At 35.5% G+C, this 72,089-nt stretch overlaps 4 protein-coding genes and 1 pseudogene across 5 annotated transcripts; 3 read left to right on the forward strand and 2 right to left on the reverse strand.

The window, feature by feature from the left end:
• The first annotated feature begins 517 nt into the window (after positions 1-517).
• On the forward strand, positions 518-11,022 carry LOC132621801 (uncharacterized). The gene is made up of 13 exons (XM_060336226.1): positions 518-694; positions 772-838; positions 917-1,027; positions 2,359-2,554; positions 4,943-5,028; positions 5,233-5,428; positions 5,627-5,738; positions 6,796-6,923; positions 7,052-7,258; positions 7,359-7,468; positions 8,352-8,481; positions 9,259-9,408; positions 10,556-11,022. The coding sequence occupies exons 1-13, from the start codon at positions 625-627 to the stop codon at positions 10,775-10,777; spliced, it is 1,785 nt and encodes a 594-aa protein (XP_060192209.1). The 5' UTR covers positions 518-624; the 3' UTR covers positions 10,778-11,022.
• Positions 11,023-14,512: 3,490 nt separating this feature from the next.
• LOC132623971 (F-box/FBD/LRR-repeat protein At1g13570-like) lies at positions 14,513-17,099 on the forward strand (annotated as a pseudogene).
• Positions 17,100-26,099: 9,000 nt separating this feature from the next.
• LOC132623854 (probable polyol transporter 6) lies at positions 26,100-29,061 on the reverse strand. Its single transcript, XM_060338662.1, has 3 exons — positions 28,721-29,061; positions 27,390-28,067; positions 26,100-27,049 (listed from the first exon to the last, which is right to left on the reverse strand). Exons 1-3 carry the CDS (start codon positions 28,815-28,817, stop codon positions 26,331-26,333), a joined length of 1,494 nt encoding a protein of 497 aa, XP_060194645.1. The 5' UTR covers positions 28,818-29,061; the 3' UTR covers positions 26,100-26,330.
• A 10,457-nt stretch (positions 29,062-39,518) lies between these two features.
• On the reverse strand, positions 39,519-41,017 carry LOC132622867 (small ribosomal subunit protein mL103 (rPPR7)-like). Its single transcript, XM_060337537.1, has one exon. It carries the CDS (start codon positions 40,916-40,918, stop codon positions 39,695-39,697), a length of 1,224 nt encoding a protein of 407 aa, XP_060193520.1. The 5' UTR covers positions 40,919-41,017; the 3' UTR covers positions 39,519-39,694.
• A 14,420-nt stretch (positions 41,018-55,437) lies between these two features.
• LOC132624859 (splicing factor U2af large subunit B) lies at positions 55,438-68,842 on the forward strand. 2 transcript variants are annotated; one of them, XM_060339600.1, is made up of 13 exons: positions 55,438-55,611; positions 57,013-57,275; positions 57,513-57,620; positions 63,963-64,033; positions 64,672-64,742; positions 64,831-64,875; positions 65,396-65,455; positions 66,423-66,483; positions 66,567-66,679; positions 67,222-67,668; positions 67,769-67,904; positions 68,026-68,093; positions 68,383-68,842. In XM_060339600.1, exons 1-13 carry the CDS (start codon positions 55,549-55,551, stop codon positions 68,518-68,520), a joined length of 1,644 nt encoding a protein of 547 aa, XP_060195583.1. In that variant the 5' UTR covers positions 55,438-55,548; the 3' UTR covers positions 68,521-68,842. The 2 variants fall into 2 exon arrangements, with proteins under 2 accessions (XP_060195583.1, XP_060195584.1); XM_060339601.1 differs by lacking the exons at positions 55,438-55,611; positions 57,013-57,275; positions 57,513-57,620; positions 63,963-64,033 and adding an exon at positions 64,384-64,403.
• Positions 68,843-72,089: the final 3,247 nt, after the last annotated feature.

Consider the following 72,089-nt stretch of genomic DNA (forward strand, 5'->3'; position numbering starts at 1 on the left):
TATCATTAAATCTTGTAAAATTCACTCTTCACCGTTAACATAGGATATATCTGCTGGAGGAAGAAGAATGGTTTAATTAATATTCTCATAATTAATACACAACTCTTCATTCCAAAATAAGTCTCTTTTAGCTCATGCACCCCCTTAAGTAACATGTATTTATAAAAAATTAACTTAAATAAACATTTTATAGTGGAAGTGATTTTACAATATAAATTACTTTTGATTTGAATCAACTTTAGAGTTTAAAAATCTTTTAAATCAACTTATTATAGTGTTAACAGCTTTAAGGGTATTTCAGTCATTTTGACAGAAAATAAGTGCTTAAAAGCACTTATTTGCCAAACACATCAACAACTTATTTTCAGCATAAACACTTTTATCCAAACACTCAACTGTTTATTTATAAAAATAACTTTCAGCATTTAAAAGTTCTAAAAACACTTCATACATAAAAATCACTTTTTTTAAGCGCAGCCAAACGGGCTCTAAACCTCATATCCAAAAAAAAAAAAAAAAATTAAACCGAAATAAAAAACGCAGGACATTTCTGCAATAGGGGTGTGGTGAAACGCGAAATAGAAAACGTAGCTAATTTCTCCAAAGCACAAGGAATGTTCCGCCATGGAAATCGACGAACAGAGTTGTATTCCTTCTGATGATCACATCACTAACCCTAAGTTCTCCGTCAATGGTACCGAAATACTTGTTCATTTCTTTCTCCAATTGCTGGAAATCACTGAATTTTTATATATGGTTTTTTTTTTGTAGTGTTACAGCTTTTAAAATCTGCTCAAATGCAGCATGGATTGCGATTCGGTGATTACGCTCGTTACAGGTACACACATATGTTCCGAATATATAACAATTAATAAGCGATTTGGGTATGACTGATTTTGATTGGATTTTTTTTCAGGAGGTATTGTACGGCTAGATTAAGGAGATTATATAAATCCCTCAAGTTCACTCACGGACGTATCAAGTACACTAAGCGTCCAATTTCAGTAAATACAGTCACTGAAGTGAGGTCTGTCTATTTGTATTGAAGTTTGTCATGTTTTCTATTGCTACTCTTAATTTGGTTTACTCTCCTCCGTTTCAATTTGTTTGTCTTAATGCCTTTTTCCCCTTTTTGCCAACTCCTTAATTTCAACTTTCCACCTGGCATGTCTAAGGCCACAAGATGAAAGGGTATTTTGGTACATTCTATGTATCTTTAATTTAAGATTACACGATTAAGAAGTTTCTTTTCTTTCTTAAACTCCGTGCCAAGTCAAAACTAGACAAACAAATTGAAACGGAGGGAGTACTGTTTATGTGATGGATTGGTTGAGAATTTCGTTTTGCTTTTTATTCTTTGAAGTAAGGGACCCCTAGCATGCCAAGAACATATAGATATGTGTTTTGAAGATTGTATTTACTTATTACCTATGTTGCTCAGACTCTTCAAAAATACCGTCGGGTACGTTTCTCCAAAAGTAGTGCATCTTCGGAGGATCCGATGCAGGTGCGGCAACATTTTCTGAGAGTCCGAGTAACATAGCTTATTACAACAACTAAAATTAACCATCATTCTATTAGGGTCAGTTATATGAATTCTCTACATTTTGTTCGGTCCAAAATTCCACTCTTTTTCTTTTTAGATTATGGTGACGTTCGGGCCAGCTGTCGTGCCGCTCAACTATTCCGCTGCATACTTGCTACCTCCCACTAGTAGAGTTACTTGGTAACTTTATCCACCAAGGTTTAGGCAATTGGAAAGAAATCACCTAGTGTTTCTCTGTTGGGATACAAATCCTAGTATCACATGATTTTCATCCGTTTCATGGACCACTAGACTACGCTTATTACTACAATGATATATATATATATATATATATATATATATATATATATCTAACCATGCTATAAGAGAGATCATATGAAATATTCACGCAGGCATTGCCTAGTGAAGGTTTGTCAGAGAAGGGAAAAAAGAGAGGGAGTGGAAGAGTTTCTGCTGTATTGGGTTATTTTATTCAGCAATTGTATGTTTGAAAGTCTAAAGTTCTAATTTCTGACATTGTGTGATGTTGATTAAGCTATCATGACGCATTTTTTTTGAGCTTTTGGGTGCATTTTCTTGTGTTAATCCAAAAAGTTGACATGTTAAGGATCTAGTTCCTTGAAGAAGTATAAAAAGAGAAGTATTATACTTTCTTTTTTGTAGTGTGATCTATATTTTCTGGGGAGATTGGAGTCTGTTGAGTTATGAACAATCTTACTCTGCCTAATACAAAGTCATATTTTCTTTGTTATCTCCTGAATGTACAAACTTGATTAAAACTTAACAATGTCAATGATTTACGCTCATTGTAGGTTTCTTCACTTGGTTCTCTATACAGCTGAGAGAGCTTGGAGTCATGCTATGGAAAAGAAAACATTGCCTGATGGACCAAATGCACGCCAAAGAAGTTATCTCATTGGTCGGTTGAGAAAGGCGGTTAAATGGGCTAGTCTTTTCCAGGAATTATGTTCCATCAAGGGAGATTCAAGAACATCTTTAGAAGCGGAGGTATGCTTCTTGTGTCGTGATTCTCATACACATGGCATTATGCTTGCGCATGAGAGGATTTGATTTTAGTCATTAGTCCAGACCTTGGATCATCCGATCCTTGAAGTATTGAGTTGTTGATCTTCTCAAAATGCTTTTTCCTTGCTATACTTGAAGTCTCTTTGTTCATTTTTCTTTTGATTAGGATGATCTTTCTGAAATACATAAAGTCAGGGAAAGGAAACTCATGCCACTAATGGATAAAAATGTAGTGGTGGCAGGAAACCATTGGGTCCTTCTTTACTAGACAAAAAAAAAAAAAAAAGGAAAGCCATTGGGTCCTTTAGAATAACTATGTACAGATTTTGGTGGATAAGTTGATTCATATTTTAATATCTTATGAAATAAAATTATACCGAAAGAAAACAGATGCTTTTGTGACTTAGTTCTCTATTTACCTTTCAAACTTTGATTTTGTTGTCAGTGCTAAAACTGGGTTTATTTCCAAAAATATGGACTTATTTCACAGAACTACCGGTTAATAGCTGACATTGCCACAGCTTTATCTGGCAACAATCATTATGGTCCATGAGGACTTTTTACTTCCAGTTAATACCCTTAAACGACGTCTAATGTTTTAGCCTTTAGGACTGCCATTGGTTGTATGAAAGTTTCAGGAATTAGCATTTGAAGAGCTTAGATGGTAGAAGTTTCAGGTCATCTTATGTTATCATATGTTTCTCTTCAACTTGTTAATCAACGATCAGCTATACCTTAATCCAAATTAGTTGGGTTCGACGATATGAATCATCTATATTTTTCATTCTATTTGGGTCCATGTCATTGTAATACTGCTAAGTAATTTGTCTTTTGACGCAAATTAGATGTTCTTAGTTAAGTCGGCAGTGATTCCTAAAAATTGTAGATCTTTTTCTTTGAAAAAAAGAATTGTAGATCTTTTGAGACAATTCTCTCCTTGTGGTTTTAGTTTTACCTTGTGATGCATCTATAAGCGGATATGACCCAAACAAATAATATTACTATGACAATTTATCACAGTAGAACTATTCTTTTTTATACTGACCGTCCACTTACCACAATCATCTTTAATATGTTAATGGAACTACCTTTGAAGCTTACATACGGGAGTTGTCTTGTACTTGCTAATGACTTCATAAATTGAGTAAGTTCCTAAGGGCTCGTTTGGTATGATGGATAAACAAAAATAGTCCTGGGATAAAATTTAGTGCCGCCTTATCCCACGTTTGGTTGGAACAAAAACTCAGGATAACTAATCCCGGGATTAGTTATCCCGGCATTATAGTGTTTTTTTATCCCACCTTGAGGGTGGAATAACTAATCCCGGGATAACTTATCCCGGGATTAGTTATCCCGGGATAAGTTATCCTGGGATAAGTTGTTTCCAACCAAACGAGCCCTAAGTGTTAGCATCCTTGTCTAGGTAGTAGCTTATACACTTGGAAGGATAAAACAAACTAATCCAAGTGACTTACTTGGATAGAAAGGACAAAATCGAAGAAAAGAGCTTCATTGGATGACAATTAGGGGGCCAAACTTGCTGTTGAAATTTGAGGAAAGAAATATACATATATTTGCTGGTGTATATGTGTAAATGCTCGAGAGAAAACGTGGTCCACTTGTAGCTACATTTAGAGGTTGTTAGTCAATTGGGGTGGACAGTACACAGGACAGTAGTGAATCTGTTCAACTACAGTCATTAATGTTGGCTGTGGTCAAGGATGTGATATTCAGCTACACTCTCAGAAGATGAAAAAATGTAGCTCCTTTCCTATCAATCTGGTTCTGAAAAACGGTTTTAAAGCTGCCGATTTCTTCTAATCTATCTGCCCTTTTGTGTGGCTAATCAGTTATCTGACCCTGTTTATCAATTTTGCTTAATGAGAACTTAGTACAATGTACAATCTGTTTTTTAAGTTTATATAATTGGTAGTGCCTTTCACCTTGCCTTTATATGTTGATGGTAGAACAGAGAATCAAACATAAAGAATCATATCATGTTGTTAATTCCCTACTTTTTAATGTACTGCTTTTATGCGGGAGATTTCTCTATGACTATTAAAATTATTGACCTTGTGAAAAAACAGAGAATCAAACTTTGCAGATCTGCAAATTGGTTTTTGGATATTTTGCATAGACAATACTTAAGTAATCTAAATTAAAGCACACTCCAATCACTCCATTCCTTTTCTAATCGCATCCTTTTAGCATTGTCATTATTTTTTTTTTCATTGCTCTTGTGTAGGCGTGGTGGTGTTTCATTTTGTGTTTCAATGTTTAAAGCGATCAATATAGTTTTTAATTATTGACCCAAATCTTCAAGAGTTTGATTTTATGCGTGATTCAGCAATCTTGTTTCCTAATCTGCAGGCTTATGCTGCATACATGAAAGGGAGTTTATTGTTTGAACAAGATCAAAATTGGGATGTTGCTCTAAAGTGTTTCAAAAGCGCCAGGTACTGTAGCCTTTATGGAGATGTATGCTTCTCCATTGCTGACAGTATAATGGCCAGAGTGTCTAGTTTGTTTTCAAATGATATCCGTAGAGGAAGTTGTAGAATAATCTCCTCATTCTGCTCGTCATATCCGCTTTCCTTATTTTAATTATACTATTGTTTCAACAAGGTCTTGAATGCTCAATATCTGACTAACTTGGATAGGGCTGTGTATGAGGAACTTGGGAAATATGGAGATCTAGAGAACCAAGTATTGTGCCGTGAGCGGGTTGAGGAACTAGAACCTAGTATCAGATATTGCTTACACAAGATTGGTGAGTCTAACTTACAAACTTCTGAACTCGTCTCCATCGGTGAAATGGAAGGGCCTGCACTGGACCTTTTCAAAACAAAGTTGGAGGTGAGCTGTCATTTCTAAGTGTATCTACAATTTATCCCGATAAACTAAAAGTGTATACGGTTTATAGGCACTATTTTTTTGTAAGATAATGCTTCCATTGTACTCTGGGTGCTGTCTTTCTCAAGAATTTTTTGAAAAATGAGTTCTGAGGATTATTTACTCCTAATTGATCTATCACTCTCTTTTCTTTGTTTACAGGCTGCTATGGCAGAGGCAAGATCTCAGCAGGCTGCATCTATGACAGAATTCCATTGGCTTGGAAACAAATTTCCAATTTCAAATGCAAAGACACGGGTGTCCATTCTGAAAGGTATGTAATTACTTCGATGCAAAAGGTAGCGCTTTAAAAAATGCATCAATAGCCAACTCACTGGATATTCTAACATTAGGATTTTTTTTTTTTTGTCCCTGAGTTTGGAATTCTTCCAGTCTACTTATTTGAACAAAATTTTGTTATTTTAACCTAGTTTCAGATTTCAGTCTTTATACTTGTGTTCTTTTAAGGGTGCGTACAATAGACCCTCAGTGATCGGCCCTTCCCCGGACCCTGCGCATATCCGGAGCTTAGTGTACCGGGCTGCCCCTTTTTTATACTTGTGTTCTTTATGCTACAAAGCATTTCTAGGGCATTCCTTGATATTTTTCACTTAGCTTTTGGATGTCTGTACTTGAAGTCCTTTTAGGTTGCGGAGCACTCTCTATGACCTTTGTGAGTTGTCTTATATTGTTAAGGATGTTACGAGTTGCAGATTTGCATGTCTAGTCCCGGGGACAGTGATGATAAATATAACAGAGTATAAAATATGTAACAAGATGAGGCAAACCATAAATTGTAAGGAATTGTCCACTAGGAAATGCTATGTTATACAATGCAACGAGTCTGTTATCTTACAAGGAATGAAGTAGACAGATGCATATATTATACCTAAAAAATTGCATCAACGTTGTTACTTTGGCAAACCTGAGTGGGAAATGAGAATTTTCACTGGCTTTAACTTGAGTGGCTCGTAATTTAGTTTTTAAATTTTTCCTCATTTTTGCATCTCTAGTGAAATACTCCATTTGTTCCATTTTATGTGAAACTCTTATTAGTTTGTTCCAAAAATAATGACACCTTTCTATACTTGGAAACAATTTGACTTTAAACTTCTCATTTACCCGTAATGACATGCGTTTATAACCACCAAATATCGTGGCATATATAAGACCACAAGAACTAAAAGAAATTCTTTCTTAAACTTCGTTTTCAGTCGAACACTTCCACATAAATTGATCAATTAATTGGATATTTGCATATCTGCCTTTAAAACATCATGTTGGTTTTAACTTTATTTCAAGCTTATATTACGCACTGTACCATTCATCAGCCCAGGAACTAGAGAAAGATATCCATGGCTCGGCTGCTGATTCTCTTCCAGCAGAGAAGAAACTTGTGTTATATGACAAAATATTTGCAGCATATCATGAAGCCAGGAGCTGCATCCGGAATGACCTGGTGAGTGACTACTCCTTATATTACATGGTGGTAGCTGACTCTTGGAAATTTCAAGGTGATCTTGATATTGCATACATCAAATTAAAGTCCTGAATTGTTTCATCTTACACACATGGTTTTTCTTCTAGGTTACGGCTGCTAATTCGGAAAATGTGAAGGATGAGTTAAGTGGACTGGATAAAGCCATTGGTGCAATTTTAGGGCAGCGAACCATTGAGCGGAATCAGTTGCTAGTTAAAATAGCTAAAAGCAAGCTCAACAAGGTCCGTGATGATAAAAATGAAAAGGTCACAAAGCCTGAGGAGCTTGTTCGGCTGTATGATCTACTGTTACAGGTAACGATTATCGAGTTTTGTTTTTTAATTACATTGTTAATCAGTGCATTTTAGATCAGAATTGGGAATATGACACGGCTCACTTATTTCTCTGGTGCAGAATACTGCTGATCTTTCTGATCTAGTTAGTTCTGGTAGAGATAGAAAAATGGAAGAAGTTGCCTTAGCTGAAGAGTGCGAGCTGAAAAGTATGGTTTTCCGAGCAGAAAGGTTCGACTTTTATTACTTCCTTCGATGAAATGTTTTCTATCGGAAACGGTCTCTCCACCTCTTAAGGTAGGGGTAAGGTCTGCGTACACACTACCCTCCCCAGACCCCACTTGTGGGAGTGGGACTATACTGGGGTCTGGGTATGTTGTTCTTGTTGTTTGTTCTTTCATTCTGTGATAGTTGAAATGAAGTTTTTTGTGAGGAGGGGAGAGTGACAGACTATCTTCAAATGGTGTTAGCATTTCTTCTAGCCGTCTAAAACTAATATTATTGGTGAATTTACGAAATGGAGATCCGGAACTTTTAGTGTCCCACGTAAGGAAGTTGTACAACTTCAACGTAGAAAAATGCATAAGTGATGATCAATGAAATTTTGGGTCAGTGCTACTATGTAAGGTTGTACTTCGCCTGTTTGGAGTAATTTGAATTTGTGGTTCTAGTGCCAGTATGGCAATGTTCATCATCTTAGATGAAGGACATCATTGGATTAATTTATTTGCCTCCTGTCAATAACTTCATGACTTGGACTGAGTTCCATTCTGCACGTATATCTTCATGTGCAAAATTTTGTTCAATTTGATCTGGTAGACCTGTAGTTTGGTGCGCTCATTTCAACTTCTTGCTAGAATCAGGAATCTTACCGATCCTCTTATTTTAAGCCTGTTCTGAAAAATAATTTGGCTATTGCACTGTGATGAGGCCTTGTTATTAAGTCCTCTTGCCCCTCCTCCCTCTCTTTCCCCATGAAGCGCTAGTCATCTTAGCTTATCAGGATCTTACTGGGTTTTCGGGGTTGCAGCTTTGTGTATCTTTAATGTAGTCCTAGAATGAATATTTTCTTGTTTGAAATCAATTAAAAGCTTTTATTTCAATTTCCCTCCAGGTGCTTCTACTTAGCAAAGTCCTACAGTTCGGCGGGAAAGAGGACAGAAGCTTATGCCTTGTACTCTCGAGCTCGTTCTTTAGCTGATGCAACTCTTATGAAACTGCAGTCCGCGAATGCTGCTGATCAGGCAAGCACTTGCTTTTATTATATTAAATTGATCGTGCATGTGCTCTAAATGCTCATTGATAGAGCTTCCTAGCTGCTTCTTATAGGATGGACTAGTACGAAGATGCCCGTACTAGACGCGGGCCCAACTCCAAAAGATTTCTACTCTAAAATATTCAAATTTGTATCTTTATGTATTTATAATACTCCTAATTTTCTCAGAACTTTAAATTTCATCTTAAGATCTTTCTTTTAACTTATAGTATACTACAGTTTCTACAATATGTAAACTTAAGTTGGTTAAATTTTTCCTAAAGGATAAAATATGGTATAAACTTCTATGGTTTTAAATAATGTTTCTTTTATACTCTTCAATTTTTACAATTGTTTTTTATATGTTACTAAAACGTTGCTATATTTTGACATATTTACGTGAAAAAAAAAAAATCTGGGCCCATGCTGTAAAAAGTAGGACACGCTTGGCATTTAAGTAAAAGATTCCTGGTGTTTTCATCATTTAAGTGCACAGCAAAGCACTGAAGCCTATATTACAAGTAAACAATGCACAAAAGTAAGACACAATGACCACAATGCCATAAAAATGGATTTTATGACTTTAAGCAGCCATGTTGACCTTCTGCTGCAAACTCTCCCTTATATCTAATAAGTAGTAAATTCTGATGCATAATTATACATTCTTATATTTTCTACTTATGTCGCTTCAATCAGTAATATTAGTGTGAATGATTCTTCTTTTCCGTTTCTGCTTTCGTCATTGTTTTCTCTCCATCTGTATCAGGTCATGATCAAGGAACTGAGAACACTGTATAACGAGAGCAGATCAAACAGCTGTGTTGAACATGCCAAAGGAATTATGGAGGAAGAAAAGGCTCCAGAAAATCTCTCGAAAAAGATATCAAATATCTCATTGAGTGGAACTGATAAGAAGGTATTATTTGGCCTTCCATATATCTGTTAAGTACTTTTGCAATCATATCCATTAGTTAATTTGTTGTAGTATTCACCTTTTCTTATATGTTCTTGGTGCATATGGAACCACATATTCTTAGATTACTATATGAAAATAGGGAAGAAACCCATGGATATTTTCTGTGTTGTTGAATTACTTCCAAACAACAACTTCTTGACATTTCCTGATTGGGTCTGATGACATTGAAGAGAGAAAGTTTGGATTTCTTCGAAGAATTAATCATTGACTGCTGAAGTATGTGAATCATGAGAGTTGGAAAAAAAAGGTTGAACTAAGAGGTTTGAATTCTTGGTAATTCAAAATCTAGTTAACATTAGATGAGCCTCTCGCTATCTTAGCAGAAGCATTAACAGTTTTCTCCATCTCGTGTCCTTCAGAGGATACTGCATTTTGTGTGCATGATTCCTCAAATTAATAGACGTATTGTGAAGTGAAGTTGTAAATTCCATTGCTTTTTAAGTGTTTGCGCTGGAAAAGGTTTCAACTCATGAAATGATAATGCAGTTAGGGAACTTCTTCTGGTGTTATAATTTTGCTTGTGTCCCCCAAAAAGTCAAACATGAACAAGTAATAATGGTGTTTCTTCTTTGATAATTCTTGCTGAGCACTTCAGCATTGTATTTGACACAATCCCCACCCTCACCAAAAAAAAGGTAGAAGTTTCAGTTTTACAGTTCATTTCCGGTTATCCATTTAGTACTACGTAGATGCTCCCAACTGGTGGACGTATTTTCTCGGTAGTTCTAGATAAGCTAACACAACCTTTCCCATTCTCTTCTAGTTTTAGTTTGGTACACATTAGGGTAACCCGAATGTTTGAAGCACCAAGTATGACAAATAATTCTGCCTTGATAAATTTTTGATATTCGATATGTGGAGTGTTAATGCTACTTCTTTTCATTAATTCCATGTCAGTTGATTGCCTATTTGTTTTGTATTCCAAGAACTGGGTCCTTTATCATATCCTTATTTGTTTGGGGTTTGCTTTTAAGCATCTATATTGTGCATTCTTCCTTTTCTAGTTTGTCTAGTTTCTGTTTCCATTTCCGTTTGTGCTCTTCGTATCCCCCTGACGTGTGCAATCCATTTTTTGTACTTCTTTCAGATGGAGAAACTTCTCATGGAAAAAATGGACACATACGAATCGGCTGTTGGTGAAGCCAACATGAAGGCTGTTCCTCGTATTGAAACTTTTCCACCTGCCTTCCAATCAGTTCCTCGTAATCCCATCGTATTGGACCTGGCTTATAACCTTATTGAGTTCCCATCACTGGACGCCCGTACGAAGAAAGATAAGAAAGGTTTCATTAGTAGGTTTTGGGGCTGAGCTTCTTTTTTCGTTGGTCATTGATTTGTCCGTTGCAACATAGAGTTGAGGCAACTTTGTCAAATTTTAAGCTGTGGAATTCTTCGACATGCCTTTAAAAAAAAAAAAATTCTATACCTGAGAAGTCTCAGAAAATTTCATTTTATATGCAGTGTGTTTTTTCTGGAGTTTTAATTTTGGAACAGCTTTCAAAAGAATTTTTAAGAGGGGGCCTTCATTTGGTTGCATCAAATGGTTTGCTTGAACAGCCGGAATTTATTTAGAAGTGCATTCTACTCCGAAATTGCATCTCTTTGTATTTCAACCAAAAAGAAAATGAACCAAGTTTTGGGTTGGATTCTTAAAGATGTGGTCTCTCTGTACTTGTTCTTAAGTTTATAACATGTCGCAATGACTTGATGTCGGTCCTAGCTAGTATTGGAAGTTACGTCATACTGACAGTGGCTCAACTTCTCTTTATGTACGTATTTGCAACTGGTTAACTTACCTAAAGTATCAACTAGACAGTCCATTCACATGCCATCCTCAGCCGTAGGAATCACCTCCATACTTTCCGCTCTTCTCAGTTTACGTGAGGCAATTTCTTTAGCTGGAATAGCGGTGCACAATGGAACCTGGCTTTACACTTGTTGCTAAATTAAAATGTCCGGCATTCCAGAATCTGAGCCAGCTGAGCTTATATAAAAGAGAGGGACGAACGAGAAATAAAGAAAAGCACATGGTAGTGTTTCCACCTTCCAACGTCAACTTGATTACTCCATAAGTTGTTCTTATTTCAGCAAATTTAACAATATTTGCTGCTGTTACCAAAGGAATCAGCAAGTGCTACGTTTGTTTTGAAACCAAGGAGAAAGAAATTGTGAGTGGATCAGTAGTCTCTCTATGCTTGTCCACAGCAATGTTCCTTACAAGTACTGAAAGTTGCATCACCTGGAGCAAATTTCACTTTCACATGCCCATATTTCTAAGAAGTGGCATAAACTATGAGCCTGTTTGGATGGGCTTATGCCTATAAGCTGTTTGCAGCTTATAAGCTAAAAAAAATAAGTTGGGGTAGTCTAACTTATTTTTTTTGACTTATAAGTTGTTTTCAGCTTATAAGCTGCTTTAGATAAGCTAAGTCAAATGGCCCAATTATTTTTTTGAGCTTATTTTAAGCACAAAATGACTTTAAGCTGGCCAGCCAAACACTCAAAAAAACTGAAAACAACTTATAAGCAACTTATAAGCCAATCTAAACGGGCTCTATATTTTGTGTCATTTTACTGTTCATCGCTTTTGCTGGATACTAGTGACATTTCTTAATTAACTAGCAAACTATGCCCATGGCCCAACATGATTAATCTGATTACTCACTTTAGCTAATCTTTATTGTTTGTATATTTTGCAAATAATACTGCGATTCTCCTTTGTGAGTATACATTTTTTTTTCTTTTTCCTTTTATTTCCACCCCCCCCCCCCCCCCCCCCCCTCAATTTTTCAATTGTTGATAAAATTTGTCCTATTTTGGTTATCTTCACCTCTTTTTATATTTAGTAAGTTGACAATTCAAATATCCTACATGTCAAGCTTATGATCACAAGATTCAAATGATATTTTATTATATTATACACATTTTTAATTTAGAATCACAAGATTCAAAAATCTATCTATTTTTTAAATTTCATGTCTAATCAAACGTAGACACTTAAATTGAGACAGAGGGAGTATATGCAAAATGAAGGAAATGAAAGGACAATTGAGACACTGTGGACACGTGGGGACTTAAAAAGAAACACACAACAGGTGGTATTAATGTTAAACTTTTGAAATGTATAGATGTTAGTCCCGGTTTAGAGTAAAATTTCAGTTGTTTTTTCTACAACTTATTATTGCTATGTTCGTCCACCTTGGGCGTTTGTTGTTAAATAAAAAAAAATTATCTTATTTTGGTTATGTCCGCCTCTTTTTATATTTAGTAAGTTGACAATTCAAATATCCTACATGTCAAATTTATAATTACAAGATTCAAAGGATATTTTATTATATTATAAACATTTTTAATTTAGAACCACAAGATTTGAAAGTCTATCTTTATTTCTTAAACTACGTGTCTAGTCAAACATAGAACTTATATTGAGACGGAAGGAGTATATGCCAAACGAAGGAAATGAAAGAACAATTAAGACACTGTACACTCATGAGGACTTAAAAAGTAAACATATAAGAGGTAGAATTAATGTTCGGCTTCTGAAATGTACACATATTAGTCCCTGCTTAGAGTACAATTTCAGTTGCTTTTTGTACAACTTATTGTTACTGTGTTCGTCCACTTTGGACGTTCATAGAAAATATAATATATATAAGAAATAAAAAAAAATCTTATTTTGGTTATGCCTGCCTCATTTTATATTTAGTAAGTTGACAATTCAAATATCCTACATGTCAAGTTTATAATCACAAGATTCGAAGGATATTTTATTATATTATTCACATTTTTAATTTAGAACCACAAGATTTGAAAGTCTATCTTTATTTCTTAAGCTCTGTGTTTAGTCAAACGTAGGCACTTAAATTGAGACAAAGGGAGTACATGCCAAATGAAGGAAATGAAAGGACAATTAAGATACTGTGGACCCGTGGGGACTTAAAAAATAAATACAGAAGATGTAGAATTAATGTTCAACTTCTAAATTCAGTTGTTTTTTGTACAACTTATTGTTGTTGTGTTTCTCCACCTTGGGCGTTTATTATACATAAGAAAAATAAACATATATTTTTAGTAATGTGGCCAAGTAATATGAGACGAAGGGAGTACTTCATTTATTAATTCTTAAAGAACGTGAAAAGTCAAGTATAGTAATGTGGCCAAGTAATATGAGACGGAGGGAATACTTCATTTATTAATTCTTTAAGAACGTAAAAGTCAAAAGTGAATAAATAAAAGTGCATGGAGGAAATACATATGTGTCGGAGAATTAAAATTGAATCTTTTTGTACAAACACATGTCCATTCATCATTAATGAAATTGGAAAATTTATAGTACAATCTAATGTGTCCTTCACCAGTGAAATAGGGTATAACATGGAATGCTCTATGTACAATTTGTTAATGTTGTGTTAGTCCTCCTTTGACACTTATATATAATAGAAAAATATATATAAAATAGAAATATATATATAATAAAATATAATAGATATAGATGGGTACAACATGGATTGTTCTATGTATAATTTGTTAATGCTATGTTATAATATATAAAATAGAAATATATATAATAGAATATAATAAAAATAGATGGATACAACATGGAATGCTCTATGTACAATTTGTTAATGCTATGTTGGTTCTCCTTTGGCACTTATATATTTCTAAAATATAATAGAAATAAATGAGTACAACATGAAATACTCTATGTATAATTTATTAATGCTATGTTGGTCCTCCTTTAACACTTATATATAATAGAAAAATATCCGCTATATATGACACAGAATGGGCAGACTTCTTCCAATTGTTGTCCAGTCTTAATTAAAGGTTGAAGGAATGCATAACTTTACACGTACTTACTCTGGTAATAGAATTCAATGTATCAACAATACGCTATAGTTTAAGTATTAAACTAACAAAACATAAATAATTTAGGAGAATTTCGAGATATTAACTATCAATTATTAATAACATCAATGTTACCAAATGCCAAAAAATAAACCCAAATAAACTTGCATATAAAAAGTGAAAGTTCATAAGAACCTAAAATAAAAAGAAATACTGATAACGTTTTAACGTCCGCCTCTTAAAACATGATAGCCTTTGTAAGTTAAGGATCGGAATGAAGACAATTATTCCATTTCGTCAAAGGTTTTCTTTATCTTTTTATACTTATGGAAACTAGAGATGGAATTAAGAGTGATGAACCCAAAGAGTTAAAGACTAAACTACTTACTCAAGACTTGAGCAGTTGAGGACTTACAAATATTCATAAGGGCATTTTTCAACCATTTCGGATAATCCTTCATCATCAATAATTTCATTTCTTGGTAAGCCTGAAATATGCTTCTATTTTTTTTAATCTGTTTTTATCATTTTTTCCTTGTAGATTGATTTAAGCCTATCAAACAAAGGATTCTACATTATTTTTTATGCCCTTTTTTTGGATGTTAGTTTCTTGGATATGTGCATGCGTTCAGTGATTTCGTTGTAACTATAGATTCTGTGCTTGCGTTGAAATACACTTAATATTGTTGAATGTGACATAATTGTTCAGGGTGGGAATATTAATAGGCTTAGCAATTTTAGTACTAGTAAAGTTGCTAATTTGATACCCAAAGTTATATAACAGCTCGAAAGCTCATTTTAAGAGTGAAAACTGGGAAATACAAGTACTGGATACGAAAGTTCTCCGCATCGTGGATCTTGAAACGAGATTGATGAGTGATTAAAATTAGAGTACAATTTTTTTTTCTTCTTGCAGTTGTGGCATGTTGATTTGACAATGTGAATAGCTGATTGCGGAGATAGTTTGGTGATTCCTTACATTCGTAATCTTGTTTATTTTTGGCAGATTCTTATTGGGACTATTGTTATATGATGCCTCCTAAGATCAAAAAGCATAGATGTCAAGTTATACCTCGCGATGTACTTAGCGGCCTTCCTGAGAATGTAATCAGTGTCATTCTGATGTTTTTGCCTTTGCTAGATGCTGTGAGGACAAGCGTCTTATCGAAGAAATGGAGATCTAACTGGTGCAAACTTCCACTGTTGACGCTTGATCAAACATTTTGGGAAACTGTGGATAACTTAACATCACCTTCTCTTAAATTTACAAGCATTATGTTCCACCTATTGACCCTTCACGAAGGAACAGTTTCTAAGTTTACTCTCTCTATTCCTAATCTGGGAACTTGTCCCACGATTGGCAACCTGATACACTTTCTCTCTAAGGAAGGCCTTAAGCATCTTGCTCTTCAATTTTCACAGCGGAACCTATACAAATTACCTTCTTCCTTTTTCACATGTTTACAGTTGAGTCATTTGAGTCCACAAAATTGTGTAGTATGTCCTCCAACCGATCTTAAAAGATTTCAAGGGTTAATAAGCTTGGAACTGCGTCAAGTCAAAATTTCTTCTGAATCATTGGATGTTTGATCTCTCATAGTCTGTTGCTTGAGCATCTGGTGCTGCAAATCTCAAACACCTTAAAACGTGTTCGAATTAATGCTCCCAAGTTGAGATCCTTTGACTTCATTGGCGCAATACAATTTATTTCTTTAACAAATGTCCCTGTTCTTGCAAAACTTTCACTTGTGGATATAGGTTCTTCTAAGCAGGCAAAAAAAACATGATCTTGACGAAAAAATTCAGTCTTTTCCAGTTCTCGAACATCTCTTCTTGGATTACTGTAGCTTCCAGGTAAATATTGTATTATGCTTCATTTTCGTAGATGTGCCATCTTTTAATTTTTTTCATTATTCTTATTTTTTCCGTTTTCCTTCTAGTTCTTGTTTGCAGGTTTAGGAGAAGTACCAAGAAGGCTTTCCTCTGCTCTTAATTGTCTTAAATGTCTCCACTTATCTTGCATTTGTTTGGATGAAGTAGTTGATCTTTTTGCTGCTCTTTGTTTGATAAGAAGCTCTCCGTATTTACAAGATATTGAAATTGAGGTTCTTAATGATGTTTACTTTGTTCTCTTTTGTATATGTTATTTGGATCCTTTGTTTAAGTTCAGAGTTTCTTAATCTTTGTTAGGTGTATCATTTTTTTGGGATGGATGAATTGCTTGATCCAGTGACCGGGGATGATTTTGATGAAATTTCTGCAAGTTTCTCAAATGCGACACTGAATCACCTAAGGGCAGTTAAGTTTAAAGGTACAACTGGCACGAAGCCTGAAATGGAGCTTATCAAGCTACTATTATACATGTCTCCAATGCTTGTGAGAATGATAATCGAGCCCGAGCAAGGAGATGAATCATGTGAAATAAGACTCAAGAAACTTGCAGAGCTAACAAAATTTCGGAGGGTATCACCTAAAGCAGAAGTGTTGTCTATCACTTCGATTAAAAACCTAGTCCTCTTTGATATTATCACAAGTGTTTTGCAAGTTAAGGTGAATAGATAGAAATGAATGTGGATGCAGTACTGTATGGCTGTGTTTTGCCTGCCCTTAAGGTAGAGAAAAGACTGAATTTCTGTTTGTTTGTTTGCATAAATTTCAGTTCTTGAATGATTTAAAATTTGAGACTTGGGAGTTGGAATATAAATATGTACTGTGACAATGGCGATCCCTGGCATCCAGAGAATATGTGACTATGCGCATAATGTAACTTCCCGGTTTGTACATTTATATTTTGGTAGCCATAAAAGCATGTTGGTCTTGAATGAACTGTGAAACTCTCTTTTAGTAGACAGCAAAAGCCATTTATAGTGTATGGCTTTCTTTTCAGTCCCTGGAGAAACTCTTTTCTTTCTTGTTCAAGTAAAGTAAGCGTTCATTAAATCAATCGTCCTGAGGATGCAATTGATGACAGAAGAGCTCCTAACTGCTCCTGATAAGCGTAAACCTCCTAACTGCTCAAGGAGCTCACAAAGTTTAAGAGATCTTAAGGATTTAGATCAAAAGTGGTAACTTCAAGCAAAAAATCACCTAGCTATTAATGTATATGTATAGGAGTTGATTCTTTGATTTCGATAATTTCCCTAAGCTTCTTGGTATTGCCCAACAACAAAACTATTGTTGCTGAATAAAATAATCATCTCGCAACAACGAATAAATAGGTGGTCTATACTCTCGCTATCTTGTTCACCCATGTAGCCATCGCATAAAATAATTCCTCTCTGCATAGCATCTTTTAACTGTGAATTTCCCTTTTGCCTCTATTCCCCCATACCATTCTGTCTTTTTCTTGTTTGTGCACATGAAAGTCTTGCAATCTTGCCTAAAATTCCAGCATCTTTTCACTTTCACAATCGTGCCATTTTCTCGTAAAATTGATATTCCATGTATCATTCTCCTTAAGCTGTTCCAAAGTAGCTTCTGGATCATTAACGAAGTAGAAAACAGTTGAAAATTCTTCCTTTAGAGTCCTGTTTCCGGTTTATTTATCAAGCTATGTTGTTTTGATCTTTTCTTAGTCACAGTTGCTTCATTCATTCTTCAGTTGCCTCGAACAATAAGGTGGCAGGGCCTCAAAAGTTTTTTCTAAGTGGCAGGCCCTCATTTTCTTTCTCATTTATTTTTGCTTCAGAAATTACTAATGATGAGATTAACAAACAGATGAGCCTCTTTGTATTTTTAAAAACTTCAAGGTTAAATTTTAAACTTTTCAAAAAAGTCCCTTTCTCTCTCTTTCTTTCTCTCTTTCTTCTTTCATGTTCTTCTTCTCCGAAAATCATTCTTTTACCGCCAAATTCTCTCATTCCTTGATCTTCTGTGTGTAATTGTCGTTGAAAGCTAAACTTAAAGTATATACACATTTTGCTTGCTGAATAACGTGAAGGAGTTGGAAGCCATTGACGGTCATTAACAAAGCTTCGAAGCTCTAATTAAAAAATGTGGGATTACCACAAACGAGCTTCACTTTAAGTGAGTGATACCTCAAAAAAATCGGAACATCGAGGAGAATTCACATCTGAAATTTGAAGCAATTTTGTTGAGATTTGACATGATTTTGGATCGATTTTATAACAACTCTCAAGGTTGAAGAAGATGATTGATGATATCTCAAAAGAATCGGAACGTGGAGGGAAGCTCATATCTGAAATTTGAAGCAGTTTGGTTAAGATTTGACATGGTTTTGGATCAAAATACAACAGTTGTTCGTCCAAAAGGAAGAAGACGACACTGCTAAAAATAGTCTAGGAGAATCTTTATTCAGGTCTAAATAGGTTTATTAGCGTCTTATAGTTTTGACTAGCTTCTGCATTGGCTATATAAGATGCTAATAAACCTATTTTAGACCTGAATAAATATTCTGCTAGAGTAACTGATGTAATTGATCGGAAACCATGTCAAATCTTGTATATATAATACAACAGTTGTTATATGAAATGCAGTAGCTGCCAATGCCTAAAAAAATTGAAATATCGAGGAGAATTCATATATGAAATTTGAAGCAATTTCGTTGAGATTTGACATGATTATAGCCAATGCAGAAGCTTAGTAGAAACTATAGGATGCTAATAAACCTATTTTAGACCTGAATAAAGATTATGTTAGACTATTTCATGTAGTGTGTCTTCTTCCTTTTGGACGAACAACTGATGTAATTTGATCCGAAACTATGTCAAATCTTATATATATAGCAGTTGTTATATGGAATGTAGCAGCTACCAATGCCTAAAAAATCGGAACATCGAGGAGAATTCATATATGAAATTTAAAGCAATTTCGTTGAGATTTGACATGATTTTGGATCGATTTTATAGCAACTCTAAAGGTTGAAGAAGATGATTGTTCAGACTTTGGATTACCACAATAGAGTTCTATTTCACGTGGGTAATATCTCAAAAGAACTGGAATGTGGAGGGGAGTTCATATCTGAAATTTGAAGCAGTTTGGCCAAGATTTGACATGGTTTCGAATCAATTACAGCAGTTATTCGTCCAAAAAGAAGAAGACAACACTGCTAGAAATAGTCTAGGAGAATCTTTATCAGGTCTAAAATAGGTTTATTAGCATCATATAGTTTCTACTAAGCTTCTGCATTTGACTATACATATAAAACGAGAACTAAAAAAGGTCACATTTTAGCCACCAAGAAGAGACTACGATTTTTGTAAGCAACCTACGGTTTAAATGAAATTATCTTGAAAATTGATGAATTAGTTCTTGAAACTTATCGTTGCTGGCATTTAAATGAGTATTAACAAAATGGTAACATCATTGTTGATATAAATACTAAGATCAATGAAATAATACAAGTCGTTCGCTATTAATCTAAACATTACAAGTTGATCGCATAATTATTTCACCTATTGCAATAAAGACAAGAACATTTCACATTGATCACATGTAATTATATCATCAATTTCAATATAGACTATATGTAGTATAGTAACCATTTGCAATATGGCTAAGAAAGAAATGTGATGTTCGCATATAGTTATGTCACCAATTCCAAGTTGTTACATATAGCTATGATCATCATAAGTTTTTCTTCAACACATTATTAACATTACTCATTAATTATCATTATTTTAGATTATTATAGTGTTGTTTCACTTAAAATATTGTTTAGTTACAAATATAAGTTTTATAATCTAAAATTAGTTCACTTATTAAAAAAAAAAAAAAACTTTTTGGTTGCAAAAGCAAGTGTTAGATTGTAGATTCTAGTAACATGTAGCTAGCTTATTAGCGGAGATTGCAAGTGTGGTAACATAACTCTTTTGAGGATCCCATTCTCTTGTCCCAAAGCACCTCATTAACTAGTTTCAACTACTACCAATCTCCAATTCTTGAGAAGGCCAAAAGGTATTGCTAGGATTTGATGGGTAATGAATGGCCTATTTGTGGTAAAGACATGAGGCAGACATTCATGAAGACATAATCAGCAGTGAATGTATTTCTGTTGTTAGTCTATGCATAAACGTTACTCTTTTATTTTGCTTTTAATGAATGTCTTCTGTTAATAATAGCTCAACAATCTATGCATGGACGTTGTCTCATCTATAGTTTAGTTATAAGTCTGAAGTGTTCATCTTCAACCTCAAGTTCAAATATGAAATGTTCATCTTTTACCTCAAGCTCAAATCTAAAATTTTATGCAAAACCACCTTTAATCTTCTCCAAATTTCCTTAAATTTGAGATTGAGACTCCTCAAATCTGAAATTTTATGCAAAACCACCTTCAATCTTCTCCAAATTCCCTTAAATTTGAGATTGAGACTCCTCAAAAGATCCCCATCAAAACTCAATTTTTCACGTTTAAGCTCAAGCTTCAAAATGGCCATCGTCAAGCTCAAATTTGAAATTTAATCCAAAATCACTTTAAATCTTTTCGAAACTCTTTAAAATTTGAGATTTAAACTTATCAAAAGATTCCCAACAAAAATCCAACAACACCCACTTGAAATGAATCACTCTTTCGAGAACTCATTTTTTTTCAGGCTTGAAGCTCACAGCTACAACAATGCCTGTCAATGGAGTATATTCCAAATGCAGGTGGAAAAACGTGGGAATAAATTGAGAGAGGAGAATATAATTTTATATTTCTTTTTTTTTATAGGTAAAAGATATATTTCATTTTGGTTTATTTTATTATTTCTTACTTTGGATCAAAAGTGTATTTTTTAAAACTTAGGGGCTGGTTTGAAAGCTTGGGATAGTTATAATTTTATTTTATTTTTATCTTTTTAAATTGTTGGATGAAAATATATCTTTTAAAACTTGGGGGTTTGTTTTGATGCTCAGCTAACTTGTCTCTACTTAATTAGCACTAATCCTAAAAAGGATCCTGCCACCTAATAATTAAAACTTGGGGTCCAGATTTCTTAAAAAAACTAGCTTTGGACCGTGCAACCAAACTTCCCCCACTTGCCTCACTATAGAAGTGTCATCGAACCGCCTCGTCATCCAGAGGCCAATACAAGATTTCAAGAGGATGGATGCACAATTACTTTTAAGTTAAGATATAAAAATTTATAGTGAAATCAACTTGGCGAGCAAAAGATAATTAATTATATTTTTTTTCATAGAGTAAGTTGTTTTATAATCACAAAGGCATTAAGGAAAGAGTGAAACCCACTTTACCCCCTTAATATATTGGATTGGGAAACAATACCCCCTTCACATCTTGAACGGGACAATAAACCTCCTTGATCTTAAATCAATGGCTAGAAATGAGTTAAATTATTTCATATATTTTTAAAATGTCAAAACAAACCTTCAATAAAATAAAAAATAAAAACTTACTATAGAAATTTAAAATGCCAAAAACGACAATTCGCCTCTGGGCGCGGAGGATTAGAACTAAAATAAAAAAAATGGAAAACATGCTATAGAAATTTAAAAAGAAAAGAAAATAAAAATAAAAAAGAAAAGAAGCAAAAGTGTCGTAAGTCGGGTTCAATCTCGACACCTTAAAGAAGTACGCCCAGAGCTTAACCAGTGCTCCACTCAATCTCTTTTGATCATGGGTTTCCTTAAATAATATTAGATATATTTTAAGAATTATACATATAATATTCCGAATTTAGTCAGGTGACCATGGTTCACGTGACCATTTTATATACATAAATTCGCCCCTGCCCTCACTGCCCCGTATTTATTTGCCCCGCCCCGCACCCACCTTGTTCTGTTACTATTCCCACCTAGTACCTACAACAATCTCAAGTTAATACTCCTATTTTCCTATACGGTAATAATTTGGTTCATGATCAAATATTTATAAATATTCCGTGAATTTCTTAATACATTTACGTGAACCCATAAGTTACTTGGAAGATCAGGCTTGGGGTGGTGAGCAAATATATTGGACAATCTAATTATCTTCTCGAAATGTGATAGTTAAATGTTCTTGTTTGAAGAATGTAAAAGATGGGTGGTCTCTGGACTCAGACAACCCTCCCCTCATGAGCTAGTTTTGGAGTTGAGTTAAGCGCAAGATTAATTTTTTAACATGGTACAGAGCATGACTCATCTCACCCGATGTTGGATCCCCAAATTAAATTGTCCACGCTTCAAATATCCAGCCTAGGCGTGAGGTGGTTGTTGAAGAATATAAAAGTCCCACACTGATGGTTAATGAGATGAATGATCTCCTTATATCGACTTAAACAATTCCCATAAGCTAGCTTTAGAGGTTGAGCTAGACACAAAATTCTATTTCTTTACAATTCTCGTTTTCCTCTTTACTGCCTTTCCATTTGTAACATTAGGAAAAGTTGTTAAACCGCTATTGCATTTAAAGTAGTTCCTCCTTGATCAAAAGTTGGACATGACCTGATTCACCACTAGGATAGTGTAGACTCCCCAGAAGTAGAATGGTTAATATCTCGAGTCCGGAACTTTTTTAACTCAAAAAATAATTTTTGGAACTAAACTAATCCTTAAAAAAAAAAAAAAAAAAACTAGGCTTCACGCACAGAATTTGTGCATGAAATCCTCTTTCCCCCTACCCCAACCTTTATTCTTTGGAAATCAAACTCAAAATTAAGTTTTTTCCGTACTTTGACCGAAGATTAGTCACGTTTCAAAACACCGGAATATAAATATTTTATATAGAACTTAATATTTTTTTAAGCGTAAAATAATATCGGCTTAGTACATCAAGTATACATATATGTTTGGATCGTCGTTTTATGGATTGTAAAGTGCCTCGAAGTAAGTTTGGAAACTTGTTATCTTTAAGTTTTTTTCGTACTTTGACCGAAGGTTAGTCACGTTTCAAAACGTCGGAATATAAATATTTTATATAGAACTTAATATATTTTTTAGCGTACAATAATATCGGCTCATTACATCAAGTATACATATACATTTGGATCGTCGTTTTAGGGGTTGTAAAGTGCTCCAAAGTAAGTTTGAAAACTTGTTATATTTAGGTTTAAGTGTCATATTTTATAGGGTTTTGATTAATCTCTTTTGTTTTACTCCCAAAGCTATGAAAGTACTTTTCTAGTTCAAGAAAGATAGAAAAGAAAAAATTACTCTGCTTTGTATTAGGTTGTTTTTTTCTTTTATGTCTTTTTTATTTTGTTATTGTATTGTGTAATCCGCACTTTTCGAATGTGCAAAAATAAATATAGTATTTAAAAATAATTCATCCAATATGAGAGGTTCATAATAATTGAAAAATATTTCATTCCATTAGCAACGAAATACATCATTAAATTACAATATACTTTTAAAAAAAAAATCAAGTTCTAGACACTCTTCTACTTCCAAATGTGCTGCCACCACGGAAGTTTTGCCCACATGAACGCTTATCATGCCCAAATTGCTTACATGTCGAGCACTTGCGAGAGTAAGTCTTTTCTCTAATATCCATTTGATTGGAATAACGGGTTAGCTAGTTTTTTCCCAATTTACGGATATGCTCCTTGTTCGCAACCATAGAAAAAGGCGCGGCTAGCCAATAAGCTTGATTACCAAGGGGATGGAAGTGGCCGGAATATGCTTTAAGGTAATTTACGACCTTATATTCCCTCGCCACATAATCAGTTACATTTCTGGCCATTCTCTCACAGCACCTACTGCATGAGAACATAGCATGTGGTACGTTTGTCACTTACCACAAGTGCATGATCTTGTACGCTCAGTAACGATATGTTTGTTTCCTCCTTTACAATAACAATAACAATACAATAACAAAATAAAAAAGACATAAAATAAAAAAACAACCTAATACAAAGCAGAGTAATTTTTTCTTTTCTATCTTTCTTGAACTAGAAAAGTACTTTCATAGCTTTGGGAGTAAAACAAAAGAGATTAATCAAAATCCTATTAAATATGACACTTAAACCTAAATATAACAAGTTTTCAAGCTTACTTCGGAGCACTTTACAACCCCTAAAACGACGATGCAAATGTATATGTATACTTGATGTAATGAGCCAATATTATTGTACGCTAAAAAAAATATTAAGTTCTATATAAAATATTTATATTCCGACGTTTTGAAACTTGACTAATCTTCGGTCAAAGTACAAAAAAAAAAGCTTAAAAATAACAAGTTTCCAAACTTACTTCGAGGCACTTTACAACCCCTAAAACGACGATCCAAACATATATGTATACTTGATGTAATGAGCCGACATTATTTTACGCTAAACAAAATATTAAGTTCTATATAAAATATTTATATTCCGGTGTTTTGAAACGTGACTAATCTTCGGTCAAAGTACGAAAAAAGCTTAATTTTGAGTTTGATTTCCAAAGAACAAAGATTGGGGTCGGGGAAAAGAGGATTTCACGCACAGATTCTGTGCGTGAAAGGACCAAAGTGTAAATGTACACTTTAGCCCTTTCACGCATAGATTTTGTGCGTGAAGCCTAGTTTGATTTTTTTTTTTTTAAAGGGTTAGTTTGGTTTCAAACGTTATTTTTTGGGTTAAAAAAGTTCCGGGCTCTTAATATATCTCCAGGACTCTATTTGGATGAATGAGACAGGTCACTCTAGCTTTTGTCTCTTTTATATTTTTACCCTCTTCCCTTTTTCTCCACTTTCGATTTCATCAGTAAAAATAGAAATTAAAAATCCCACCAGCTGTATGCTCATTGGAATCTATGTTGCCAAGAACTCATGTCATTCCGCTTGTATGTATATATCAATTCCATCAACCTTTATGAAAGTAAAGGATTTTGTTTGGTTTTAAAATAGCATTTCAAAGAGTTTTTTTTTTTTTTTTTTCTATACACTTATTTGGATGGGTTTAGAAAAAGCAATGACAACTTGTGCCTGTTCTTATTTTTTGGGCATAATAGGACTCTTGGGAACTAGTATAATATAAGCTAATTAATCTATACACAATGTTTTTAGAAATTCTTTATCAAAACTCTTCTTTTTGCCCTGAAATAGATCTAAATTGATTGTGAACCCAAAGTGTCTAAATATTCGTCTAATATTTTAGAAAGACGTCCTACCAAATTTGAGTGTACTTGATTTAAATTGATCTTAGAAGTGAAGGTTGTCGAAAAATCATGTCAAAATATTTAAGATGGTAGGGTGAAATCTACTTAAAAAAAATAGTGAAAGAGAAGTTATTTAAGAAGTCACCAATTAATTAAGTGAGAGCACTAAGGAGGAAAAAATGGCTTCTCACTTTATATATACCAAAAATATCTAAATGTAATCATGTTAAAAGACCATACATTCGGACAATATATAGATTATAATGCTAAATGTCAAGGAATCATAGAGAATGATGGTTATAACAAAAAGGTAAAACAAACCAAAATTAAATCCTATGGAAAATTTAGTTATAAAACTAGATAAAATAGTTTCCTCCTTTTTTTTGCCTTTTTGCAAGGAAAACTATTCTACATAAACATGGACTTAGTTTACAAACTTTTAACAGATATAACATTGTTGCATACTTGCATGTGGGTCAGCTTGCGCTTTTGCAGTTCTACTATTTCATTAGCTATTTTTTATCTGTTCTCAACACGTATATTTTGCAATTTTATCAATCAAAATTTAAGCATATGAGAAGAAGTCATTTAATTTTTTTCGTCTTTGCTGAAATTTGAACACAACTTAGTTTGTATTCTCATAAATCCAAGTGCTTAAAAGCTGGTCAAATTAACTTCTAAACACTTTCTGGTTAATTTCAGTATTCAGTAAACACCAAATGTGTTTTTGTGAGAAAAATCATACGTTGGACACACCAAATGTTATAATTACTTTTCCTTTATAGTGAAAGAGAATTTTATTTCCAATATTTTGACATATATAGGAGCGAAGTCGGAAAATTCTTCCCTTGAAATATGTCCACTAGTAAATAAAAACATAACTATTTCTACACTAGTCGTCAACCTAAGGCAACCCTCCTCCTTCGTCCAATCTTAAAACTGGCTATGCCTTGGGATAGCCATACAAAAATTTAAAGCATAATAAATAATTGAAGCCACTAACATTTTCCAATCTCCACCTCTTTGTTAACATTCTCAGAACGTCTGCCTCTAGTGAAAACAGCTTCCATTTCTTCCAAAGACTTTCCTTTAGTCTCAGGCAAGAAAAAGTAAAAAAATGTCAAAGCCACCACTGATATCCCAGCAAACAAGAAGAATGCACCTCCTGTTGTAATTGCTGTAGAAATTGACAAAAAACTCATAGAAACTGTAGCATTCATCAACCTGTTAACTGCAACACCAATTCCAGCTCCCAAAGCTCTGAACTTAAGAGGGAAAATCTCAGCACTATATACCCAAGTAACAGGGCCAAGCCCAATGTTGAAAAACATCACAAATGCATAAGTTGTAATTATGCTAAGCACCAAAGCCCAAATAAGTTTGCCACCAGAGTTCTCTGCTACAGTCAAGAAAATCCCAAGTCCAGTTAATGTCACCACCATGCCACTTACACTTGTCAACAACAATTTTCTCCTACCAACTTTGTCAATCAAGAAAGTGGACACCACTATAAAAGTAAACTTAGTTAATCCAACACCAACTGTTGCAAGAATTTGGTGCTTATGGTCATGAACCCCTGCTTTGTCAAAGATTTTATGACTGTACAATATCACAGCTTCAATACCAGTTGCATGTTCAAAGAAATGAATCCCCACACCAGCAATTAAAATCCATCTAAGTGATGGGGTTGGTTTTAGCAGCAATTCTTTCCAAATATCTGTTGAGATAGAAATTAAAAGGCGTCATGCGAATGGTAACAATTACAAATCTTTAACGATGATAAATTAGAAACAAAAAGTACACTAAGAAAGGCATAATCTTTAATACCGTTTAGTCAATTAACCTACATATGATGAAATTAATATAAAACTATGGAGAGAATCTCCGCAAAACAAAACTCTTTTAGTGACTGCATTGGAATCTTATTGTGTTCTTCTGGGAAGAAGTCCAGAATTTGTTCCAAGAAAGGGGTTACCCAAATATGAAAGATTTTTATTTTCTTTTGTCAAAAATGTAAAATCCAAATATAGTAATAAAATCGCAAATTCAAGTAATACCTTCGCCTTGTGACTTTGCTGAATCCGGAATCTCTACAATGTCATCATCACAATTTTCATCGATACCTACAGCTTGTTTAACCGCCCTCAATCGGAATTCAGCTTCTTGAGGGTCGTTAGAAACTTTATACATTATTTTCTTGGCTTCTCCTAGACGGCCTTTCATGATGAGCCATCTAGGGGACTCGGGCATTTTTAAAATGCCAATTGCCAAGAAAAGTGAAGGAATTGCTGCAATTCCTAACATTATTCTCCAGCCAAGTCTCAGAGGCAATCCTGAAAAAATATAATTAGACAAATAACCAAGTAAGATCCCAGTGCTAATTCCAATTTCTGGCAGTGACGTTAGGAATCCACGCGATGATGGAGATGAAACTTCTGCTGAATAAACCGGTGCAATCATAAGCGCGAAACCTACACCAACTCCAGCAACACATCGGCCTAATAATAAAATCGGGTAACTTGGTCCGTATCCCATTATAACGGATCCACACAAGAAAATTAAGGAAGCTACCACTATGGTGTAACGTCGGCCAATATAATCAGAGGTTCTTCCAGCACAAAGTGAGCCAACTAAAGCACATAGATTTAGGATCCCTGCTAGTACTTCTGTTTTTGCATCATTGATTTTGAATTCTTTTTTGACAAAGATCATTGCTCCACTCATCACACCAGTATCTGAAGTCAAAACATAAATTCTTGTTAGACTGTTAAGAAAACAAATTTCTTGTAATAGTAACTTTTTTTGTGTAATTAAGGAGGCTGATTTATAGCAGTGAAATATTACAAGCATGTTATAGATAAAGAAACTCAATCATTCTATATATGCATGGAAAAATCTAGTAATAAATCAAAATGATGCTGTTCTTGGAAAAGAATCATCCATCATAATAAAGCTATACTTGTTTGTTTGTTAAATTCCATTCATCTTCTCTTCTCAAAGGAAGAGGCAAGTAACCAGTTCATGCACTGTAAAATGACCCTCAAGTGGTGCATGTGGTGGGATGATTGGAACTCTTTTAGCTTTGATGAGAGACTTCGAGTTCAAGCCTTATGAAAAAAGAAATTTTGGTAATTTACCTGAGGGCAGATCTAGGGGCTCAAGGAGTTCCCCTTTCACCTTATACTAAACATATAAGGTCCAAAAAATGTTATGCATATATAGTAGATGTTGAATTCCCTAATTTTTTTTTTTATGCTTTGAATCTCGTTAGTGAAAATTTACCCCTTGGTGGGCTCATCCGACGTGAATCTAGATTAATAAGTTTCAAATTCGCCAGGTCTAAAGAAAAGATATCATGGAAAAGGAAATATAGGAGTAGAGAACTGACCATAGCCAAAGATGATAGATATCATGGATGCAACAATGGCACAAGCACAAGCATATTTGTTAATCTTTGTGGGGTTTTCTCCACTAACCTTCTCCATCACTTTTCAATGCAATACGCTCTCAATGTGAAAATTTTTGTTTCTATAATCCTACAATTCTTAGTTGATTGATATGTATGTATAGTATAGATAGCAGTGAAATCCTATGACACTTCATGCACTTGTGGAACCCACTGATATTTTGTGATAACTTTTAATCTAATGCATGTATTACAGCTACAGAATTAGGCAATTGGAAAACAGAAGATCAATGATATTAAGACAACCAGATCTCTACCCTTTTATCTTTTCTTATTTGGGGTCTATATATAGAAAACATATCCTGTTCTAATTATACTTTCCTCTTTATTTGGAATAAATATAATTAATGAGTATAAAACTTACCATGTTTGAATTTATAAGTGGATAAGAATTACAAGTCTACCAAGTCTTGATAGGACTGACCAGTAACCCCCCGTATCCAACGCCGACCTTGGATGGAGCATTAACTTTGATTATTCTTTTTGGAGGTCAAATTTGACTTTAGATCATCATTTGTACAGGAATAAAGCTTTTGCCCACTCGATGTTTTATTGTCAATTTTCAACAAAACTATTACACATAATTATATAACTTAGATATGATTAAGTGGTATGTATTTTAAATTTTATTTATAATTCTTAAAGCTAAATTGTTTTTGTATGAATCGTATTATGTAAATATTGAGTGCTAATAAATATCTAATTATGGTCTTGGTAAGATGTTTCAGCCGCTGCCGACCTCACTTTTCGGGGACATGTAAGTGTAACCATACACAATTCACATTGGAAACCTTAAATTAGGGTTAATCCTAAATGCTGTTGGATTTGGTTTTGATTTAGTATTTGGAAAACTAGTTCGGCTAAGTTTCTGAAAATCAACTTAATTTGGTGAAAAGTGTCTTTACATCTTGCAGAAAAGATTTTTTAGAAAGCATTTGTCTTGATGTTTATAATAATTTGCCTTTCAGCGTTTTGTTTTTTGAAAAATATTTTGGTCTTATTTCAGAAATCAAATTTTATTCTTAAAACAAACGTCTCTAAGCTAGTTTTGGATTAAAACGGGCCTAAGTATATACTTTCTTCTGTCCATCTTACTAGAGCCCGTTTGGATTGGCTTACAGCTTAAAGCTATTTGCAGCTTATAAGCTGAAAAAAATAAGTTGGGGTAGTCCAACTTATTTTTTTTGAAACAGCTTATAAGCTGCTTTAGATAAACTAAGTCAAATGGGTCCAATTATTTTTTTGAGCTTATTTTAAGCATAAAATGACTTTAAGCTTGCCAGTCAAACACTCAAAAAAGCTGAAAACAGCTTATAAGCCAACTTATAAGCCAATCCAAACGGGCTCCTAGTCAAGTTTGCTCTTTGCACGTTCTTTAAAAAAACATTAACCAAAACGATCATTTGATTATATTACCCAATTTATTCTTTGATCTCAATTTAATACCCTTCTTTTCTTTCACTACATTAGTATCTCTCAACATTTATTAGAGCAAGGATAAAGGTAGGTGATAGATAAATTAATTCTATCTGAATTTTTTAAAATGACAAATAATGTTGATCAAGTAATTTTTAATAGGAAAATTTACAGCCCATAACTATCTCTAAGACTTATTTATTAGTAATAGCTACCTTTTTTTTTTAATTATTTTTGATAGCTTAATTATTTATCAAATTACCATCTATAACTTGTTTTTGTAACTGCAGTGTATTTCCCTAAAAATAAGGTACCTCTCTCCCACTTACCCACAATCTCTTTTTTTTTTTTCAAATATTTTTCTCTCACATCTTCAATTCACAACCGTATTTTACTCCCATTATTCTTCACCATAATTAGCACGATTTCTTCTTCTTCCTTATTAGTTACTCAATCTCTACAGGTAACTAATTTTCGTTATGTTATTTGTTGTATTTCTCTTCAATTGTTCAAAAATTTCATCGTCTTTACCTTCACTTTTCATTCGATTTTTTTTTATATTTTCAGTCGTTGTTAGAGTATCTTCAACAAGCTCTAACTCTCCATTTTATTGGCGGATATTGATAATCCAAGCAAAAATACACCAGTGGCAACAAGAAAATCAGTGGAGGATCTCCAGCTAATGGCCGAAGCTCAGCCATAACAATTCGTTTGCTAAATCTTCATGGATAGGCCGAAATAAGAGGAAAATCCTTCTTATGTTTGCTAATCATGTGGTGTTGTTTATCTTATGAGTGATGAAGAATAGTATTGTAGCATCATCTATGAGCAAGAGAATAGGCTGTTGTTGTAGAAACACCATTGATGAGAGTTGGGAAGCTTCATGCCCACCAAGTGTTTGATAAAATGTTTCAGTATATTTCAGTGTATTTCTGTGTATCAACAAACAATATATCTAATTTTTCATTATATTTCAGTGTACTATTTCACTGTATTGAAATGTATTTATCTTTTTTTTTTTTTTTTGGTGTGAGCCTATTTTTACTCCACTTTGCTTTCACGATTTTTGTATTTCTAATTTATGAAATAGTTTATGATATATTTTATTGAATTCCATTGTATATTCGCATACTACAACTTTATATTTCTTAAACAACCAACCATATATCATTGTATTCCAACGCATATTTTTTTATATTTGGAAGTTTTCAGATCTTTAGTGGTTTTTGAATTCAAAAAGTTTTGATTGTGATAAAAGTTGAGAGAGATTCGTGAGCTATTATGGAATGCTTGAAATATGGTTGATTTAATTTAACTTACCATTAAAAAAGAAAAAGAAGAATCTGTTAAAAAAATATAGCCTATTTTTACTCAACCCGATTTTATATTTCTGTGTATTTCACTGTATTTCAAAAAATATGTTCCATAAATAGCTCCTGATTTCACTGGAGCGTGTTTACTATTCACTGTATTTCTCTATATTTAAAAAAAAAAAAAACAGAAATACACGATTTTTAAAGAAAAGTAGCTACACTTGGTAATTTTATATTTTATAGTTATATCTAGTTAGAAACCAATAAAAGGTAGCTATTTATGTAAGTTTTACTTTTTAATAATTATGACAAGTAAAATGGACCGGGAGGAACAACCACTATTCATACTTGGGCCTTAATTTCCTAACTTGTCAATCGTTACCTATAAAATTAGAGAGTCACCACTCAGTACTCATCTTTATCTAAACAACCTACCTCTTTTTGTGCCATAATTTTATTAGAAATAAAATATTGCTTTTGGCAACCCGTATTATCCACCTCATTTTGAGATCTCAACTTTGAATTGGTCATGAATACAGTAGATTCTGTTTGATATACCATTTGGTTTTATAATGTTTAGTTTGTCTCTTATGCATTTTTTAACAAGAAAAAGATTTACAATTTGCAACCACCTATGTATGTCCTAACTCCATCAAGTGTAGGACTGTAGTGTAATAGTTTAATAACCCATGACGTATTGGTAATGGCATAGATATTTAGAATAAGCTAGGGTATCCTTTTCAGAAGAGGCTAATGACCTAACGTTAAGTCAACTATATATATATGCCCATGAATAGCTGAGGGTGATGGGAGTAATCATTATCATGCCATTAATTTATAAGGGCATTATCTAGATATCTCGTGCGTATCTCAATTATTTTTAATATTTATTATCTCAAATAAATACATGTAGTGAATGATTTTGTTATCAAAGCTCAGACAGATAAAATTAAAATCACTAGTATCTTATCATTATAAAAAATTAATTCGTGATTTCTTATGAATTTTACTCACTTCATTAATTGTTAAGCCACACTCTTATATACGAGTAATTATTTATTGTCACAATTCTACTCTCAAAGGTCAAAGTCGATAGGCTGAGCATGATATGGACTTCTTTATCAATTTAGGTTGCAATTAGCTCAGAATTTATACTTGTAGGGTTTTTATTTGTCACATTTTGTTACTATACGAATTAAATGGTAGGTCATGCATATATACAAAGCACGTATTGGCCAAGTTGCATAGATACTTCGACCTTTGATCAACCAAACCGTCGGGCTTTATATTGGGTAGGTAATAAGAGAATTTGATGGAGATATTATGCAGAATTACTATTGTTTGCAACAAATTTTCAAATTTGAAAAATAAACTGCAACCACAAATATAAAGAGATTTTATTAATGAATATTTGTGAGTATAAATCTATTATCCTTTGATTCTTCTCTCTAAATTTTCTCCGTGATTCGAGGGCCGTTAGTAGCATATTTCTCGAACGTAGGATGATTTGGATGTGGACTTTTTTGGGGTATATTTGATCTTCATGAAAGGCTATTGTGGATCTTTTTGAAGTATTTGATTATCAAGAAATATCCATATCTATTTGTGAATATCCAAGAAAGTTTATGGAATTTTCAAGATGTCTTTTCAAGGAAATATGTGTCCCTTGAAACACTAATGGGCCTTAGAGTTTGAAGATGGATTGGAGAGCCTCATAAAATTTCGATGTCTACAAACTATCTTCCTGGAAAATCAAAAGTGATGAAAGATGTTCTAAATACTATGTACCTAATACAGTATTTTCATCTTTCTCTTTTCATACGTGTATACAGTGGCGGATCTAGGATTTTTATCAAGTGAGTTCAATATATAAGAAATATATAAATAACACTATATATACATATATATTTTTTAAAAACAAATTAAATATACATATATATACAGTGTTATTTTTCAACGAAGTGGATTCATATGAACTCACTTGAAACCACATAGGACCGCCCCGGTGTATATCCACCAGACAAGACGGAAAAGTTTACATGCGCACAATTTACACAAGAAGTCAGTGGTACGACGTTTGTTACTAGTACTTAAGTCAATTGTTTTTATATTCCACGTAAATATATTATTGTCGTCTATTTTTTGTAAAACTTTGAAAAACGATAAGTTTTACCAATTAGCATAAGACAATTTAAAATTATCACTTTTAACTTTTATCATTTAAAATTAAATTGATTAATAATCAATATTTATCCCTTACTAATTAATAATTTAATATCCCCAAGTCGTGAACCAGCAAAATTTTCGGGGAAACTTCACCATACATGTGTCCTTCCATTTGGGAAATCCAGAAATGAGAAGGTCTAATTCTTCACTTTGTGCAATGTAATGATATCAAGGAATTAAATATACGATATGAGCGGCATTAGCTAATTACTTTTAGTAGTTTAAGAGAGACAAATGCAGGACTTCTTACTTGTAATTAAGTAAAGGTTGAATTAATAATCTCATTCATTATTAGAAAATGGTCTTTAAAGTAAAGTTATTTTCACATGATTTATAAGTTACATGTTCGAACCGTAGAATCAGTCACGAGTGTTCGCATCAAAATAGACTACCTACATTATATCTCCTTAGGATGTGGCCCTTCAAGCCCCGCAAAAAGTTTTATCCAGTGGTTTGCTTAATTATTAGTTTAATATTTGCTAACTTGTCTCCTTTAGGAAAATCGAGAAAATGACCAAAAATGTATAGTTTAGAGATTGGAAGCCCGTTTGAATTAGCTGGAAAAAATTAGCTTTTAAGAATCAGTGCTTAAAGTACTTTTTAAGTGCTGAAAGTTATTTTATAAATAAGCAGTTAGAACTAAGGGTAGTATTGGAATTAACAAAAAATATGAGGGATAAAAGGGTAAAGTTGTTGGTCAAACCAAAATGGTTTTTAAGCAAAAAAAAAAAAAAAAAATTAGGGTTGAGCAACTTCTTGATTTTGGCTTATTTTAAACACTTTTAAACTTAACTAGTCTTAAGTGTACGTGCGTCGCACGTGTGCATCCCGTGAATCAATAAATAATTTATATAAGAAGAATACATTTTTCATTAAAATAAATACAATTGTTGGAAAGATGAAAATGGATACTATGTATTATTACACGGACAAAATAGTTGAATTAAATATTTACTGAAAAGGCCAACAATATGAATTTAGTTAAATTAATTATATATTATTTGTGACTAACTAACTATAGATATTTAGTCTATGAGAGACAAATATATTATGTTATTGTATCTCACATAAAATCTTTTTATAACGACGTTTTTAGCGTTTGTTACGTTCCCTTATCATATGATAACTTTTAGTGGGATTATTTTTCCCAATGACATTAATAAAGTACTGTCAAACAATAGCTAAATGTATTTGCCGTAGTAAATTTTTTCACATGGACAACTATGTTACACTTTTAAAGGGAATATCAATGTCAAAGAATCATACACTAAGAATAACGTCTACAAAAGATATCTGTCAAGATACATTAACATAGCATGTCATTATGTCAACTAATAAAATATCTATAATTACAAATACTATATAACTAACCCACATGAAATCTTCATCTTTGCAAGATACCCAATTACTCTATTTATAAGTAAGTCAATTTTAAATTGATAGCCATATATTAGACATTGTAACAAAAATCACAAATGACAACTTTTCAATAATACACGATCATTTATCAATACTAACTTCTAGAACAAAACCTTAAAGTACAAATTTTTTATCTCAAATCACTAAATTTTATTTTTATCTCAAATCACTAAAAAATAGTTTTGCAATGATGCGAATCTTTAAGAAGCCTCATGGTCAATTGATGGGCAATTTTATATCCTTGTAAGTGTAGACTGGTTATTGACCCAAAAATTAGTGCTTTCTATCAAATAAAGAATGATAGCATCCGAACTTTCGAAGTATAATAATCAAAACATCTAACTTTTTGTTTGACATCACACGTCGGTTCATTAATTCATTTTTATTTTATATATCCAGAAACAGCACAAAAAGTAAATGAAGTCACGATCTTGTTAAAATTAATAATATTTAATGAAAAAATCGTGATCAAGTAAATATTTGGATCAGGAATAGGATCGCCCAAGAACCTTGTCAGAAATGCACATTAATAAGTGTGGAGTACATGCTTGGACAGTTCACAATCACCCAGAGAAACATGATCAACTGCTTTAGCAAGAACCCTTTTTATCGAATCACCATACTCTTTTAGGGATCTTAGTCACTAACTATTGTTTAGCCATGAATCAATTGGCACATACAGGTCCATTTTAAATACAATCACTTCCTATTGACTATATGCATTACAAACAAAAAGGTTTTAAAAAAAATAAACACAGTAGACTTACATCTTATGTAATGGTCAGGCTAGTTAGGCAGCTAATATTTATAGCTTTTTGGGGTTCTAAATTCCTACTCTTCACAAATCAAAATAATTCGAAAAAATCCTTTGCAAATATTGTTATACCCCTAAACTTAATGATCTTCCCTAGGCACCTGGCTGAGTCTGAGGGGAATTGCAGATTCAATGGCCAGAACAAGCACCCCAGCTGACTTCTCCTCCATGCGTTTCCATGAAAATATAAAAACAAAAAACAAAAAAACCTGTTACACTAATAATGTATATAACTTAAACTCAACGGAGAAAACTATACTCCATGTCTGAATGAGATGGAAATTTTTCACTTCCTGGCTGTTTTGCCCATCTGATAAGCTTGCATAGAATTGGTGACATGAACCCTTCGCTTGCATTGATGCATACGTAACCAATAGGTGTTACAGTAGTATTAGTACCCATCCATGTTCATGTGGCATTAAAAGAAAGTTACAAAGTTGGATTCTAGGCTCAAATGCCCAAGCCCATATTTAAGAAATGAACTTCTGGATAATACCCAATCTATCAGATAGGCAAGCACCATAATTCAAATCACCAAGCCCATCAGAGTACCCCAAGAAAAGGACTTCTAAATCAACCATTTTGTCCACTTGATCACCATATTCAACACAATTTATGACACACTTGGGAGATGCATGTCCAATACGCTAACATCTCCATCTCATTGATTATTTGTCCACCGTGACCACCAAAAATGTCTCCTTCATATGTCCTTAAAAGTGTCAAGACTACCCTAAACAACTTTCATTGTTCACTTTTTACAACTAAGATCCAAAATCAAAATACAAAATCAAGACTTTTTAACGATAAGTGCAAATTGAGACAAAAGGGAAAGGGGTTATGAAAATTGAGGAAAGAGTTAAGAGGTTTTCTTTTCAAGTACCAAGGGAAATGTCCTATCAAGTATCAGTACAGATCTATAATCACGTTTGACATATGTATGTTTACGAGCTAGGGGTGGGATATGGAAACAGGGAGGTGACCCCAGCCTTCATGTTGTATACAGCGCCCCTCCCCCCCCCCCCCCCCCGGGGGTGTCACTGCATGTCGAAGCATATACATGTGAGATTCATATTCAGATTGGTGCTTTTTTAATATAATAACAATGGTGTCAAGAACAGTTGGAACACACGTTGACTATAATCAGCCAATAAGGGCCAAGGGATCCGAACCCCCTTCCGCGAATAATTAAACTGTATAGGCAAGGTAAAAATTATTTTTTTATGTATATATAGTAGAGATTGAACCCCCTTGGCTTCTTTGTTTGTCTATTTCTTTATATTTTTGAACCCCCTTAAGTAAAATTTTGGCTCCTCCACTGACTATAATACAAACTACTTGCTAACCCACCAACACAAGCACCATATAACTATACCTATCAAGGCATAGATAGACGTGTAGTTCGTACTCAGATTGTTGTGTACACACAAAACAGAGGAACAATAGGTTGCGCTCCCCCAGCCAGTAGTTCCACAGCTACTCATGGATACGTCCTAAAAGATTTCTTGGAAATATCTGCTATGCCATGTTAGAATGCAACAGTTACAACCAAAATCCATGCAAATGGTCTTCCAGAAACCATTAACCCCCTGTTCCTCCAGAATAAAAACAAAAACTTCAGTCCTAACTTAAAAAATAAATCACTTTCACATTTATATGGACAATCAATTACACAAGCAATCTAAAAAATTTGGCCAGACAAAGCATAGAAATTGCTAATGCTAAATATTCGGAAAAATTAATAATATAAATTAATATCAAACAAATTAATCCAACCAAAACAGATAAATTCTGAAATATTCCACTTCTAAGCAATCACCTTTACTCTATGCAATTCCAATGGAAAGTCATCATGGACCATGGTTGGACTTTACGTTTGCCTATTCTTAAATCTCTGGTACTACCTGATTGTTTCTTCCAGTTCATTTTATTATCTTGTTGTTGTTATTGCTTATTATTACTGCTTCCTTTTCATCTCTCCTTGAGATGAGGATCTATCGGAAACAGCCTCCGTACCTTCAAAGGTAGGGGTAAGGTCTGCGTATACTCTACCCACCCCAAACCCCACCTGTGGGATTATACTGGGTTGGTTGGTTGTTGTTGTTGAACCATATATCATGCTGGCACATCAGATACTAAACTTTGCAAATTCAGACTCACAGCATAGTCTCCAAAACACAAAATAGCTAAGCCATACATATAAAAATAATCCCTTTACATGAAATTTTAGTAGGCGTTTGGCCATGAAAACCAAATATTTTTCACTTTATTTGGTATTTGGTATTTTGGAGTTGGAGTTGAAGATGGAGTTGTGTTTGGTTATAGTTTTTGCAAAGAATATTTGGTTGTTTAAATGTATTGAAAGTGAAAACAAATTTTTTGGTGTTTTCCAAATTCCATGGCCAAACGTTGATTTTCAAATAAAGTGAAAACGTTTTCCGAAAAAAAGTGAAAAAATTTCATGGCCAAACGGACCCTTAATGTTGGAATATTGTGTCTATCTCAATAAGGTGAGATTGGTACTTCAAAAGGGGAAGGAGTTAAGAAATTAAAAGATGGCTTTGCTGCATCAGGTGCCCCAAAACCATCATCACTAACAAACCAAAACCAGCGGAATTTCGTGTTTCAGGGTCTTTCTTGTTATCTGGGAAGAAATTAAATACATCAAAATCTAACCACAAAGTGAACGCCTCATAAACTTCAATGAGAAGTGCGGTACTAAATCAAAGTCACAAGAAAACTGGAATTCTACATTTATGAGACTTGGCAAATTTATCGTGACACCCTCCGAGAAGGGGGATATGCAAAAAAAAGAAGGCGCCGAATGTCTGTTTCAAGGATGCAAGAACATCAAAGATCATGTGTGGCATAAGAGAAATGAGACGAGATTTTTGGATTTGTAACAACTTCATATTCCTAAAAATGGTATATCGAGGCTTCCCATTTTCATTCTGTACTTTAAGTAACATTTTTGCAGTTACATGTACAAAACACACTTTTGGATGAAGAAGATGTAAAAAACACTTTTTATGTGGAAATTATGATTAAGCTCCCTGAATTTCTACCACAGGCAACAAACATAAGGTAAATTCATTCAAGAAATCAAAAAAACTGTAGCATCTTTGTTTCTAACCACAAATATGATTTACCATAATCATGTTTCCTCCACAAGCTAGATAAGTGTCCAGAAAAGTACAACATTAAAGAAAGCGTCTGCAAGAATCTTTGAACTCGTTAGACAAGCAGCATCATAGAGAAAGAACCTCAGCATTAGACCATCCACCAAAGTTATGAATTAAATTCTTACCAGTGTGGAGATTATATGATTATTCAGATGACTCAATGGGAGATTGGTTGGATTATATATATTCACTTATGCGGCTTTCTTGATTGCCTCTACGTCAGGCAAATTTGGTTAATATTTTTAATGTGTGTATCCTCGATAATCTCATTTAGAAGGAAAAAGCAATTAAGCAACAGAACATTCAGACCATAGAATTGGCATTTGCAGCCTTCAAAAGCACTGCGAAACTTCATGCAAAGATGTATATTAGCTTTCAAAAATAAATGGCATCGAAAATGTTGGCGCCAAGTGCTAACTCACATCTTTATGACAAAAAAAAAAAAATATATCACTAATGTAAAGTCCCTCAACAGTTATGAAGCTGTCTACAACGCTTCCACAGCTATCTCGAACAAAATTCATTACTAAACAACATCAGTCTCACTAGACTTGATATCACCGACTTCAACTTTAGCCAAACCAAGCTCGAGCTCGTCTTCTAACTTGGTCCAAACTTTCACGACATTAGGAGGGAACTTCTTCTTCATTGTCCTAATCATCTCTTTTGCATCTTTCACCTTTGAACTCTTCACCAAACCATGCACCAAATACTTTAGTGTATTAACATCCGGAATCTTGTTTGCTCTCACACTTTCTTTAAATACCTTAAACCCCGTCTCAAACTGTTCATTCTTACACAAATAGAATATCAACGTTCTAAAAGTCGATGCATTTGGATTACACCCATTCGTTTCCAAATCCTCATAAACTTTCTCAGCTTTATCCATCATCCCATTCCTACAATAACAAGACATCAAATAATTATAACTAATCGTGTCCGGTTTTAACCCCACATTACTCATTTCCTCAAGTAAACCCTTAACTCCCTCAGGATCACCACCCTGAATATTCATAATCTTTACATTATACGCACCAACATCGGGCCCACAACCTCGTTTCACCATCTCATTCCAAATCCTCTCCGCTTCATCACTCTTTCCTCCCTTATACCACGAATGCAATATCGTCGTGAAAATCACCACCGTAATTTCAACACCTTTCTCTTCCATCTCCTTAAGTTTCTCGATCGCCAATTCAGGTTTCCCCATTTCACAATACGACCTAATCAACACCCCATACGAAACTTTATCAGGTAAAAACCCATGCTTCTTAGGCATTTCATCGAACAGTTGGTGGACACAATCATATTTTTTCGAGTTAACACAAGCTGAGAGAAGGACATTGAACGAATTTGCTGATCTGGGGGTACCTAAGTCGTCCATTTGGATGTAAGTTTTAAGTGCCTGATCAAACATTCCAGCTAATCCATAAGAACGAATAATGGATGACAAAAAGGGTTCTTGGGTAATTTTCTTGTCATTTTTGTGAGATTCGAGGAAAGCTTCGATATCAGAGAAACGATGGGATTTAGCGAGACGTTTGACAGTGTATTCTTGAGCATAACGTGAGGATAAAGGGCAAGTGTAATGGTTAGAAACGGAAGAGTAGATTTTTAAGGCTTTGTCTGGATCGTGTTCGGATTTGAGCTTGGATTTCGCCTTGGAGATGGAGATTGTTGTGTTCCATGTTGATGACGTGGCCGTGGTTGAGAGGTGGCGGGCGACGCGTAGGGAAATGGAAGAAGACATTTGTTAGGGTTTAGGGTGGCTGGGGGGTTTGGAATAAAATGAGAATCCCCTTTCTTAACACAATCCTTTAGGTTTAGTCCCCCTTCTAATTTGATATTTCATTTTTTTTAGTTAATAATATGGAGTTGTACTAATCTATATATAATATAAAGTTAGGCATAGACAATCCTATGTGGCACCTCTCTATGGCCTCTATTGGCATTTATCTTTTTTCTCCTTTTTTTGGATTTTTATGAGTTTTTTCTACATAACATTTCTATTTACTTATTACTTATTATTCAAAAATAAATGTGTCAATTACTACTTCTCTATTCATTTTTAATCTTTAATGTTTATACTTAAATGTCTCAATATTTACTACTCAAACCTTTCAAAACATTATGAGCTATGCATGAAACTTTTTTATACCCGTCCTTTTCTACACCCACGTTCCTTTCCTTCATAACCAATCTATATCTATATATAATATAAAGCTAGACATAGATAAAGTAATGTGACACCTCTCTATGACCTCCATTAGTATTTATCTTTTTCATCAATTTTTTTGACCATTTTCCTATTTTAAAAAATTATGTGCTATTTTAAAAAGTGCAAAAATCAAAAATCTGAAAAGTCATTTAACTGGAAAATAACTTTTAAATCCATCTTAATTGCCCATCTTAACCATGCCACGACTTCTCATTCACTGCTTCTTCATTCTTGCACATGTAAATTTTTATTTCATGCACGTTAAAATGTGATTATAATGAGTGTTAAAAGCATTAGTATTAATTTCTCTCCTCTTTTTTTGGTTTCTCCATTTCTCTCCTTCAATCTATTTAATTTGCTCTTTAATTTTCACCTTAAATTTCCTTAAAGTCTTCTTCATAGTAACTGCCGAGACTTCATCAAAATACCTAAACGTTTTCCAAGTAGAATAAGGGATACCAAAAGGGCATTAAATACTAAAACAACTAAAAAACTTCTTAGAGGTTAAAACTATACTATAAAATGTGATCTTCCAATAATTCCTACACATGAACATGGAGTTCCAGATAAGGAATTACATGTACATGGACCGATAATTTTTTTTGGTAAAAGTTATGTTTCAACTTCTGCAAATAGCCTCTTCTCTCCCCAATGAAAGAACCTATCCTTAGCCATTGTATTTGTTGGCACCAAGTTCTTAAGAAAGTAATACAAAATTAGGCGTCGTGAAATTTCCATCATTTAGAAGCCGGAGAATTGGTGGAACGGGGAGGCGGCTGCGCGGCTCCTTCCGGGGGAAGTAGCACAGTAGGTGCGGATAAGATAGTAAGATCAAGAACAACGACATCTAGGACATTTTACATTTCACAATAGTTTAGTTATGAGCAAAATACAAGTCACGAAAACATACATTTCTTTTATGTTGTACAACATTTAAGATGATTCTTGGTAACAATAATGCTTATCAAAATTTGAATTTAATTGATCGTTATGCGTTTGATTGTGAAATAGTTATTTTTCTATTTCTTCGTTTTTTAGTTTTATTTTCAATTAACAACACCCTATTTAGTAGTAATTTTTTTCACTTAAATTGATGCTTAAATTGTTGATTGTAGCAAGTAGTAAGAACTTATGTTATCAGTGATATTTTTCTATGAGTTCTTTGGGGCACAAGAATATATATACCAATATTATGCCTTCTTTTCCCTCAAGTTTCTCTTTTGTAGGCAACTGTCATGGAGGGAGTTGAAAGAATTATTATAACTCATTATGTGAATATAGTGAATGCCTATTAGTAATTGTTGAATGTAGCAGGGAGTAAGAAGTTATGTTATCAGTGATATTTTCTTAGAAGCTCTTTGGGACACAATCAACAATATACCAATATTATACCTTTTTTCCCCTCAAGTTTCTTTTTTGTAGGCAACTGTCATGGAGGGAGTTGAAAGAAACGTGATCACTCATTATGTGAATATGGTGAATGTCTATTCATCCTTCCCGCCCTCATTTTTTTATATTTTTCTTAAGTTTTATTAGATACAGTACTTTTTTTTAAAATAGCTCAATGATACCTTAATTCTCTTTGATCTGTTACCTTTATCTCTGTTTTTCTACATATAAAATGAGAATTGGAGAAAATAAAAGAGATTTTACTTTTTTGTTTGTTTTGGAAAATGAATAACAATAATAATTGTGCCTACAAACAAATTGTGATCGACTATATGAATTTCCGCAATTCATGTAACTCTTTTTAAGTTCATCTCAATCCAATATTACATAAATAAAAGAAGAGAAAAATTATCAATGCACTAAAGCTAAACTCCCCGATGAAAAGAAAATATATGTTAGAATATTATACGTACAATAGAAAAATCATATAAAATTTGTTAAATAAGTGCAAGAAATTTGACCTACTTGATGGCTCTTTGGATATCAGAGATGAAAATTTATTCTGTAAATTCAAGCCGCGCGAAGCGCGGGCACGTGCACTAGTAGAAAAGATAATAGGGGAAAAAAGAGAGGAAGGTGATGAAATTAGGAACAACAGAACAAGGGAAAAAAAAAAGTCTATTAGAGCGATGGGAAGAGTTTTTATTTTTTTACTTTTTGGGTATGACAAAGGAAAGTCACAATGGTGTAATAGCTCGCATGCTATACTGGAGAAGTAGATTGCACTAGGGAAGCTTCGTGGACGAGCTTGGCCGAGAAAGCATGAAGGGGATTTCAAACTTAAATACCTTCAATTTGGAAGATTACCTGCTCAACCATCTCGGCCACCGTTGCGGTTAGAGGGATAAAAAAAGCTTAAAAAGTTTTTATAACTAGCGAAGCCATGATTCTTTTTGGTCGGTGTTTGAGTAAAATAATATATATTCGTAAAAAGCGCTAATCAATCTTTTAATACTAAGTGAACAGTACGCATTCTAGAAGAAATAAATTATCTTCTTAAGAATGGTCCATACTATTACTTAAGTGATATGTGAAGAAGAGCTGATGTAGAAATTTTTGAATCGGAGAAATGAGTTGCAAAAAAATTGATCGAAAAGCATACAAGTGAAGACGAAAAGAGACGGCATGACTAAGCACTACTAGAATAATGTCTAATAGATTCAAATCAGTCAGTCGAATAAACAGAAGACTATAGTTCGTGACCAAATAGTTCGCTTTTATAGAGATTTGAAATTTCATTTTTATTTGTAAAATTATTCTGCGTTGCAAACTATACATTACTAATCCTTCTTGCATTGCTTGTCTCTAAACCAAATGACCCCGTACAACTCTCATATTAACTATTCTCTTTGTTTCAATTCGTATGACATAATTTGATCGAAAACAAATTTAAAAAAGAAGTGAAAACTTTGATATTTGAAGTTTTAAATATGACATGATAAGAAATGATATGTTTTGATGACATGACACACCCTAAGGAACCAGATACAATTAGGTTCAACTATCTGAACTTGGTTAACCTTATGATATCTCATATGCTGCTATTCTAACATGCTCCTTGCAAGATCAGAAGCCTACAGGATTTGCTCATATATGAGAGACCAGATATGTTGATTCAGAAGGACCAGATGGGATCAGGTCTCCAGGCTGCTCAGCCAACAGCGCAGCTGTAGAGCTACTGACAGTGTAGCTAGTACTTACAACTTGTTCAAAGAACAGATGAGGGACCAGGTTCCTCCAGATAAAAGACCTGGTCACTGAAGCGTTGAAAGTCCAAATCCACAGTTGTAAAGTGTGCTGCTGAAAAGTAAAATGCAATTGTACAGCAGCACCTCAGCAAGGCCGATTGATTAGCGGTCCGGATTTCATAAGTGGTCTCTTCTACTCTCTCTCTCCCCTTGCATATAAAGACATCATCTTTCAAGACAAGAATCATTTTTGCACAATCCGAAAATTGCTCCATCCAAAGTGCAAGTCTCCACCTTTTAAGGTGTTCCTCAAGAACAGAGCCTCAGTGTTACACCTCGTAGTTTTGTACGTTGAAATTCGTTAGGTGTTGGTTGTCCTAATCGTGGAAACTGGAGTTATCTTCTAGGATATATGAGATTATATGTTCCTATCTTATAGTTATGGGGGGTTTAAGTTCATGAAATAAGCTATGGAAGGATTTGAGAACAAGCGAATTAAGGAAATTAGGTTTGTCGGAACTTTGGGAAAACTTGGTCAAATTTTAGACAAGATTTTGGTTCAACTTAAGAGAGGTATATCTCCTAGAATATTAGGAGTTTTGGTGTGTGTTTTCTGTCCAATTTGAAGTTCATTGAGTCTAGTTTCCAATACAACAAACCGTTTGTTAATGAGCCATCGGAGTAACAAGTTATGGGTGTTTTAAGACAGACTACTGGGGCAGAACATTTTGACGGATCAATTTGACGGACCGCAAAAATTTCTGTGGCCCGTCAAATGGTATTTTCCAGCGTAAAATAGTCACAGTAAGCCATGTTTGGCTGGGCAGTTTGACGGAGCATTTTGACGGACCGTAGGAATTTTGACGGTCCATCAAAGTGGGTGTAGGATTGCTCGATGGGATTTTAAGTTACGCTTTATATATTTCATTTCATATCATTTGGACTCATTATTTCCCCAAATCAGATTTTTGAACTCTCCAAAAACCTCTCTACAAGGCCATAAGCTAATCCAAGACAAAATCCAAGAAAATTTAAAAGAATCAAGAGGTTCAAGTGCTAAGAAACTTACTAGGGTTTGTGGAACTCAAGATTTCCTATGGTGTTGATGTTGGAGACTTCACTTTAGTGGAGTAAATTGATCCGAGACTTGTTCTTGAGTGATTAAGGTAAGATTTCACATCTTTTACATATGGTTAAGGTTGTTTGATTGTTATACCATGTGTGTAAAGGAAGAAAAGTGAAAATAGAGTTCATGTATGAATTTAAGGATATTGTGAGCTATAGGTTAACTCGAATTGTGATTCTTGGCATGTTATGAGTATAATCTTGATATGGGTGATACTAATGATGTTGAGGAAGTATTGTATGTAAGTATAAATGGTGTTGTGTTGTAGCTATTATTATGAATGATCATGAAAAGGAGTTGTGGGGATTGGATGATGCTTAACTTGAATGAAGCCCCGTAATTATGGTATTGTTGATAATGTCGTTGTTGTTTTGGAGTTGTTTTGGAAATTAGTAGAAGTAGATGAAATAGGGGAAATGCCGCCCAATTTTCGCTAGCTTACGAATTATATTAGTTTTCACTTAAGAGTGTCGTTAAGACTTAACCTTGATATGAATCCTTTTAAATGTAGATTTCTCAAGCTTTGGTGGTGAACGTTAAGTAGTTAAGAAGACGTAAAGGTATGTAAGGCTAACCCTTCTTTCTTAAGGCATGATTCCATTGTTATATACCTTCACGTGAAATCCATAATGTCCTTCATGATGACTCCATTTCTAGAAGTGCCAAAGCTCACAAGTCTTGATACTGTTATGATATTGTTGATCTCATCCTACGGTAGTTGGTCCTCTAAGGAAAGATATAGTGATGATGATGTTAATGATACTTATGTACTCCTATGTGTGTGTGTGCGTATATATATATATATATATGTGTGTGTGTGTGTGTGTGTGTGTGTGTGTGTGTATATGTGTGTGTGTGTGTATGTAATGGAAGGTTTTCACTAGAAAAAGAATACGATGAACGTCGCTAGAGGTATATATGGCTCTACTACTTCATGACTCTTCTATCTCATGTTATCCTTCATGCTATTATTATGTTACTGCTTATGCCTTACATACTCAGTACATTGTTCGTACTGACGTCCTTTTGTTTGTGGACGCTGCGTCATGCCCGCAGGTGGATAGGGAGATAGACTTGATCCGTAGGCTGCTTATCCAGAGACTGCTTAGAGGAGCTCCATTTGATTCGGAGCTGCCGTTGTTGATACTATTCTTTTGTGTATATATATGGGCATGGCAGGGCCTGTCTTGTCTTTATGATGCTACATACTCTTCCCAGAGGCTTATAGCAGTTGTGTATAGCTAGATGTCTTTTAGCCTTGTCGGCTCATATTTTTGTATATCATTTTGACAGCCTTATCGGCATGCTATATATATATGGGCATAGTCGTTGATATTGCTATAAAAGTGTCTTAGCCCGATGAAAATGGTGTTATTGATGCATAGAGATTATGAGTAGGCCATATGGCTCACCTAGATATGATTGTAGAAGTATGATAAATGGTGCCTGCTGGGTTAGCTCCGGGTGCACGTCATGGCTCTCCGGTTGGGTTGTGACAAAAGTGGTATAAAAGCAGTTCCGTCCTAGGGTGTGTCTACGAGTTGTGTCCAGTAGAGTCTTGTTTATGGGTGTGTTGCACGCCACACTTATAAACAGGAGGCTACGGGCATTTAGGAATGAATGACTTTCTTTCTTCATAGATCGTGCGATAGAGCCATGATATAAGGATTTCTCTTTCCTTAATCGTGTGTTATGTATTTCAGAGATGCCTGTAAAGAGAAAGGCTACAGCAGCTCAAAAGGGCAAGAGAGTGGCAGGAAAGCGGACTGAGAGAGTAGGGCTGGGCATAAATACCGAAAACCGAAAAACTGAACCGAACCGAACCGAAACTTCAACAAACCGAATCGAACCGAACTAGTTTGGTTCGGTGTTTGGTGTCCACCTTCAAAAAACCGAAACCGAAATAGCCGAACCGAAGTTTGAGCAAACCGAACTGAAAAACCGAACGCACACCGAAATTTAATACATTACCCAAAAAAATTAAAATAGTCCAGGCCCATTAAGTTTAAAGCAAAAAAAAAACCCAATTGTAACAAGCCCTCTTTTGCATTTGTATCCCTAATTTTCTACTTCAGTTGAGAAAATCAAATATGTTAAGGAAGGCAACTAGGATGTGTCTTTAGGATTAATGTAAGTCCTTTATGTGTTTTCTTAATTATTCTTACGGTATGTATATAACACCTAGTAATCCTATATCATGGTTATAGTTTTCTATTCTTGTATATCCTGTTTGTTTGATTTTGATTTTGATTTATCAGTTTTATGTTTTATTGCATTTGAGAATATGAATTAGTGTCAAGGAATCGCTTCTAATATCATATCAAAAAAACTGAATTGAAAAAACCGAAACCGAACTTTAAAAAATCGAAACCGAAAGAACCGAACCGAACTAGTTTGGTTCGGTGTTCGGTGTCCACCTTCAAAAAAACGAACCCGAAATAGCCAAACCGAAGTTTGATAAAACCGAACCGAAAAACCGAACGCCCACCTCTATGAGAGAGTACCGCCGACAGTTATAGAGAAGGGTGAGTCCCAGAATGAGGTTCCATCTCAGTCCTCTAATTCATTGCCTATTTCAGTGGAGCATGAGGGAGCCTCAGCCCTAGCTCCATCACCCCCAGTTCCCCCACCAGATGCTTTGGGCCAAGATGTGAAAGAGGCCATTCATTTGCTGACTCAGTTAGTCGCTGCTCAGGCCCAGCGGCAAGGTAAGAGTCATGGTGATAGGGTTGTGAGTACTAGAGCCCGTGATTTTATTAGCCTGAACCCTTCGAAATTCTTCGGGTCAACATCGGATGAGGGACCCCAAAGCTTTATTGATGGAATGTTGAGGACATTTCGGTTAATGCATGGTTCAGATGTCGAATCCATAGAATTGGACTACGGGTTGTTGCGGTTCATTGGTATACGGTTTAGATGTCTTCTAGGGGAGTCAATGCACCTCCTCCGGTATGGCAAGAATTCGTTGATACTTTTCTTCGACATTACTTGCCCCCAGAGGTTCGGCGGGCTAGAGTCGATAAGTTCTTGAATCTTAGACAATGAAGCATGAGTGCCCTAGAGTATATCCTCCGCTTCAATTCTTTGGTTAGGTATGCTCTGGCCATGGTAGCAGATATGGGTGATTGAGTGCATCGGTTTGTGAGTGGCTTAGGGCCACATTTGATGAATAAGTGCTTGACTGCGTCACTTCAAGATGGTATGAACATTTCTCGCATTCAAGCCCATGCCCAGAATTTGGAGGAAAGCCAACAACAATAAAGAAGTGAGCGTCAGAGTGATATAGGTTATAACAAGAAGGCTAGATCTTCGGGTCCGACTAGTGAGTTCAGAAGAGGGCAAAGACACCAGTTTTTTCTAGGCATTCAGGACATTCCATGACTAGTGCGCCTCCACGGTTTACGAGCCAGATATTTGATAGACCCATTCACTTTGAGCCGAGTCAGAGTTTTCGAGTTTAGGTTCTCATCACAGAGGTGACTCGGGCCAGGCAAGATCGCCCATACCACGATATTCTCACTGCGGAAAGTTACATTGGGGCCAGTGCAGATTGGGTTCAGCTGTTTGCTATGCATGTGGTCGGCCAAGCCATATTATGTGTGACTGCCCCTCGATTGGTAGTAGGGGTAGGGTCCATCCCTCAGGTCAGCAGCCGGGTCTTCATCATCTATACGTCCTCCGGGGTAAGGTTCACAGACACCAGTCAGTCGTGGTAGAGGTTGAGGGAGCGCCCGGTTCTAGTAGTCCTCAACACCATATTTATGCTCTGGCAGGACGACAGGATCTTTAGTCCTCCCCTAATATTGTCACAGGTATATTATCAGTATTTTCTCTTAATGTATATGCATTGATCGATCCGGGCTCCACATTTTCATATGTTACTCCTTATATTGCTGGTCGATTTGGGGTAAAATCGGAGTCAATTAAACCTTTCGAGGTGACTACACCCGTTGGTGATCCGGTAATAGCTAGCCGAGTATATAGAAATTGTGTAGCTGTGATTTGTGATCATCATACTATGGCTGAATTACATGAGTTGAAAATGGTGGATTTTGATGTTATCATGGGCATGGATTGGTTGGCTTCTTGCTATGCCAATGTTCATTGTAGAACAAAAATGGTTCGCTTCCAGTTTCCGGGAGAACCAGTTTTGGAATGGAAGGGAAATACAACATCTCCGAGAGGTAGGTTTATTTCCTATCTCAAGGCAAGGAAGATGATTGCTAAGGTTGTATTTATCACTTAGTCCGGGTTCAAGATATAGAAGTCGAATCGCCGACTCTTCAGTCTGTCTCAGTAGTGAATGAGTTTCCGAATGTATTCCGGGATTAGCTTCCAGGCCTTCTCCCGGAGCGAGAGATTGATTCGTACTCTTCTATCTCATGTTATCCTTCATGCTATTATTATGTTACTGCTTATGCCTTACATACTCAGTACATTGTTCATACTGACGTCCTTTTATTTGTGGATGTTATGTCATGCCCGCAGGTGGATAGGGAGATAGACTTGATCCTTAGACTGCTTATCCAGAGACTGCTTAGAGGAGCTCCATTTGATTCGGAGCTGCAGCGGTTGGTACTATTCTTTTGTGTATATATATATATATATATGGGCATGGCGGGGCCCTATTCCGTCTTTATGATGTTACATACTCTTCCCAGAGGCTCGTAGACAGTTGTGCATAGCTAGATGTCTTTTAGCCTTATCGGCTCATATTTTTGTATATCATTTTGACAGCCTTGTCGGCATGCGTATGTGTATATATATATATATGGGCGTAGTTGTTGATGTTGTTGTAAAAGTGACTTAGCCCGATGAAAATTGTGTTATTGATGCATAGAGTTTATGAATAGGCCATATGGCTCACCTAGATATGATTGTAGAACTATGATGAAATGTGCCCAGTGGGTTAGGTCCGGGTGCCCGTCATGGCCCTCCGGTTGGGTCGTGACACTCAGCAACTCGAAGGACCAGATCCAGAACTGAAGATGCTTTAGGTCCTTAGGTTGTTCAGTCTTTGTTCTTTTGTGCTTAAAATATAAACCTACTCTTCTTTAAAAAAAGTTGATTGTAGGTGTTTTGAAGTCTCAAAACTTGTGTTTTGGAAGTGTGTTTCCTCAAACCTTTGAGTGGTATATTAGGCTAGAGTTAGCTTAGTTGTATTAGTGTATAAGTGGCTAGTGTTAGTCATGTAACGACCCGTTGGTTGTTATAGTCTTTTCGATATTTTCGCCTATTCCCGAGCATTGATTAACTCATTTTGACCCGAGGGGATCGTTGGCCCGCTTTTTGAGGTGTCTAGACCGGATTCGGGCAAATTTTGTGAAATATAGGCTTAAAGTGAAAAATAGTTGACCCGAAGTTGACTTTGGGGTAAACGGACCTTTTTCGGTAATCCGTCGATTCCGAGAGGTCCGGATGGTCGTTTATGACTTATGTGTATATCTGGTTCGGTTCCCAATGCACTCGCATGCATTTTGGGACTTGGGATAGGAAATGGAAATGAGGTATCGGGGGTTGACTCGGTCAAGAGACCTCCGTTGGGAATTCCGAGGCCACGAGCGCATTCGTAACGTATTTTTGTGTGGGTTTGTGTATGTGGTTTGTGAGCAGATGGCCTCGGGAATGGCTCAGAATTTCGATTGAGACTTAGAAAAATTAGAGAAATTCTGGTACCTGGTGCCCGATATGGCGGCACCGCTATTGCGGTGTGTTGGCTGTTGGGGCAGCCATGTGTATATTGGTCAGATCGCCATGGCGGCCTGATGGGTGCTGTAGCGGCGACGCCGTGATAGTAACAGGCCTGTTATTTCATTAAGTGATATATAAATAAGCCTTTAGACCCTCATTTATTTTCACTTCGAAATTAGAGCTTTGGGGATTGTTCTTGGAGATATTTGGAGAATATTCTTGGAGGTAAACCTTGCTAATCCCTTTACTATTCCATTGATCCTAATCATCATAGATTCCCCCTTTCCTTTAATTATCCCTTAGTAATGGAAGATAGATGTGGGTTTTGATGAACTTATTCTCTAGGTTTATAAATGATGAAATTGGTGGGGTTTATGTTAGATTTTGATGAATCTAAGCTTGTTAATCATAAATCTTCTATTTCTAATATTGAATTTCAGAATCAAAAAGTTAGTGTTTATACCCAAATTGGGGGTTTTGCTTGAAATCAGAAATTAGACTAGTCCTTGAGTTAAATCAGCAATTAGTGGTTGGGTTGTGATCACCTAGTACTTAATTTGACATTTTGCTTCCAAATTTCCCGTTTTTCCTTGTGAGCCTGTTTCCCCCAATTTCTAAGGTTAGAATTGACCTAAATTGAATAGTATCAATATTAGTATCATTCTTCATGATTTCTAATTTATATTTCGATTATGCTTAGATTACTTTGGTTATGAGGTTCAGAGTAAAGGCAAGGCAAAAGAGCGAGTTGTTGGTGTTGCAGTTCGGCCATCCAGGTAGGTTATGGCTTACCTTTGGTGAGACTTCGTATAGCGAAGCACATATTTAGATTATATTGTTGGAGATAGCATGTGAACTTTAGGGTATGAAGTTGGGTTGAATATTGCTTTAGGTTGGGCCCTGTTGTGTGTTTGGGGTTAGCCACCCCGTTATTTTGTGATTTGATTGTTCTATTGTGTTGGCTTGATGCCATGAAGTGTTGATAGATGTTGGAGTTTGTTTATCATCTTGATTATGATATTATTGGCCTACCCACTGTTGGTATTTGTGATTCAGATATATTGTTGGCATACCCAATGTTGTTATTTGTGATTCGAATATAGTGTTGGCATACCCACTGTTGGTAATTGTGATTCAGATATATTGTGGGTATACCCATGGTTGGTACTTGTGATATTGAGCATGATTATTGATGTTGATACATGCATTGCACGTACTCTCATTTTCATGATACACTGTTGAGATATTGATGATATTTAATGAGACACTTTGATGAGCTGGGCTCGGTTTTACTTGAGTGACATGAGATGGCCGATATCCGATGTTCATTCTGGAATCGTTGACTAGGGTCGATATCCGATGTTAGTCCAAGAATCATTAATTGAGTGAGTGCATGAACTCCGCAGGTCCCCCAGAGTGGTGCCGGTGAGAACCCTCGTGGGCAAAGATCCGGGATCCCGTCTGTCTGTTGGGCAAAGATCAGGGACGGGTAGCACTTAGACTTCGCGAGTCACACTGGGTTGTGCTACCGAGATGTCGATATTTTCGTCCGGAGTATATGTGTACACAACATTTGCATGGCATTGCATTGCATTTATACATTATTGCATTGCATTACATAATGGCTTGATCTTGAGATGTTTTGGTGTTGTACTTGTGATGTTGGATTCGGACTTGATATATTCAGACAAGGCACATTTGGGATAAGATGCTTATTTAGGCGATGACGTGTACTTGGAATTAATTACTTATGACTTATACTTGTTGGTTATCTGCTTATCTGCCTTATTATCTGAATTGTGTTAGATATGCTTAGTCGGTCGATGATGCCTACCAGTACCGTTGTTTTGTACTGACCTACGCTTGCTGCATTCTTTATGGATGCAGAGTATTAGACAGGTTCCACTCCTTTCCCTCATGGTTGATTGGTGACGCTGCTGTAGAGTCATTCCAGGGTGAGCACGATGGCGGCCGTTGCCTGGATGATCTTTCTTTTACTTACTTGTCTTACTCTTATTTCAAGACAGTTATATTATGAGACTTTATCATCTTTTAGACTTGTAGCATTTAGTTAGTGCTCTTGTATGAATTAGACCAGATCTATGGGGTTGTGTTTAGTATTTCTCCACTTTATCTTATATGGATGATTGAGACTTATTCTATATTTATTTCTTCCGCTTTTACTTAAATTGGTTATATCGGGATAAGGGTTCGCCTATCGCGGTGGGAACGATAGGTGTCCGCACGACTTAGGCAAAATAGGTCGTGACAAAATCACTGTGGTGAATTCTCAAGAGGTGCCTTTGAGTGGTACGCTAGGCTAGAGTTAGTCTAGGCGTATTAGTTGAATTCTCAAAGGTTGCTTGTTGGAAAAGTGTCTTCACAAGAACTTTGAGTGGTACACTAGGATAGAGTTAGTCTAGGTGTATTAATGTGCTTGGCTAGGGGTAGTCAAGTGTGAGGGTTGCATAAGCGTTATTTTAAGGGTGAGAAGGGGTTATGGGAGTGAGCTTCTAGCTTGTAATAGAGTTGTAACCGAAGTTTGCTCGATTATTGGAGTTGAAATCTTACTGGGTAGGTCGTGGTTTTTAATCCCTTGAGCAAGGAATTTTCCACGTAAAAATCTTGTGTTGATTCTCGTACTGCATTAAGGGAACTGGTACACAACCAGGTCCCTCCATATACTGTGTTTGGTGGATACATAGCCTGCATCATGACATAATACAGTTACGAAGGAAGCTTCGAGCTTATATTGGTCATGGGTTGGGAACGGGAATTGAACTCTATTAGATCGAATCTCCTATTATTCCTTAGTAGCTTAGTGGTAGAGCATCGATTGTTAACCGATTGGTCAATGGTTCAAATCCTACTTGGGAAGATTTAATTGATTCTGAATTCTTTAATTTGGAATAAAAGGGCTCGCTTTGCCCGTTAAGAATAGGTAACCCATTCCCTGTATTTGTTTTTATTGCATTCTATCTCATCGTATCACATTCTGTTATAGAAAATCACCATCGGTGTAGGTCCGAGATAATCCTTTGTTCCATAACCTTCAGGCTATTTACAACTAGCCAATTAAGAAGTCTCAGATTTACTAGCATTGCATATTTGATGCAGTCATCGATTCTCCCGAGAGGTCACAGTTGCCGCGAGCATTGTGCGTTTATAAAACTTTTGAAATCTACGAACTTTGTTATGCCTTAGAGGGTGTTTGGATTGACTTATTTTAAGTGCTTATTGACTTTTAAGCTGTTTTCTACTTTTTGTAGTGTTTGGGAAAACTAAATGCTTACTTTTAGCTCAAAAAAATACAAAAATAAGCCAAAAGTCAAAAGTTGGGTATTCCCAACTTATGGCTATTAGCTTTTGGCGTATAAGTTACTTTAGACAAGCCGATCCAAACACCCTGTTAACATTTCTGTGGTTATAAAAAATTTCATGAAGGATATAATAGTAAATTTAAAATTAATGATTTTTAAGTATAAAAATATAATATTTTTGGATGAACAATAAGAAAATAGTATTTACGGGCCGAGCAAGCCAGTAACTTGCTGTTGTTTAAAGACAAAAGACGAAAAGAAAGGAAACTTGAAGCAACCCCAACAACATAGAAAATAGTATTTACGGGCCGAGCAAGCCAGTAACTTGCTGTTGTTTAAAGACAAAAGACGAAAAGAAAGGAAACTTGAAGCAGCCCCAACAACATACCCAAAGTAATTTTATAAGTGGGGCATTAGCTCGAAGCAAAAGACTTAGGACCCGTTTAGCCATGAGAATTTTTCACTTTTTTTCGAAAATTTGTTTTAATTTATTTGAAAATCAGGTTTGACCATGAGATTTCGAATACAACTTGGAATTTGGAAAACAAAAAAAACGTTGTTTTTACTTTTTTCACTGTAAGAGTATATTCCAACAACCAAAAATTATTTACAAAACTATAATCAGACACAATTCTAACTTCAAAATTCCAAATAAAGTGAAAAATAAAATGAAAAATATTTGATTTAAACGGGCAAAGGCCTGGTTAAACTAAAATTTAGGTGAATAATAAAGTGAAAAAATTGGGGCGGAAGGGGTTAAGTTACGGTTGTAGCCTTTTTACTAAAGGACTCACTGTCACTCTCGGGAAGATGGGTGCAAAGCCCTAGTTTTCTGAAGTAGAAGAAGAATTGAGAGCAGAGAAAGCTGTGAGAATTGTTACAGTAGCCATGGCGGACAATGGAGAAGACATAGACAAATCCAGAAACCCCCATGATGACTCCAACCCTCAGGTACTAACTTCTCTCTCTCCTGTATTCATACCTACCATGTTCTTTCATTTCAGATAATATGTTTGCACCCAGTGAAGTGAAGTAGGTTGAGAAACACGAGGTCTCAGGACACACAAAACACTAGCTGATTTCTTCCCATCTGTCCTGACCTTGGTATATGTTGCTGATGGGAGATGGCAGGTGTCCCGTCAAATTAGTCGAGGGGACACTGCAATTATATATGCATAAAAGGATATGTAAGAGATAAAGTGGTTGAGGCCTTGGAAATCCCAGGCTTGAATCTCCACTACAACAGTTGAAATCAGCCCATCTGCACCAAGTTTTGTCGATATCTGTGCTTGTGGAAGAGATGAATAAGTGCTTGTAAAAACCTAGAGATCAAAAAGGGTGGGAATTGATCCAAGTTCTAAACTTTATCATTGTAATTGACTGTAGAGCTATCATTGCACGTTGTGGAACACGTTTAGGGCGTTTTTGAGGTATTCTCTTTTTTGGACATACATCTGCCAGCGTTCCTACATAACCTACATCCCAAACCACGAGAAGAAGGTGCCAGATCACTTTTGAGAACCCTTTTGTAGCTCGAAAGCTCTCATCTTTTTTTTCTAGAACAGCAGAATCAAGGCTGAGTTTTCCCAATAGATGTGCTTGTGGGCAGTAGCAGTGAAAAGTCTGATTTGCGGAGGGATGTGTTATGGTGGAATGGAACAATGATTTTGTTTAGGTGTTTCATAATGATTATCTTAGAGGTCAAGTATGAGGCTTGCTCCTTGAACTGTGTGAATCATTCTAATGGTAAGCACTCGAATATCTAGGCTATTACTGTGTGGGTTCTATCTGCTTGATGGGATGTGATTCAAGAATGTTCTGGGTGACCAGTATATGGAAAAAAGTAAAGAAGGATGCCACAGCTGCATACATGCACTTCCTCTTGACACGTATCATAGCGATGAACAGCTTGTCTCGCACATCTCTTGAATTCTCGGAAATTTCTGTCGCTCTATCCTTCCAGGGGAATTTTTTTTTAGGGTGAACCAGAGAATGATTTCTGAATTATAGAGAAATGATTTTTGTGTAAGAACCATTATTGTACTAGCAGACTGGTGGGTTGTAATTCTGATATGTGAAAACTGAGCACCCCAAAAGGACTGTCTTTGGGTTTTTGAACATTTTCAATTAGTCTTAATCAGGTTAGTTTTCTTAGTATTAGTTTTGGTGCTATAGTCTTTTGGCTTCTTTCATCAGTTCAGTGTCAATCTTAACTGTTATGATTTGACCCTCAATATAATTCCTTTCCCATCCTTGGGTTTTGCACATGTCTACTTTTCTAGTTTCCTTCACTTTCTTATATATATATATATATATATTTTTTTTTTTTTAAAACTTGTGTGCCCCTTCCAGCATAGTTCTCGTGAGAATGAAAAAGATAGGGACTCATCAAGAAGCAGGGAAAAGGATAGGGGGCGTGATAGGGACCGGGATAGAGACAGAGACCGGGACAGGGACAGGGGTAGGGAAAGAGACAAAGACAGGGACAGAGAGCGGGAGAAGGACCGTGATCGTCATCACAGGGATCGTCATAGGGATCGGAGTGACAGAAGGGAGAGGGAGAGAACCAGAGATAGAGATGATGATGAACGCCATCGAACTCGAGATTATGACAAGTAAGGGCTATAGCACTTTAATGTTAGTAGTTATATTGCTTTTGAGATTTCAATTTGGCTTTAAGTTACTGTATTTATATTGCTTTTGTGATTTCAATTTGGCTTTAAGTTACTGTTACGAGTTGGATTCAGACTTGAGGATCATGTTATGATCTTCAAATTTCAAAATGTTGTTGAGTGGTAGTGGAAGCATGCTTCATCTGAGTTTGTGATTTATTCATATGTTTTTGCTTAAAGGCAAAGAGATCATGACAAAGATAGAGAGAGTCGGCATAGACATAGGTCTCGCTCAAGGGGTAGATCTGAGCATAGATCAAGGTCTCGATCGCGTTCTCGATCCAAGAGGTTAGTTGTCTGCTTGTGTATCTTTCTCACTTGAGCATTTCCATGTTATATTCTCTCTCTTTAAATGCTAAAATTCATCTAAGACTGTTTTCTGCTATTCGAACTTCAGTTTATAGTTGGCTCTACCTTGTATAGATAATAATTTACTGTCCGGCATGCTTTCTCAGTCGAGCTCGTCGCACGGGGCTTGCTTAGTGAGGTTTATCTCTCATGTGTGGTTTGCAGGCGATTACACTGGTGCAGGATTTACCTTGTGCGCACCCGAAGGATAGTGGCTGCGGGTTCCCTTGTCAACAAAAATTAAATAAAATACTAATTTACCGTGAATTTTGTCGAACTTATATAGGACTCTTTGATCTGTCCGGCTGGAATGAAATGACAAATATCCAATCTTTACATAGAAGTCACTAAAATGTAACATGGAGATTTTCTTCTTTTAGCCTTTTTCTTTATGTGATTTAACATTCAGTACAAATAGATTTGTTTATTACAAAAACTTAAATTGATCTGAGATTCTTTCCGGTTAATATGGGATTGAAGGATTATAACTTGAAATACTGGGATGGTACTTGTGAAGATGCAGTTGTCTTTTTCCTTTCCGTGCTTGGAGCGAAATACTTCCCCTTGTTCTTGGCCTGTCATGTCCACACTCCTGTAACAAGAGGATTGCTCTTGTTACTTGGGGAAGAAATTAAGATAAGAGAGAAGAAAGAAGAAGGAAGAATGGAGATATTTTCTATTTCATAATCCCCATCAGTAGCAGTACAACAGGTATAATATACCCTGTCATTAGTACAGATACTCAGACACCTGTCCTATTCCTAACAGAATGAGGGACTTAATTGCAAAACATAAAAGATAACTTCTAGGACCTCATTGATAATAATTGAAAATACAACTCTAACTGAAAAAGGACTAAAACTGAAAGCTGGAAATTCTTAACTAACTTGTCACAATTACATTTGTGACATGCCATCCTCCTTAAAATTAAACTTCTCCATCTTCAAGAATCATCAAAATCTGGAAATTGAGACCTGATAAACTGATAATCCTCCCAAGTTGCTTCTTCTGGTAGTAGATTGACCCATTGAACCAAAAATTGAGTGACTGCTTTGTTTCCTTTCTTAACCATTCTTCTATCTAGTATAGCAGCTGGTTCCACTAATGGTTGTCCTTCGGGTGAACAGACGGGAGGATCTATGGATGGGACAATATGAGTACCTACTTTCTTCTTCAATTGAGAAATATGAAACATTGGATGGATTTTTGCAGTTGAGGGTAACTCTAGCTTATAAGCAACAGGTCCAATTTTCTTCACCACCTTGTAAGGTCCATAAAATTTGGATGCTAACTTCAGACTTTTTCTTACTGCTACAGAGGTTTGTCTATATGGCTGTAACTTCAAGAATACCCAATCTCCTTCATTAAATTCCCTTTAGACTGTGCTATCAACTCAAATGAGAGCTGTGGTGGATCATATCCATAAAGTACCTTGAATGGTGTCATGTTGAGTGAAGAGTGATGGTTACTGTTATACCAAAACTCAGCCAAAGACAACCATTTATTCCATTCCTTTGGCTTATGACCTGTCATACACCTCAGATAATTTCCAAACACCAGTTTAATCTCTCAGTTTGCCCATCAGTTTGTGGGTGATAAGCAGAACTATACAACAATTGCACCTGTAAATTTTTGAAGAGTTCCTTCCAAAATTTACTTAGAAAAATCTTATCCCTATCAGAAACTATGCTCTTAGGTAGGCCATGTAGCTTATAAACAGTGTCTAAAAATGTTCTAGCCACTTGTGATGCAGTGAAAGGATGAGATAGAGGAATAAAATGAGCATACTTACTATACCTGTCCACCACCACTAGGATAGTATCATGTCCTTCAGATTTGGGCAAACCTTCAATGAAGTCCATTGATATGTGTTCCCATGCTTTCTCTGGTATAGGCAGGGGTTGCAACAGTCCTGGATATGCAACTTGTTCATCTTTACTTCTTTGACATATATCACACTCTTGGACAAGCAATTTTACAGTTTCAATCATAGCAGGCCAATAGAAAACTGCTTTTACTCTTTGATATGTAGCCCAAATTCCTGAGTGACCCCCCAAACCAGAGTTGTGAATTACTGACACCAACTGTTTCCTGAGTGAACCATGGTTGCCAACCCAAGCTTTCCCTTTAAACCTCAACACTCCTTGTTGCCAAGACACATCCCCATTATCATCAGTAGTACTCAAGTTAGTAATAGCCTGTAAAATTTCCTGATCACCTTCATAACTAGCAATAATTTCCTCCACCCATTTTGGTTGTATTTGTGAGATCACCAAACATTGAGGAACAACTTCACTAGCCTGGGGTTCCACTTTCCTTGATAAAGCATCTGCCACTACATTTTCAACACCTTTCTTATATTGGATTTCAAAACTCAAACCCATAAGTTTGGTTAAACCTTTATGTTGCAAAGATGTTGTGATTTTCTGTTCTTGTAAAAACTTCAAACTGAAATGATCAGTTTTTATGATGAAATGCTTTGGATGGAGATAGTGTCTCCACTTATCAACTGCCTGTAGAAGAGCTATCAATTCCTTCTCATAAGTAGACAACCCCAGATGTCTTCTACTTAATGATCGACTCATGAATGCAATAGGTCTTTTATCCTGCATTAATATAGCCCCTATACCAGTATTGCAAGCATCCACTTCTAAGACAAAAATCTTGTTAAAATCAGGTAAGGCAAGGACTGGCACTTCAGACATAGCCTTCTTAAGCTGGTTGAATGCCTCTGTAGCTTCATATGACCATTTGAATTCACCTTTCTTAAGTAGATTAGTCAGAGGTTTGCTGATTTGAGCATATCCTCTAACAAATTTCCTGTAGTACCCAGTCAGACCAAGAAATCCCCTCAATTCTTTCAAAGTTCTTGGTAGTTGCCAATCCAACATTGCTGACACCTTAGAATGGTCAGTACTCACACCTTGACCAGCTATTATATGCCCCAGATATTCCGCCTGTGCTTGTCCAAAATCACATTTACTCAGTTTTGCAAATAGTCTATTTTGTTGTAGCAACTTCAGAACAGTTTCTAAGTGCACCAAATGTTCATTCATATCTTTGCTGCATACCAATATATCATCAAAGAATACTAGTATAAATTTCCTCCTTTGATCTTTGAACACATCATTCATAAGAGATTGGAATGTAGCCGGTGCATTGGTCAACCCAAAGGGCATGACCCTGAACTGCCATAGGCCATGATGAGTCCTAAAGGCAGTTTTGAACTCCTCACCAGTTTTCCTTCTCACCTGGTGGTACCCAGCTCTAAGATCTACTTTAGAAAAAACAGTTGCACCAAACAGCTCATCTAGTAGATCATCGAACCATGGGAATTGGGTACTTGTTTTTGACTGTCATACTATTCAATTTTCTGTAATCAACACACAGTCTCCAAGTAGAATCCTTTTTCTTCACTAATAGTGCTGGAGAAGCAAAAGAGGATTGATTTGGAACCACAGTTCCAGCCTTGAGCATATCACTTATAATAGCTTCTATGGCATTCTTTTGATCAAAAGAATACCTATATGGTCTGAGGTTGAAAGGCTGAGCTCCAGGAACTAAATTAATGGCATGATCACAAGCTCTTCGTGGAGGTAGTTCATTTGGTTCTTGAAAAACAGACTCATATTGCTTCAGTAGTTTGATAATTTCAGGGTGTACATTGCTTTCACCTTTGACAAGTCCATTAGTATTGTCCTGTTCTCCAGCATTAATTACATTAGTAGTAACCATAGCTAGTTCAGCAATTATTTCACAGGTTCCACGTTGCAACATTCTTCTCAATGCTTCATGATCAATTGTAGTGACCTCTGGTGTTTCTGTAATTCCATAAAGAGTTATCATTCTTCCCTTAGACATGAAACTCAGGCTATGAGGTCTGGTGTGCATTATAACAGGTGCAACCATATCAATCCAATTCATGCCAAGGACCATATCACACCCTCCCACTTTCAACAATCTCAGCTGAAAATCAAAGTGTTCCTCCTGCATTTTCCAACTGTATGAGGGACACTCTAACTGACAAGTCATTACTTGACCATTAGCTACTACTACCCTCATAGGCTTTATCATGGGTTGAACTGGTAATTTCAATTGTTTCACAATATGAGGGTCAACAAAAGAATGGGTAGAACCACTGTCAATAAGCACCGTCATAGGAATTTTCTTAGCATAACCTATGATTTTAATAGTGGAAACACTACTATTAGAGTGACATAACCCCAACAGCACATTCATAGAAATCTCAGCCTGCTCATCCCCAATTTCTTCTAAAGTTTCAGGAACATCTACAAACTCTTCTTGTTGTTCCCCAACTGGTTCATCTTCAGCCCCCTCCATAACATGCAGTGTTCTTTGTTTGCATTGGTGTCCATGATAGTATTTCTCCTTGCATTTGTAACACAGTCCTTGCTCCTTCAAAGCTTCAAGGTTAGGTGGTAAATTGTTTGGTTTGAAGGGTGCTCTAACAGTTGGTCTTTGATGAGGGTAAGTTAGTCTTAATGGTTGTTGGGTATTTGGGACAAAAGAGGGTCTGTTTGCAGAATTTTGTGGATTTCTTGGGTAAGTTATAGCTAGGGGCCTTTGGAAGTGTGGAGGTGGTGTAGTTTTGGTAGGAACAAAAGGGATAAGGGCTTGAAAGGATTCTTCATACAGTTTTGCAACTTCAAATGCATCTAAAACTGTTCTTGGGTTGGCTAATTTCACTAATGGCTTAAGTTCAGGCTTGAGACCACTAATAAAACTAGCAACATAATGGCTCTCATTTAACAAGGGATTGATGATGGTCATGTAACTGGTCATTTCCTCAAACTTCTCTTGGAATTGTTCCACAGTTCCCACCTGTACGAGTTTATTAAACTCATCTACAATATCTTGGGGTCTCATATTTCCAAACCTCCTACACACTTCAGTGCAAAACCTCTGCCAAGTCATTACTCCTCTATGATTCACTATATAACTATCAAACCATACATCCACTTTTTCACCAATGTGTACTGAAGCATAACTTAGTTTCTCCTGATCAGATATATTATACAACTCAAAAAACTTTTTACATTTTCTAAGCCAACTTCTGGGATTATTGCCATCAAACTCGGGAAAATTGATTTTAGGCTTAAGTGTTCTGTGATTAGGTGCAGAGTTTGGGGTATGAACAACAGGGGTTGGTAAAATAGGAGATGATGAAGAGTAAGCATGATTTCGAAAAAGGGGTGGGCTCGAGAACAAGGGTGCTAGTGGAAATGTAAACCCTCTACCAGTATTATAAGTAGATGGAGTAAGGGGAGTTTGTGGATTAGCTAGAGGAGTTTGACTACCTGAATTCTGTCCGTATTCATACGTAGCAGCTACTGTAGGTGTTCCTTCAGGTGTTGGTTGCAAAGTTGTATTCACGGTGGTTGCTGCTTGAAAATCGGGTACTGAACTCGCCGGTGGGTTCAGGTTCATGCTCATCAAAATCAATTTGAGTGTTTTGTTGGTTTCACGAGCTTCATCCAACTGTGATTGAAATTGATTTTGATTAGTTTCAATGGACTCGAATCTCTTGCCTGTGTCTTCAGCAAAAACTGTGAGCTGAGTTTGAATCGCTCGTATGTCATCTTTAAGAGCTTGGAATTCCGGCAATTGAGCCATTGACGAAAGCGGAAGAGCTGGAGGCTCTGATACCATTTGTAACAAGAGGATTGCTCTTGTTACTTGGGGAAGAAATTAAGATAAGAGAGAAGAAAGAAGAAGGAAGAATGGAGATATTTTCTATTTCATAATCCCCATCAGTAGCAGTACAACAGGTATAATATACCCTGTCATTAGTACAGATACTCAGACACCTGTCCTATTCCTAACAGAATGAGGGACTTAATTGCAAAACATAAAAGATAACTTCTAGGACCTCATTGATAATAATTGAAAATACAACTCTAACTGAAAAAGGACTAAAACTGAAAGCTGGAAATTCTTAACTAACTTGTCACAATTACATTTGTGACAACTCCACACTAAAAAGGTGGGGGTTTTGTGGTATTTATCTACTGAAACGCAAGAAACTTAGTCGTAGATTTTCGTTGTTGCCCTATTGGCCCTGTTAAGGAACTGGCAAAATCTACCTCGTGTTGTACTTTTTTTTTTTTTTTTAAATTTTGTTATATATGTCCTAAGAACTAATTGGGTGGCCAAAGTTCTGAGGATCACTAAATGTTGTATTTGCAGTCAGGTTTTAGTGACCTTTTTTTTAATAACCACAGGTCTTAGTCACTTTATTGTTATTAATTTGTATTTTTTCAGCAAAAGGATGAGTGGTTTTGATATGGCACCTCCTAGCACTGCAATGTTACCTGGCGCTACAGCTGCTGCAGGTACTTGTTTCATCATGAAGGTTATAGCTGAAAGTATATAACAGCCACATTTTTCTTTGACATAGTGTGGAAGTTCATATCAAAATGCATGGTTACGTTTTGGTAAGCTATTGGTTCTTTAACTTCCACCTATATTGGCATTTGAGTCATGGAGTAGATTGGCTGTTTTGTTTTCTTTATTGTTTACTTGGTGAAGTAATTCCGAAACTGAGGGTTTTTGGTTTCTTGTTTTGTTTGGTGTTTGTTTGTTTGTTTTGTATGTCTTGTCTTATGTTCTAAGAAGGCAATGTTGGGCTACTTGCCCCACTGTGCTGACAATGGGTGTGAGCCGACTTCTGTAGCTTTTATGTACAAGGAAGAACCAATACAGGTCTTGTTCATCTTCATCCAGGAATTGCGTGTTTGGTAGTTACAAATATTTTCTGAATACACTGTAAAATTTCCACTCCTTATATTGTTTTACTTAGATTTCTGAGTGTACAAAATTTTATTTATTCTTTCAAAATCAATTTTTTTGAAGGTTGTAACTTCTTTCAAAATCATTTTAAAAGGGATTTGTTCATGTAGATACTCACTCTCGTATTGTTTAAAGTAATATATCACGATGTCATTTCGACTGTATCTTGGTTTCTCTGCAGGTCAAGTCCCTGGGACCAACCCAGCAATTCCTGGAATGTTTCCTAACATGTTTCCTTTAGCATCGGGCCAGGTATTGTCAGAGCTCCTTATTTAATTGTATGGATTCAGTGCTTTTATCATGATTCTCATTTATTTGTTCTCTTTTGTGGTTGTGGCAGTTTGGAGCTCTTCCTCTTATGCCGGTCCAGGCAATGACACAGCAGGTTTGTAATTCGTAAGCTCACGGTGCATATTTTGTTTTTTTGAGAAGGTAACAACTGTTATATAGATCCAGAAAAAAAAGAAAAAAAACTGCACCAAGTTAATGCAGTCCAAAATAATTAGAAAATGCTATAGATCAGTCTCCTATTCCTTTGGTTCACAAGGTTCCTATAACATCTACAAATGATTCATGATCTTCCATATATTCATGTTTACACCCAAAATAAAACAAAACTAAGCACTTCATCTTCAAGTTCTGGACGGAGCTACATTTTTTTTCAAAGCATCTTTGATTCCTTTCCTTCCACGCTGTCCAGCAAATACAAGCAGGGACAATTTTCCATCTTTTCTTCTCCGTAGCTAGCTACTGTAGCTATTCCAATTCACTAAAGTCTCCAGAGTACTTCTAGACATCACCCAGATAAGTCCTTTCATCTGTTAATCTGTTCCAAAGTGTAAGCTCATGATGCATATGAATTCCTCTTTTTACCTTTAAGTATTTCCTAACTTGTGTTTTATCAGGCTACTAGGCATGCTCGACGAGTTTATGTCGGTGGACTTCCTGCTACTTCAAATGAACAGGTATGACACCACTCCCACCAATCTCATGAAGTAGTTGGTCTCTTTGACATTTCCATATAATGTATATTTTTTTTAAAACAAACTGCATGAACACTCTCCTGTATTTATAGCGTAGTAGTTTTAGCTGTCTCGATTTTTTTATCCTTTAGCGCCTTCAAATATGAGAGATATTACGGGGTAAGAATCAGTTTGGTGCAAATTTGGAATTTCTTGTGACTTGACTTTGCTGTTTAAAATTTGGCTTCAAATTTGGGAAGTTACTTCGTTTATTTTAATGTCTCGGTATCTTTCAGAATCACTAAAGTATTTTTAATATGCTTTAATACTTCTTACATTTTGTGGATGTAAAATTTGTTACACCATCTTTTCTATCAGTACAACTTAGTTTCATCTGCTTTAGTGTCTACATAGTTTGACATCCTTTCTTACTGTCACTGCTGTGAAAATCTTTCCTAGGCATTTCACTTTTTTCTACCATTATTCTCTATCTAAATATAGTATGTGGTGATTTTCTGAATGGTGCTCAAACACTATTCGAGTTTTATGTCTAAAGAATTAATATTTTTAAATTTAATAATTACTTGTAAAATATCATAGAACCAACCTCATTTCATCTCCCATCTGTCAAGAGAAAACTGCATGTAGTTTCATTTCTTGTATGATATTTAGCCTTTTTTAGTCAACAATGTTCCATGTTTTTTTGACTCTAGCTTCAGTTTTGTATTATAGAGTCCAAAGTTTCTTTTATAGAAATACATTTAAGTTAATCAAATTGAAGTTTGTCTTCCTGTATTCTGAAAATGATAATGTCGCTCGCTACTTTCAACATTTCTGATAATCATAATTTTTTATTTGGTTATCGAAAAGAGTACCATAGTAACAATGTTGTTTCCCATGGTTAAAGTTGATGTGACCTCTCTCTGACATTGCTCTCATACATATTTGTCTTGACTTGACTCTCATACAGTCTGTTGCGACCTTCTTTAGTCATGTTATGTCTGCAATTGGCGGAAATACAGCTGGTCCAGGTTAGCTTAAATTTGTCGTCCTTTGTCATATGATTACAACAAATTTACTGTTCAGAAGCTCAGAGTATTGTTGGAATTTTCAGGGGATGCTGTTGTCAATGTCTATATAAACTATGAGAAGAAGTTTGCTTTTGTTGAAATGAGATCTGTAGAGGAAGCCAGTAATGCCATGGCATTGGATGGCATCATATTTGAGGTACCTGAATGTGTAATAGCTGATTAACTAGTTATGAAGTTTTAAAGAATTATACACTTTTACCTCTTATAGTTGTAGGTGCTTTATCCATTAGGGGAAAAGCAAGGATGTAGAAAATTTTAGTTTTAGGGATATGCTATTCTCTGTCTCTCGAGTCCTGTGCAGTCCAAGAAAATTTTGGACGCAACACCTTTCACTCCCTTCACATTATAATAGCTGGATATCCTCAAACCTGTTTCCTTCTGTTTTGTTCGTTTGTTATTCATTTATTACATTGCTGAAGCTTATCAGATGTTATTGGATAATGTATTTACCAAGTATTATTTTTCTGTTGTGAGCCGGGGGTCTTTCGGAAACAGCCGTCCTACCTTGGTAGGAGTCAGGTCTGCGTACACTCTACCCTCCCCAGACCCCACGATGTGGGATTTCACTGGGTTGTTGTTGTTGTTGTTGTTGTATTATTTTTCTGCTGCATCAAGTGCATTGTCCTTACTCTCAACTGACTGCTCTGTGCTTCTCTGTGCGTGTTCTTTTTTGTCCAGGGTGCACCCTGTAAGGTCAGAAGACCCAGCGATTACAACCCTTCTCTGGCTGCTACTCTTGGTCCTAGCCAACCAAACCCAAACCTCAACCTGGCAGCTGTTGGATTGAGCCCTGGTTCTGCAGGAGGGCTTGAAGGTCCTGATCGCATTTTTGTTGGTGGTTTGCCCTACTATTTCACAGAAGCTCAGATCAGAGAGCTGTTAGAGTCTTTTGGTCCACTTAGAGGATTTGATTTGGTCAAAGATAGAGAAACTGGGAACTCAAAAGGCTATGCCTTTTGTGTCTATTCGGATGTTTCCGTTACTGATATTGCTTGTGCAGCTCTCAATGGGATTAAGATGGGTGATAAAACCCTTACTGTTAGGCGTGCTAACCAGGGTACGACACAACCTAAACCTGAGCAAGAGAGTGTATTGTTGCATGCACAACAGCAGATAGCTTTGCAGGTGAGACATCTGTGCTCTCTTATTCAACTTTCAATTCCTAAGGATTTGATTTCTTAGCAACGATTTGGCTGCTGACCCCTTAATGCATGTTTTCTTGCAGAGACTTATGTTACAACCCGGTGCGTTAGCCACAAAGGTCTTGTGCTTAACACAAGTTGTTGAGGTAGATGAGCTCAGTAATGATGATGACTATCAAGATATTTTGGAAGACATGAGAACTGAATGTGGGAAATTTGGTGGGTATTTAGAGAAGATCTTTTTTCCTTGTTGTGCTAAGCATATCGCTTAACATATGGTAGCAAATTAGCAATATTTGTTAAATTATCTTCCACTTTGATATATATGTATATTCTACAGGTTCACTGGTGAATGTTGTTATTCCGCGTCCAAGTCCAAATGGTGAGCCCACACCAGGGGTTGGAAAGGTAAATATATATCTGCATATTTCTTGGTCTGGGTCATTTAAAGGTTAGAAGTTGTTAATAGTGATCCTATGTTACATCAAAAGCGATACAACTTGGATTTCTTTGCAATGACCATCTGGCTTGTAATTTTTATGAAGAGGTTTACTACGACTAGATATAACTTCCTCAAATGACGGCGGATTTCAGCCAATTGAAAGAAGGGGTCCAATGTGATAGACTGATTCTTTGTCAATGGCTTGTTTTTCACTTCTAAAATGTGGAACTGCTAAATGATTTTTGTACCTTTCAGGTATTTTTGGAGTATGGAGACGTTGACAGTGCCAGCAAAGCTCGGCAAAGTTTGAATGGAAGAAAATTTGGTGGCAACCAAGTTGTAGCTGTCTTCTATCCAGAAAACAAGTTCTACGAGGGGGACTATGATGGTTAGTTGTATCCACTAATACATCTGAAGTGCTCGTCAAGTCTTATGACATGGGATTCTTGGATGGCTTAGAGGAATTAACGTCTTGGACTAGTGCTGGAAGTGTAGCTCTTTCCTGTTTTCTTTTTTCCTTTTCCTTTTTCTTTTTGGGGCGTTGTTTTATTATTCTGAATTATCTCATCCATTTAGGTTGGATTTATGTGTTGGTGGTGGTAGATACGTTTGATAGTTTTAAACATGAAGACTTTTGTGCTTGTCCTGACAGTGTTACGAATGATGCAAGTACAGACTCAGGTCTTCATAGTATTTTATTTTTCGCTAGTGAAAATCCTGATTACTCTTGCTTTTCGCTTGTTTATTTTCCTTCTTTTAGTTTTTTTAAATTCCGTGTCATGTAAGTCGCAGTAGTATCTTCTACTATTAATGCTAACAGTGGTCACAATCAGTCTTGAAGATGTCGCATGGATTGTATCGTGCTCCTATTGGCCCCAGTTCACCTAACTAATACAGTAGATATCTTGGGCGTGCAATAATGGGAGATCTTTCGGAATTTAGCTGATGTTTAGCTATACATGATATCTTCTGGAACTTTTTTTTCCCACCAAAAGCTGTAGGTTAGTGCCACTGGATTCCATCTTTGTATTAGTTATAAAACTTGATTGTTCTACGGCTGACATAGTCAGGAAGGGAAGGAAGAAACTTTAGAACAAGGTCAGAATCCAGAGTGGGAGATAGCAATTCGTTCAAATGATTTTGTTAAATTATATTTGGAACACATCACAGAAGGAGATGATTGATGCAGACTAACGTCAAAGTAACAGCCCAGAATTTGCTGGTATAATTCTAGGATAGACGCATTGAGCGTATTGTTCTAGGTGTTGCTTCTTTCCTGCCCCCACGTTTTGACTACAAAGCTTCTCTATTAGTTTACTTCATATTTTAGTTCTTGTATCATAAGTGGAAGAAACGTCCACAAATTTAATCAATTATCACTCGATATTTGTCGACAAAAACTAGATGTTTTTTTCTATTTGTTCAAGCCTTGGTAAATATAATTATCCGGTATCTGTGTTGATAGGAGGTAGCAAGTCCGGTGAAATTAATCGAGGTGTTAATTTACCCCTTCTCGTTGAATGACCTGCCTTTTTTAAACTTGGTGAACTATTGCGTGTTTAGTAAGTGGAACACATTAGCTATCAGCCCGAATACCACTGTTATTCAAAAGATGTAAGTCTGTTTCTTACAATAGAGAAGACTTAACACATCAACTCATTTTTCCTTCTGTTTCTTGCGAAAATACATCGCAAGTTTTTGTTCAATCTTTTTTCTCTTTTTGGACACTAGCCTCTTGTCTCGCATCTCACCGTAGAGAAAATACAGCCGAAGTCAACGTATTCAAGTTTTGCTTAAAGATGCTTTCAAGTTTTGCATGTGTTCGCTTGTGAAAATTCACAAACTTAGGCTGCACTTAAAAATAAATTTATTAGAGTACAAAAAAAGCTAAGGAAAAAACAATTCTAGATCTTTAGCTCCTGCTCTCTCTGATAAAATACAAATTCAAGTACTCCAATAAATTTCATTATTGCCCTAAAAGTGGCATAATTGAATAAAATTCACTGTCAACTAATAATTTTAGCATCATACTAGTAAATGATAAAAATAAGGATTCAAGTGACATACACCAACGTAGAATATAGTAAATTTTAACTTATGATAAAAGATCAGTTCTCAATTTTGCCAGGTTACCAACTAATAAAATCATAAAGTTTCTTTAAAAATGACAGAATTATGTAAATATTTATTGCACACCATCAATACATAAAATTTAAACTATTTAACGGGAGCAATTTGGTTTTGGCACCTTTATACTCTGTTTGGATGACTGTTATGTATTGTTTCATAATATATCGTATTATATTGTATTGTGTTATACTATATCATATTGTATTGTTTTGATGGGTATAATGTTTTGATAGATTATATTGTTTTCCGTCGTTACATAATATCACACATCAACAATTTGAAGCATAAACCTACAAGAAAAGTAGGCCGGAATAGACCTATTATAAAAAGGTAGAGTAAAAAACAAAATAAGATTATTAGATAAAAAGTAAAGACAAAATGAGGGAAAAACACGATCACACAAAATTGGTTGCTACACAAAATGAGATTTTTTATCGTTACATAGCGATGCATTTAAGGATACAATGCAAAGAAATTTAAGTAACAATCAAAATTGGGGGTAGACAGGACATGACACAGCTCCAGTTGACTGAAGACATGACTTTGTATAGGAAGGTGATGAAAGATGAAGAAGATCAAGAATTCCAAGAAAACCAAGAAACACAAGATTGGAATTCAAGAGAAAGAAAGTCCAAGAAGCTCAAGTTTGAAGATCAATTTCTTTCAAGAATGGGAATTCTTGTTTCTTGAATCATTTTCTAAATAGGTTTCTTGTTTCTTGATTTATATTTTAGTAGGATTTAATTTCCTATCATTAAGAGGACTTTTATCCTAGTTCTAGTAGGATTCTAGTTTTCTTTATTCTTTTCCTTATAGAATAGAGATTTTACTCTCCTTGTTTTTAGCTATTTCCTTTCAAAAGTAGAATAGGGATTTGGAGTCATAAAAGAAGAAACCCTAGGCTTATATAAAGGGTTCTCATGACTTGTAAATATAGAATTCATGTTTTTGAGCATAAACCCTAGTTTGCAATAGAGTTATTTTCTCTATTTGGTGTTCTTTATCCTTGTTTTTGGTTCCAAGCAAGGTGGTGATAGTCTTTATCTTGTTTTCAATAGCGTGTGGTGTTTCTTTATCATGTAAGTTGATTTCAAGTGGTGACTTAGGAACTTTATTTGTTCTTGATCATTCAAGAACGTATTTCTTAATTAAAATTCGTTCTAATTCATACCCAAAACCCTAATTTTCTTTCCATCATTGTACCCTCAATATTTACTTGTTTTAAATGATTCAAGAGCCATTTTTATAGTTCAAATCGTCATCTTTCTCCTCGTCTTGAAATCACATAATTCCGAGAACTATAGCCCGATTTACGTCCGTTTCTTGAATTCTGCCCATCAATCGCTTCAAGAACAAGATCCTGGTCGATCGGTTCTTTGTTAACTCGAAGAATCACGTCAGAAGGTGTGGATGTCAAGGATTAGAGTGTTATCTTACTTTTAGTCCTATGATTTGGGATAGTCGCATAGTTTCTTTTTAGCTAATGTGTATTGTATTCTGTACTATATTTGTTTTGTACATTTCCTATTTTGCTGTTCTTTTTTGTTTCCTAGGTATATGGATCAGTTACATTTCTTTTAAGCCGAAAATTTATCGGAAACAAATTCTCTATCTCATAAAGATAGAGGTAAGGTCTGCGCATATGTTTTGTATATGACGCCACTCGTGGGATTACACCGGGTTGTCAAAATTGGGGGGCTTATGTGTACTTTTCTTTTCTGAAGGGGGGGTCATATGTAATTTGATCCCAGAAAAGTTGAGAAAAAGTCAAATTCGGAGGCTAAGGGGCAGCAGCAATCAATCAATCAATCAAATCCATCGTTCATAGTAGT

The sequence above is a fragment of the Lycium barbarum genome, chromosome 12, assembly GCF_019175385.1.
Source record: "Lycium barbarum isolate Lr01 chromosome 12, ASM1917538v2, whole genome shotgun sequence".
In the NCBI taxonomy this organism is placed as follows: Eukaryota; Viridiplantae; Streptophyta; class Magnoliopsida; order Solanales; family Solanaceae; genus Lycium; species Lycium barbarum.

What these genes read in the sequence shown, in the direction of transcription:
- LOC132624859 (XM_060339600.1), top strand. Translation starts at nt 55,549, where the DNA reads ATGGCGGACAATGGAGAAGACATAGACAAATCCAGAAACCCCCATGAT. An exon ending in CTGCTACTTCAAATGAACAG is followed by an intron (nt 65,456 to 66,422) that starts GTATGACACCAC and finishes ACTCTCATACAG; the next exon opens with TCTGTTGCGACCTTCTTTAG. An exon ending in AACTGAATGTGGGAAATTTG is followed by an intron (nt 67,905 to 68,025) that starts GTGGGTATTTAG and finishes TATATTCTACAG; the next exon opens with GTTCACTGGTGAATGTTGTT.
- LOC132621801 (XM_060336226.1), top strand. Translation starts at nt 625, where the DNA reads ATGGAAATCGACGAACAGAGTTGTATTCCTTCTGATGATCACATCACT. An exon ending in TTTTCAAAACAAAGTTGGAG is followed by an intron (nt 5,429 to 5,626) that starts GTGAGCTGTCAT and finishes CTTTGTTTACAG; the next exon opens with GCTGCTATGGCAGAGGCAAG. An exon ending in TGTATGATCTACTGTTACAG is followed by an intron (nt 7,259 to 7,358) that starts GTAACGATTATC and finishes TCTCTGGTGCAG; the next exon opens with AATACTGCTGATCTTTCTGA.
- LOC132622867 (XM_060337537.1), bottom strand. Translation starts at nt 40,918, where the DNA reads ATGTCTTCTTCCATTTCCCTACGCGTCGCCCGCCACCTCTCAACCACG.
- LOC132623854 (XM_060338662.1), bottom strand. Translation starts at nt 28,817, where the DNA reads ATGGAGAAGGTTAGTGGAGAAAACCCCACAAAGATTAACAAATATGCT. An exon ending in ATCTATCATCTTTGGCTATG is followed by an intron (nt 28,068 to 28,720) that starts GTCAGTTCTCTA and finishes TTTTGACTTCAG; the next exon opens with ATACTGGTGTGATGAGTGGA. An exon ending in AGCAAAGTCACAAGGCGAAG is followed by an intron (nt 27,050 to 27,389) that starts GTATTACTTGAA and finishes CTATCTCAACAG; the next exon opens with ATATTTGGAAAGAATTGCTG.